This window comes from Peromyscus eremicus, chromosome 6, assembly GCF_949786415.1.
Source record: "Peromyscus eremicus chromosome 6, PerEre_H2_v1, whole genome shotgun sequence".
In the NCBI taxonomy this organism is placed as follows: Eukaryota; Metazoa; Chordata; class Mammalia; order Rodentia; family Cricetidae; genus Peromyscus; species Peromyscus eremicus.
This window is the reverse complement of record NC_081421.1, coordinates 70457558-70529119: the sequence shown is the minus strand read 5'-3', so window position 1 is coordinate 70529119 and position 71562 is coordinate 70457558. Positions and strand designations below refer to the sequence as shown.

The 71562-nt window shown below is 47.4% G+C and overlaps 1 protein-coding gene, 1 long non-coding RNA gene and 2 pseudogenes across 3 annotated transcripts; 2 read left to right on the top strand and 2 right to left on the bottom strand.

Annotated features, from left to right (window-relative positions):
- Positions 1-12447: 12447 nt before the first annotated feature.
- Gja5 (gap junction protein alpha 5) lies at positions 12448-35082 on the bottom strand. Of its 2 annotated transcripts, none has more exons than XM_059265926.1 (2): positions 34566-35082; positions 12448-14959 (listed from the first exon to the last, which is right to left on the bottom strand). In XM_059265926.1, the coding sequence occupies exon 2, from the start codon at positions 14924-14926 to the stop codon at positions 13859-13861; it is 1068 nt and encodes a 355-aa protein (XP_059121909.1). In that variant the 5' UTR covers positions 14927-14959; positions 34566-35082; the 3' UTR covers positions 12448-13858. The 2 variants fall into 2 exon arrangements, with proteins under 2 accessions (XP_059121909.1, XP_059121910.1); XM_059265927.1 differs by lacking the exon at positions 34566-35082 and adding an exon at positions 30161-30269.
- Positions 35083-44216: 9134 nt separating this feature from the next.
- On the top strand, positions 44217-45767 carry LOC131913817 (rac GTPase-activating protein 1-like; annotated as a pseudogene).
- Positions 45768-45779: 12 nt separating this feature from the next.
- LOC131913816 (rac GTPase-activating protein 1-like) lies at positions 45780-46868 on the bottom strand (annotated as a pseudogene).
- Positions 46869-63366: 16498 nt separating this feature from the next.
- Positions 63367-70950, top strand: LOC131912591 (uncharacterized). Its single transcript, XR_009379654.1, has 2 exons — positions 63367-63486; positions 70572-70950. It is a non-coding gene; the product is annotated as an uncharacterized LOC131912591 (long non-coding RNA).
- Positions 70951-71562: the final 612 nt, after the last annotated feature.

The window sequence follows — 71562 nt, the reverse complement described above, 5'->3', positions numbered from 1 at the left end:
TGTTCTAGTCCATTCATCTACACATTTTTTTTAAACCAGTACCATACTGTTTTTATTATTATGGCTCTGTAGTATAATTTAAAAGCAGTGCTATTTTTAATTATGATTACTTTGGCAATTTTGGGTCTTTTGTACTTCCATATAAATTTTAGGATTTGTGTGTGTGTGTGTGTGTGTGTGTGTGTGTGTGTGTGTGTGAAAAAGAAACAGATTTAAAGTCTCTTTTCAGATGACTTTGTTACTCTGATTTTCCTTGAGTACAATTCTTTCTGGTTGTTTGACATTGGTGACTCATGACCTCAAGACACTGGCTTTCCTCAAGTGTTTCATTAACAACTATGGGCCTGTCTTCCGAGATACTTTCCACACCTTTGATGGTAAGTAGTTCACGCACCCAACAGATTCCTTTCAGTGCTAGAAATGGAACCACCAAAGCCATATCCCTAACCTCACTTTGTGGCTTTTAAAATGTTCTCACACTGGGCTGGTATACAGCACAGTGGTAGAGTACTTGCCTGGCATGCGCAAGGACCTTGGTTCTAGTCCCGAGCTACCAGGAAAAAGAAAGAAAGAAATTTACATTATCTGTGACTTTCCCATCACAAGCTTTCATTAGCCCTTCCATCATATTCTACCCAATATATTCCCCTGGACTATTACGACTTTGTTGCAAAACATTTTGTTGTTTCAGAGCACAGCACCCAAGCATGTGTTCCATCTGAGATTTGCTCAAGCTTTACGTTCTAAGAATTTAGACAGACACGGAGCTCTGAACTCGTCACAAAAACTTATAAAAAAAAAAACAATAAAACCTAAGTATTATTCCAGTGGCTTTCCTTCCTTGGTGACTCATGGGTGCCTTGCTTCTGCATTCAGCTCCAGGTGCAGTTTCCCCAGGAGGCTCCCACTTGGGCACCCTGTGCTTTGGGCTATCATCCATCCCTACAGGACAGGCTCTCAGGAGGCAGATTATGTTTGTGGTTTTGAGCAGAACTTTATACAGAGCCAAAGGATCACACTTGTGTCCCCAGTACACTTGCAGGTCAGAGCCCTTGCCGTGCCTTCTTCTGTAGTATATTAAGATGTCTGGAGGGAGATGTCAGAGAGCCTGGCCTGGGCAGCAGTGGGGTCTGGTTGTAGCTCTGCTAGTCACTTAAACAGACTAGGTCACTTTGGGCAACTCATGCTGGACGCAACTCCAGGAATAAGATTTCAACTGGGGAGAAAAAAACCTGGTAACTAGAAATTAAAATAAAGTCAAAACTGGAAGCATCTTTCAAAAGCTGTTTGCAGATGAGTAGGGAAATGACATGAGTAACTAGAGCCACCAGGGCATCATGTGGCTGGATGTTACATAAACGCTTTCCACAAAGGAGTTAGATGCTGCTCCTCTGTCTCATGGATGAGGAAACAGACAAAACTCGAAGAAGTTAAGTGAGGACCAAAGTTGGACTCTGCTGCTAGGTCTGTGAAACCAGGGCAACTAAGCCTAAGCACCCTGCTGCTGTGAAGCCAGGACAACTAAGCCTAAGCACCCTGCTGCTGTGAAGCCAGGATGACTAAGCATAAGCACCCTGCTGCGCTGGTGGTAGAGATGCTCAGAAGAAGCTAGACAACTACAAGGTGGAACTCCCAGAAGTAAGTGGGAACTAAAGCCAGATGACTGCTCAGCCCCAGGGTTCTAGAAGTTTTGCTATTTTCTGGAAAACGAGAGTTCCATTTTTATGGCTAGTACTCCCCTCCCCCATACAGAAACCCATGGCCCCTGGGTGAGGGACAGAGGGTGACAGTAAAAAATGCCACGCATAACTTTCTAGCATTTACTTGGGAGTCATGGACATTTAACCCCGTTGCCCATGACCCGTGCTCTCTTGGGTGGGAGAGGAAAGCCAGCAGCGTGGATGGAGTGTTGGAAGCGAGAAGGACTTAGAATGGCAGGGTCTAAGTAGGTGCCAGGGAGAGGAAGCAGAAAGAGCCGTGTTTGAAAAGCCAGAGGTGTTTCCCTTTGAAAGCTTGGCTGCTACACAGAGCCGTTCTATCTCCACCCTGACAGGTCCCAGACCAGCTGTCAGAGGGCACCTCTCACTCTCTCTCACCAGCTGAAGAGTCCTGGCCATCCTGAACTCAACACCTCCGCGCTCTTAGCCCTCCTGCCAGAGCCACAGGGAGGGAAAAGCCACCATCACCTTGGTCACTTTGTGCCTCCAGAAAACCCTCCAGGTAAAAGGCTGATGCATGGCTGATCCATCCCTGAGAGCCACATGGTGGACAGAAAGAACTATAGAGAACAGACTCCCTTAAGATGTTATCAGACCTCCATACACACACTGTGGTACAACTTTCCTTCACCATCGTATCAGTACACACACACACATACACACACACACACACACACACACACACACACTAAATATACTTTTTAAATACTTAAAGGTTGATATAAATATTAAGAATATTAAGATAGAGCTGCAATAGGCCGGGCAGTGATGGCTCATATCTTTAATCCCAGCACTTGGGAAGCAGAGGCAGGTAGATCTCTGTGAGTTTGAGGCCAGCTTGGTCTACAGAATGAGTTCCAGGACAGGCTCCAAAGCTACACAGAGAAGTCCTGTCTCAAAGAACCAAAACAAACAAACAAACAAAAAAACCAAACCAACAACAACAAAAAACAGCCCCAAAAGCAAAGAATAAATAAGTAAATAAGCCAAAACGAAAAACAAACAAAAGATAGAGCCCCAATAAGTATGGTGTGGTATGGGTGTGTGATTTTTAACTTAACTAAAATTTTGAGAATATTTTAGGAGTGAAGCCTTTTATTAACTGGAGAAGGGAGAATCACTCTTTTTATACCTTTTCCCCCTTTCCAACTGAAAATTAGAAAGAAAGAAAAAAGCAACAACTGAGGCCTACCAGCGTGGAAGTGGACATGAGAGTGCAGGATGTCCCACAAAGGCGTGATAGCAGCAACGTGCGTAGATACTTCCCAGGAAGGAATCCAGATCCACTGTCGGGAACGGGAAGCAGTCTGGATGAAACATTGTGTAACACAGTATGTGCTGTACAGTGAGCATGCTTCTGTGTTCCACGGATGTTTCCACTCATGCTACTTCAGTAGACACAAGCAGCAGAAGGCAGAAAGGAAATATCATTTTTAAAACCAGTCTGTTGGGGCTGGGGAGAAGGCTCTTCCAGAGGGCCTGAGCTCACTTCCCAGCACCCACATCAGTGGCTCACAACTGCCTGTAACTCCAGCTCCCAAGGGATCCAGTGCCTCTGGCTTCCTCAGATACTTGCACTCACAGGTACACATGCCCACATTCAGACATACACCATGCAAGTAATTAAAAATGATGAAATCAACATCTTTTTAAAAGCTAGCTAGTGTACAAAATGAGGCAGCAGAAGGCTGCAGAACCCAGGGAAGTGAGGACAACTCTAAGTTGTTAGATGTTCCCTGGCATCTCTTCCCAGCCCTCCATTGTCCTAAGCACTGTGCGACACACACTCCTGTAAAGTGGCATTCATGCCAACTGACACAGGATGTCAAGAGAATCCCTACAGATCCGTGTGAAGGCAGGACAGATACTTCATAGGCCGTAATTATTTTTACCTGCACATATATACTTGTTCTAGAAGTGAGGTGTTAATGGTCCAGCCTTGAACCCTAGACTATGGAATATTGAGAAGAGCTAGATTCCAAATGGTTCTAGCATTTGGAATAGAGACCGAGGCAGAGGCTGGGGTGTTGGTTTATCATTAGAGTGTGCATCTCTAGGGACAAAAGTGGGATCAAGGAGGGAGGGGCAGGAAAGAGGTAGAGCCAATAGGAAGATGCAATTAGACCAAGTATGTCCCAGTGGGGCTGGCTGCTCAGTCCAAGGCCTTGCACCCCTAAGAAACTCTATGGGCCAGGGTGAGCATTGCCGGGGTAGTGGGCCAGGGTGAGCATTGCCAGGGTAGTGGGCCAGGGTGAGCATTGCCGGGGTAGTGGTCCAGGGTAAGCATTGCCGGGGTAGTGGGTCAGGGTGAGCATTGCCGGGGTAGTGGGCCAGGGTGAGCATTGCCGGGGTAGTGGGCCAGGGTGAGCATTGCTGGGGTAGTGGGCCAGGGTAGAGGGCCAGGGTGAGCATTGCTGGGGTAGTGGGCCAGGGTGAGCATTGCCGGGGTAGTGGGCCAGGGTGAGCATTGCCGGGGTAGTGGGCCAGGGTGAGCATTGCCGGGGTAGTGGGCCAGGGTGAGCATTGCTGGGGTAGTGGGCCAGGGTAGAGGGCCAGGGTGAGCATTGCTGGGGTAGTGGGCCAGGGTGAGCATTGCCGGGGTAGTGGGCCAGGGTAGTGAGCCAGGGTGAGCATTGCTGGGGTAGTGGGACAGAGTGAGCATTGCCGGGGTAGTGGAGCAGGGTGAGCATTGCTGGGGTAGTGGGCCAGGGAAAGTAAAGGGCTTCTGCCTCCCACTAGTCAGAGGTTTGGCCCATCTTGCTTTGATTCCCACACTTTTAGGTTGATCATATGTTGGTACAAGCTCTGCTCAGGCCCCACCACTGTCCTGGGAAAATTTCCAGGTGAGGATGGGAGTCTGTCTCAATGCTCCTGTGTGAGGTGGGGTCTCACCATGTCCAGGTAGCTGGAGTGTGAGGTGGGGTCTCACCATATCCAGGTAGCTGGAGGGTGAGGTGGGGTCTCACCATATCCAGGTAGCTGGAGGGTGAGGTGGGGTCTCACCATGTCCAGGTATCTGAAGTCTGAGGTTGGGTCTCACCATGTCCAGGTAGCTGGAGTGTGAGGTTGGGTCTCACCATGTCCAGGTAGCTGGAGTGTGAGGTGGGGTCTCACCATGTCCAGGTAGCTGGAGTGTGAGGTTGGGTCTCACCATGTCCAGGTAGCTGGAGTGTGAGGTGGGGTCTCACCATATCCAGGTAGCTGGAGTGTAAGGTGGGGTCTCACCATATCTGGGTAGCTGGAACAGGAGGCAGGTAAGGTGGAAGAACCGGAAGTGAGTTTGAAAAGGGGTCTAATGTATTTATTGCCCTCGCTGTATAATGATCACCATGGCTTTTGCCCCTGAATCCCCATCCTGGTGCTCTGTGAGGCACAGAACAAGCTCGCATTTCATTTTTTGTTGAATAAGTTAATGGGTTCAGTTTTTATTGACTAAATAACTCCAGAGACCTACAACCTCTTCCTTGTTTCTGGCTTTCTTCTGCTACCGTCCCTCCCCCACCTAACCAATGCCTAGGCCTCCATGACTGGAGCCCTGCCTGTGTCCCTCGCTCATGTCTGACCACCATCCCAGGCTCTGGATCTGAAATACTGTCACTTTTAGTCACTCTGAAGCGTAGCTCCCGACAGCCCCCAGAGATAGTGAGTTTCTAGTCTTTCAAAGGTATGCCATCCTCCTGGCCTCACCATCTCCTTCAGGTCCTCTCAAAATTTCCCCCAGATTCTGAAGTAAACCATGCCACTCTGTCATTTGTTCTGCTGGGGCACGGTGCATGATGTGAGATGTGATGTGTGTGTGTGTGGGGGGGGGGGGTTAAACCTGTGCTATTTTCTCCCACTCAAGAGTCTCCCTCGTCTCCAGGCGGTGGTGGTGCACGCCTTTAATCCCAGCACTTGGGAGGCAGAGGCAGGCGGATCTTTGTGAGGTCAAGGCCAGCCTGGTCTACAGAGTGAGTTCCAGGACAGTGTGGGCTACACAGAGAAACCCTGTCTCGAACACGCCCCCGTCTCCCAAAAAAGTCTCTGTCATAATAAAATCTTACTGCTCTTTCCAAGCCGCCCCAAGCACAACTTCCTCTTCGGAGCTCTTCCTGAATGTGTGTCCTTCCCAAGTCCTCTCCGTGCCCTGAGATCCTGCAGGAGTCCTTTTCTCCCTTACCACACTGAACCCTTCTCCCTAGAAACCCAATCCACCCTGAGCTGGCTTAGGCCAGGCTTCTCTCCAACTGCTGTCTCCCAGGTGATGGCTGCCCCAAAGCCCTGACCTCTTGCAAAGCAGGGCGAGGTCCACACTCACCACACAGAAGGTGTGCAAGACCAAGAGGTGTAAGTCGGCCTCCCACGCATGTCCAGGGCCCAGCCATCTCCTTGGTCCCCAGCCGGCAGACCCTCCGCTGTCACACTCACAGCCTGGATCCAGGACGGCATCTCTTGCTAACCTTATTCCATTTAAGGGCGGCAGTCAGAGCCCAAGCAAAGGAAACCGTTCCCAAGTGTAAGTTCTGTGGAAATGGGGAAAGGCAGCTCCTGGCGGCCACCCAGGGCAGCACCAAATTTAGTCCAAAGGCTGCATATAAATATATTAAAATTTTTACTTTAAAAATATCATGGTAACACTAAAATATCTCACAGAAGAATGGGAGTGAAAGTACCCCAAAGACTTGTCACAGGGCACAGCCCCTTTTATCCATGCTGCTGAAGGACTGTTGTTCTATAAATGTCTACTTTTACACATGGAAGCGTGCTGCACGTGTAATTTTCTGCCTTGCTTTTCACCTAAGAATATAAGGCAAATACTTGAGAGAAATCTGACATAGACAGAGACGTGGGCTATGGCGTATACTAGCTGTGTAGGTTCCGGTCTTCCTTGAGTCTGTTTCCTCATCTGTGAAGGTCTAATGAGCTCACGGGATTATTGTTAGGATGAAATTATAACTCAGAAAACCTCAGCCCAGAGCCTCGCAAACCATAAGTGCTTAACTGCAACTTGGTTTCATGACCGTCATCAAAATCTAGGAGTTTTTCAAGTTGACCTTCACCCAGCCAATCACACCCTATACAGGTTTTTATGCTGGTTTTCAACTGTACACCTTCCCATCAAATACTGATAAAATGTAAGCCTCTCCAGACTATATCCCATCCCACTTAAGTGACAATCCCAGGAAGATATAGTGTAACTTCCTACCCAGTCCTGAGTCCCCATGTTGCTTGGGAACACCCGAGGGCCTTCAGCCTTGGCTAGGCTACAGAACTCAAGAAAATGAACATTCCTGAAAGGCTTCAAACATGGGTCTTTCTCTTTGGGGAAACTGTTGTTACCAAGTGTTATATCCACAAGGGCCTTGAATCAGGGGTAATGGAAAATTCTGCCAGGTTAAAGGTTTAGCTAGGGGAACTTGAGCCTTGTTATCAAGCTATGACTTCCTCAGGGCTATAGGTAAAGGAGTGATTTCAGAGTCACATTGGGCTGACCCCAGGATAAAAATGATCTCCCCATCTGCTACCATGGCTTATTCAGGTGCCTGGAACTCTCACTCTTGGTCCCTATTAGTTGGCGGTATCAGCACCGTATTCTAGGCAATGGCCCTATTCACCTGCATCTCACTGTGATTCTGCTAACAGCTTCACCTTGTACCACACTGAGGCTCTGTCCTGGTACCCTGGTGAATGACCCAGCCCTCAGGAGAAAGCTCAGCTTTGCCCACATCAGTCTTCTCCACGGAGTCTAGAGACTGTCCTCCAAATCCGTATCAGAGGCTGTGGTCCTGGCTGTTGAGATATTGTTCCTGATATGCCTGTCTGAGTGGTGTCCTGAATAGCTTCTACAGCCTTGCTTCCCTGATGCGTCCACATCCCCACTACCCACCTTTCCGTGCGCTTGAGATCTTATGCTTTGACTTCTCTGATGCCAAGCCTCCCCTGGAACACACAGTAGGGCTCTTTCCTACCCACTTTCTGCCAGCTGGTCCTGGTATCCTTCTGGGCCTGTGAAGTAGCCCCATCTCCTCTCCCATGCCCACACCAGGGAACAAGCCTAGTCTCGAAGACCCAAGGATGTCGTAAGAGCAGACATGGTGGAAATAATCATTGCAGGCTTATGTGGGACTTTTTTTGTCCAGTGTGATGCTGGTACTCAGTTGGTTTCATTCAAGTCTTTTCTGAATGTTTCTTCATTTGCTTCAGTGAAAAGGTTTCTGTCCCTTGAGGTTTCTCCAGGAAAAGATATGGTGTGTTTTACAGCAACCGGGGCCAAACAGCTCTGTTGTAGGTGCCGCTTTCAAAACTGTGAGGCCTGACTGAAATAGGGGACAACCATTCTGGATTTTCCTAGAAGGAATTTGGATCCCCCCACCTGGCTCATCGGCAGCTGGCTTTTCAGTTGTCACCATCCTCAGAAGGGACGGTGGCACTCACTCTGTCTGCAGAAGCCCCACCCCTCAGCCTCCCTCTGCTCCCTGTTTCATTCCTTCATGGTATTTAGCATGACTGGAGATTCTAGAATCTCCTTGTTCCCTTGCACTGCGGAGTCTTCCCTTGTTAGAAGCTGGAAAGGGCAGGGGCCACATCTGCTTTGCCACGCTGTATTTCTGGAGCCTGGGACAAGGCCTGGTCAAAGCAACCGTGAGCCCAGCACTCAGGAGGATCAGGAACTTAAGATCTTCAGATACACAGAGTTTGAGGCTAGCCTGGGCTACACGAGACCCTGCTTCCAGCGAATGAACAAAGATAAATTGTTAAATGGGAGTTTTTCTCCTTCCCAGTGAAAACAATGATGAAATTTAGTTTCTACCAGTGTCTGATGACCCTCAAGTGACCCAAGAGAGCCCATGAACCTGTTCTTTCTGCTTATCTATCATTTGCAAGTTCTGTTTACTATTGAGAGCCACTATGAGGGCTGCCTGCAAGGCTTCTAGAATTTCCTGGAAGGGGCTTATTTTGGCAGCTCCCCTCAGACTCACTATTTTTCTCACTTGTATATATCATAGAAACCATTTTTCAAAGGACCTCCAAAGTGCCAACTCCTGCGTTCATTTGTCTCTCTGCCATCACACTTGCCGTCGATAAAAACCCCTGAGACATACTAACCCTGTGACTCATAGGAGTGATGCTAACGTCTAACCATTGAATACTCTCTGGCCAGGGCAGTGAGATACCAGTGCTAGGAATGCTCATTTTTAAAATTTATTTTATTAGTTTTTTTTGTGTGTATGTGTGTGTGGATATGTGCACATCTGTGTGTGGATGCCTGAGAAGACCAGAAGAGGGCGTCAGGGCCCCTGAATCTGGAATTACAGCTGGTTGGGAACCACTCAGTGTGGGCGCTGGGAACCAAACTTCTCCAAGAGCAGCGATCTTAACTGCTAAGCCATTGCTCCAGCCAGGTAGAAATTCTTAACTGACATTCAAGGAAGAAATTAAGGGAAGGGACCTGAAGAGCCTGAACTCAGAGAGTGTTTACTGCATTATTAATCAGCTTGTGCTCTTATTGATGAGCCATTGGAAGCTGCAGAGAAACTTAGAGTACAACCACAAGGTTGTGATTTTACATAAATCATCCAGGCTTTTGTGCTCTGAGCACCATCTGAACCATCCTATGCATAGTCATGTTTATACAGCTATGAGATGTACTCTAGATCCTTCTTCATTAGAACTGCTCGGGCCCCGCTGGGCTTGGAACCTCACCTTATCTGTGGATGGGTGCCAGTGAATACTGTCTCAATACACCTGTGATAATCTGCAAGCTCTCTTCCAAGAGCTTGTCTGCTGTGACAAACAGGATCGGCAGCCAACGAAGATGGCAGCGCTTCTGATTATTTTCCCTGGCCTTTGTTTCTCTCTTGCAGAAATGGTAGCCGATTTGGCGGCAAAGGGCTAGGACGGCCTCTGATCCTTGTTTGGAGCGTGAATTATTTCACCACTTTTCAAAGACATGTGATGTCATTCAGAGGCCAGTGAGAAGCCACCCCACTGTTGGAGAACCTCCCTGTACCGCAATCTCCATGTACATACAAGGGGGGTGCTAAAACTACTTCACAAAGTTACCTTTGCAGTCCCCACTTTTCTCCTTTTCTTTTCTCCTCCTCTGTGGGGGTGTGCGTGCAGGTGCCCGTGCACATGTGTGGAGAGAGGACAACCTCAGATGTTCTTCAGGAGCCGTTCACCTTGTTTTCTGAGACATGGTTGCTCATTAGCCTGGAGCTTGCCACGTAGGCTTGGTCGGCTGGCTGGTGGGCCCCAGGGATCTGTCTGTTTCCACCTCTGTAGTGTTTGGATCATGAGCACATGCCACCACGCCCCCTTTTTAGCCTTTAAAATATAGGATCTGTGGCTAGACCTCAGGTCCCCATGCTTACAAGGGCAAGCACTTTCCAAAGGGGAACTGTCACCAGCCAAAGCCCAGGTCTGGTCTCTCCCATGTACACTTGTTTGTATCACATTCTGGGGACTTACGGTTCTTAGAATCAATACAAATTAATATTCTAATTGTATCAGTGTGTGAGTGTGTGGTGTGAGTGGGTATGTGTATGTATATATTTGGTACATGTGTATGAGTGAGTGAATGTGTGGATATGTGTGAGTACATGTATGTGGATTATGTACATGACCATTTGGGGTGTGTGTGTGTGTGTGTGTGTGTGTGTGTGTGTGTGTGTGTGATATGTGTGTGGAGTATGTGTTGTATGTGTGTGAGTATGTAGTGCATATGTGTGTATGGGGGTAGGTATGTGTCTTAGTTAGGGTGTCTATTGCTGTGAAGAGACACCATGACCACGGCAACTCTTACAAATGAAAGCATTTAACTGAGGGGGCTCACTTACAGTTCAGAGGTTCAGTCCATTGTTGTCATGGTAGGACATGGTGGCAGATAGGCAGACATGGTGCTGGAGAAGTAGTTGAGACGCAACATCTTGCAGGCAACAGGAAGTGGTCTGTGACACTGAATGGTATCTTGAGCATATATGAGACCTCAAAGCCCATCCCCACAGTGACACTTCCTCCAACAAGGCCACACCTCCTAATAGTGCCACTCCCTTTGGGGGACATTTTTTTTTTCAAACCACCACAGTATGCGACTGTGTGGTATATGAGTGAGTATGTGGTGTGCACACACATATACACAGGCCAGAGAAGAACATCAATATCCTGCCCTCTCACCCTCTGTTCCCTGAACCCAAAGATAGGCTGGTGGCTAGCGACCTTCTGTTTCTACCCTCACAGTGCTAGATTTACAAGCCAATGGCCATGCCTTATGGTGATGTTTTGTTATACTCTAATAAAACTTGCCTGAAGATCAGGGGACAGAGCCAGCCCACAGAGGTCAGGCAGTGGTGGCACACATCTTTAATTCCAGTACTTGGGAGTCACACGCCTTTAATCCCAGCACTAGGAAGGTTGAGGCAGGAAGTGATATGGCTGGGTGGAGAGAGGAATGTAAGGTGGGAAGAGACAGAAGCTTACTTGAGCCTTTTTGGCTGAGGACTCAGAGGCATTCACTCAGAGGACCCCTGGAGTTGGCAAGGTGAGGAGCGGCTGTGCCTTGTTCCTTTGTCTCTCTGATCTTTCAGCATTTACTGCAATATCTGGCTCCGGGTTTTTATTATAAGACCATTTAGGATTCGTTCAACAATGCCTAGCTTTTTATGCAGGTGCTGGGGATTTGAACTCATGTCCTCATGCTTGTGATCAAGTGCTTTTATCCATTAAGCTATCTCCTGGGGGCCCCAATTGTTTTCTTTGTATGAGTTCATTTGTTCACCTTTGGTAGACCATGATATGAGCTCCAAAGGGGGACATTCTAGACCCATGCTTTAACACTCTGCGTTCTCAGCCACTCTGTACTGAAAATAATAACAACAGTTAGCACTTAAGTGCAAACTGTCCTGTCTGAAATAATCTGCTCTTCTCCTCCCAAACAGTCTCTCACTTCACAGCCTAATGAAGTAGATATCACTAGATCCAATTTACAGGTGAGCAACAAAGCCTCAGATGTGTAGTAGCTCACAGCAGGCCAGATGTAAATCAGCAGCTGGGACTCCATGCTCTCCCTTCCCCAGCAAGTCTGCCACCCTCTTAAAGGCACAGCCCAAAGGTCACACAAACCAGAGTTAACATGTAGAGGCAGGTTTTATTTAAACAAGTTACACATATTAGTTCCTTTCTCCCTTCTGAAGACCTCACCATCAAAGGCTGGCCTTAGATTTTCTAATTCAAAAACACTCATTTCAGAAAATAAACACATCCGGTAACTAGAAGAACAGAGAATCGTAATGCCAGTGTCAGCAACTGATGAAACGTGTTGAGGGCTGGAACATCCGGTGTGCTTTCCCAAGTACCCTGTCACTTCCTGCCCAAGCCTTTCTTTCTACCCATCAGTAACATCCAAATGCCAGCAGAGGGACCCAGAGATGGATCAGGGGACGAGAATGACCTCTGAACCTTCACCCACCTGTTCTGACTTCTCATGCCTGTCCCTTAGGCTGTTTAAGATGTAAGCTCAGACCTCCTGCCAGACAGCTGAAAGGGAGGCGGGAAGAGCCAAGCTTCTCTGCACCTTTCCTTACGTTCTTTAGGACTTTTCTTCCCCATGCTGTCAGCACACACACACACACACACACACACACACACACACACACACACACGAATGTGCCCACACATACACATGCATATGCACACACATACATATGTATATGTACACACACATACATATGTATATGTACACACACATATACACATACACACACACACACACACGGGTGAGCATGCACACACACAAATCTATTTTAATGTAGCAATGTGTCTGAGTCTCAGTGTCTGATTCTGAGCATCTTTCATCTGCATAAAAAAAAATGGAAGACACCTATTATGGATCTAATCAGTGGAGAGCCCAGGCTAGACCCTGAGGAAGGCAGGGCTTTTCTGCAGTCCTTCCCTGGCAGTCTTCCGAGGGGTACCAAGGAAACATGGGAATTTAAATAAGGGCCTTGCCAAAAACAACTGGAGATCCCCTCCTTCTTCCCGGTGCCCTTGATGCCTCTAAGGAGAGGGAGGTCTGGGGCCTCTTGGCCCTCGAGCAGTGGAAGACGCGTTTAGGAGGGAAACCGGCTCTTCAGTGTCGTCTCTCTTTTTTTTTTTTTATTTTCATCTTCACAGCAGAATTGTTTTTTCCCAGGAGAACCCAAGAAGCACAATGCTTCTTTGTTTCACTAAATCCTGGGAAAATTCCGCTGAACTTGGTGGCTGGTAACCTGGCTAGGATTCAAGAGAGGACGGTGGCTTCTCGGACATTCTTGCTAACCAAGGTTTTCGAGGAACCACTGGATGAACAGCCGCAGAGGTAGGCAAGGACGGTTTCTATCGTCAGGTTGAACTGTAAAGGACTGCAGATGACAGGTGGTGGCAATTCCAGTGACACTTGTGTGTACAGTGACCCCCGGAGGTCCTGGCACCCTTGTGCGCGGGTGTCTCTCCTGGCAGAAAGGCTACGACATCACGAGGATGAGATGTGTGCCAAAGGCACAGTCCAAGGCACTTGTAAAGCCGATGCTGGCCAAGGTCCAAGGATAGCCCCTTAAGACTGGGAGGAGGGGGATGTAGCCTAGGGCAGCCCACAGCTACCTCACCTCCACTCCGAGGTATGGTCCATGGAAACAACAAATTCAAGGGAACGATACAATGTAAATTGCCTGATGAATACTCTCCATTGGCTGAGAACCTTGGGATCTTAAAAAAAAAAAAAAAAAAGAAAAGAAAAGAAAAAAAAGGTGTACATAGTACCAAAGAAGCCAGGACTTGGAGGTCCTATCTGGTATGTTGCTGGTGTTGGTCTGTCCTTCCCAGGCCAGATTTTGCCATGGTTCCTGTCCCTGCCTCCACCCTATCCAGTAAATCATGTGAAAGCCTTCACTGTGTATACTGGTAGAGGATGAAGAGGGACAGGACCTGAGGACTAGCCCTGTCTTTGAGAACACTCTCGTACTGTAATTTTGAGAACTGATGATCAACGCCATCCAGACCTGGGGTCAGAAGGGGCACAGCAGTACTGAGAAGAAGAAGAAGAAGAAGATGCTGTTGTGAGAGACTGCTTCTCCCTGCCAGCAGCCTCCTGAGATCCCTTCTGGGACTGGCCCTCCCTCAGAGGGTCACACTGACAGGTCATCTGACCTTGCTTTGCTGCTGGCCTTGCTAAGGCGACGCTTGTCACCATGGTAGCTCGGGGGAAGGCGGTGGCCTGGAGAGGCTCCACTGGGCTCCTCGGGCTTCTGGCCATACCGCATGTGGATGAAACCCTCCCCAGAAATACGCTCCTGGTCCGGCACTTCCTCCATAGCTAGAGTGTCTGCGTTCTTCCGGGAACCCATGTTATTACTGAAGTCACCTAAGAATTTCTCGTCAGGGCTGTTCTTCAGGCACTGATGGAAGTCAGGGGGAGGAGTGAGGCTCTGGACTAGGCTGGTGGAGGGGCCAAGAAAATGGTGCTTATCCGTTCCCTGCCGGGGCTTGACAAAGCGCTGTCGGATCTTCTTCCAGCCTAGGTGGTAGAGCTCAGCCAGGCTGAGAAAGAGAGACAGTCCAGCCACAGCCAGCATAAAGACAATGAAGACGTTCTTCTCTGTGGGCCGCGAGACATAGCAATTGACTGGGTGAGGACAGGGACTCCTGCGGCAGACATGCAGGGTGTCCAGGAAGACCCCGTAGAGGAGGTACTGGCCCACGATGAAGGCCACCTCCATGGTGGTGCGGATCAGAATGGTACAGACATAGGTGTTGAGTAGAGTGCCCTGGAGGACAATCTTCCCCTCCACTTCCTTCCAGCAGGACAGCTCTGCCTTCTCATACTCATAGGAACCCGAGCCACCAGCCTCTTTGGCTTTCTCGGCATCCCGCAGCTTCTGCTTTTCCTGCATGCGCACTGTGTGCATGGCGTGGCCCATGTAGACCAGAGACGGCGTGGACACGAAGATGATCTGCAGTACCCAATAGCGAATGTGGGAGATGGGGAAGGCTTGGTCGTAGCAGACATTCTGGCAACCAGGCTGAATGGTATCGCACCGGAAATCAGCCTGCTCATCTCCCCAGGAGGACTCAGCAGCAGTGCCCAGGACCAGCATTCGGAAAATGAACAGGACGGTGAGCCAGACCTTGCCGATGACCGTGGAGTGCTTGTGGACCTCCTCCAGGAACTCCCCCAGGAAGCTCCAGTCACCCATCTTGCTAAGCCTAGGAGACCGATTCCGAACCTTCTGCAAACAGAGAAAAAGATGTCTGTGAAGGATGTTTCAAGAGGTTTAGAAGGCCCCATCATGCTCTGGGCCGCTGATTCATACCCCTGTGTTCTTTAAGAAAGTGCCACCTTTGCTGGGTAACACGGTGCACACCTGTAATACTAGCACTTGGGAAGCAGATGCAGGAGGATCACGAGTTCAAGCTTCTTGTGGTCTCATAGAAAGTTAGAGACTAGCTGGGCTACACATGAACCTGTCTCAAAAGAAAAAAAAATGATTTGTGGATAGTTTAAAATAAATTTTGTATGTCTAAAGAATACCCTCTACTAATTAAAGACTGTTTGGGTTTTTGTGATGTGACCTGGGCATCTGGAGTTAGGTCCTTAAACAGAGTCGATCTGACCCACTTTTGCACACATGGACTCACACATGCACAAGACAACGCCCAGGCTTGGGTGGGGATGGGAGTCATGAAGTCCCACCCCTAGCTGAGGAGGTGTTGGCAACTGACGGCTGCTGGGCAAGAGACAGACGGTTCTCTTCAGAGCTTTGCCCCGAGAGCTCCCGTGCTGCAGCAGATGGCCCTGCCCCGTGCACACGCTGGCCCCTGCCCCGTGCACACGCTGGGCCCTGCCCCGTGCACACGCTGGCCCCTGCCCCGTGCACACGCTGGCCCCTGCCCCATGCACACGCTGGCCCCTGCCCTGTGCACATGCTGGCGGTACTAAATGCATTGACTTACTCAAAGAAAGGGCAGATGAAGTCGGGAGGGAGTAGTGGTGGGGATAAAAGGCAGGGACTGAGGAGAAGGGAATGGGGCTGGGGTGGATTTAGCAATTTACTTTTTTAAAACCTCAGTTGGATGAGGGCGGGGCAAGAGAGACAGCTCACCAGTTAAGAGCACTGGCTGCTGCTGCAGAGGACCTGGGTTTCTACACCCACACGGCAGCTCACAACTTCCCGAAATGCCAATTTTAGGGAATCGTGGTCTCATGGGCTGCTGCATGCATGCTGTGCACGTGAATTCATGCAAACACACACACACACACACACACACACACACACACACACACACACACACACACATGCATGTGTACACATACAAAATAAACAAATAACCTTAAAAATGAGGACAGTGTAATTTCCTTAAAGCCAAATGTATCGAAAAGTACCCTCCCATTCAAAAGTTAGAGAGGAAGTCCTAAAGCAAGCAGTCATGGCATCCACATGAAGGATCTAGAAATCTTGTAAGGTGTGTGTTGCAATGTAGAGTCTGTGTCTTGTCCCCAGACATTCTACTTCAGAAGGTGAAGTGTGTGAGGTCATAGCCTGCCCCTTGAAGACATCAGTCTCTAAGAGGCCCAGATCCCATCCCATTCCATCCCTAGGATGGAGAGTTAAAAAGACTCATTTTGTGCCCTAACAGCAGGCCCCTAATTAGTTTTGTGCCCTAACAGCAGGCCCCTAATTAATGGTCTTACCCTGTACCGGCTCCTCCATATTCTCTGTCACATACATTATGCTGAACTAGACCGTGTAATAGGAAAGGTCTCACCACCCCCATTAGGATATAAAAACCAGACTCCTCCTTTGTTAAGAGATTTCTCTTCTCTGAGGGCTTTTTCTTCTGGGCCCCCTTCACTCTCAGTCTATCGTAATGGCTACCTTACATTCCTTTCTTTTAAAACATGATTTATTTTTACTGTATGTCTATGAGTGTTTTTGTCTGCATGTATAGATATGTGCGTCATATGTGCTCCTGGTACCTGAGGAGGCAGGAACAGGGCACTGGATCACCTGGAACTGGAGTTATGGATGGCTATAAGCTTCCATGTGTGTGCTGGGAACTGAACCTGGGTCCTCTGCAAGAACAGCAAGTGCTCTTAACCACGGAGCCATCTCTCCAGCCCCTCTATTAATGAGGCTTGTATTTGGGTTGTACCCTTTAAACCCTTGTTTTGTTATTTGTATAACTGTCCTGTTCTTTTCCTTCCATCTATCTGTCTGTCTGTCTGTATGTATGTATGTATGGGTGTTTTGCCTATATGCTTAAGCACCATGTGTATGCAATGCCTGCAGAAGCCAGAAGAAGGCATCATCTCCCCTGGAACTGGGGTTACAGACAGTTGTGAGCCACCATAGGGGTGCTGGGAATTGAACCTGGGTCCTCTGGAAGGGAAGCCAATGCTCTGCCTCTTGAGCTGTTTCTCTAGCCCAGTCCTTTGTAATGCTCCCTCACCTCAAGGCCCAATCATGGTGTCGAGAACCTTTCTCCTAGTAAAGTTAACTCCTGAAAAGTAAGTGTATGTCAGCTCCTTTTCCAACCCAACCATCTCTATTCCATCCTTCTATCTAAAGGGGTGGCCTCTTAGGAATCTGGATTTGCAACAAGCGCTTCAGATGATTCTCGTGCCAGCAGGTCAGGCCCTAAGCCTGGAGTTGGGAAACTAGGCTTGGGGTCTGCCATGTGTCTCTGAGCACTTCCTTAACTGAATCTGTTTCCTTTCATTCAAGTGGGAGGTTGTGCCACCAGAGGACCTGGAGGATCCAGCGGGGTGAAGAATGTGATGGACGCAACTTCACACCGTAAACGTCCCATGTGTTTTGAATGGCAGAAAGTTTTTATGACTCCAAAAGGCAAGCTGAGGTGGAGGAGGCGATAAAGAGAAAGGGTGGGGGTGGCAGGCTCCGCTTCTCCAGAGGCATTTCTACTGATCAGCGTCAGCTGCGGTGCAGCCGTGTGGAGAGACAGCGACCCAGACCACATCTGGGTCACTTTAAAGGCAGCGCGGGTTCTCGGTAGCCCCCCCCCCCCCCCCCCCCCCGCTTCCAACTCCCATAAGCTTCAGGCAATATGACAATGCTGATCTCCTTCATGTCCGCGACATGGTACAGCCATTGCAACTGTGGCTCCATTCGCTAAGAGATCTGCTTACAAAAAAGTTGTACAAATGTCCTTTGTCCATCCATTCCAAGTCCCACTGGATTCCCAGATGCTTGCTGTGGTTGTTTGAATGAGAATGACCCCCCTAGTCTCATACATTCGAATGCGTGGTCCCCAGTTAGTGGAACAGTTTGGGAACGATTAGGAGGTGTGGCCTTGTTGTTGGAGGTGTGGGTGTGGCCTTGTTGTTGGAGGTGTGGCCTTGTTGGAGGAGGTGTGGCCTTGTTGGAGGAGGTGTGGCCTTGTTGTTGAAGGTGTGGCCTTGTTGTTGGAGGTGTGGCCTTGTTGTTGGAGGTGTGGCCTTGTTGTTGGAGGTGTGGCCTTGTTGGAGGAGGTGTGGCCTTGTTGGAGGAGGTGTGGCCTTGGCTGGAGGAGGTAGGTCCCTGGGAATAGGTTTTGTGGGTTTCAAAAGCCCACACCAGGCCCAGTCTCTCCCTCTGCTGCCTGTGGATGAGAACGTCAAGCTCTCGGCTGCTGCTCTAGTACCCTGCCTGCCTGTCTTCTTCCCACCATGGTGATCATGGACTAATCCTCAGACACTGTAAGCAAGCCTCCAATGAAATGCTTTCTTTTGTAAGGGTTGCCTTGGTTACAGGGTCTCTTCACAACAATGAAAACTCTAAGGCACCCTCCTCCTTCCAGCTACTTCTTACAAACCCTTGTACCCAAAGCTGAAAGCCTTTCCCCCGCCTCCATTGCTTTCTATAGGTCTCCCTGCTCCCTCCTCAGCTACCTTGGCGATGCTCAGGATACTCATTCTCCACCCAGCACTTATTACCTTCTCCCCAGTGGGGAGATTTTGAGAACAGATAACATCTTCTCTTCTGTCATCCAGAGACTGGCCCAAAGTAGGTGCTCAGTAGATCTTAACTGAGCAAAAGAGGAATAAGAGGCACCGGTGTTCTCTGCCCAAGGGCAAGCCAATTGCTTGTTCCTTGCCTGTGTCCTGTTAGCAAGCTGAACAACCCAGACAGACGGAGCCAGAGAAGCAGCTCAGTGGTTAAGAGCACTTGTTGTTCCTACAGAGGACCCAGGTTCAGTTTCTAGGACCCACACAGGGGCTCACAACCCAAGTGTTCTGGGACTCTCTTCTGACTTCTTGTGGACATCTGCATCCACTTGCACACATAATTAAAAATAGAATAAATCTTAAAAAATGAAAATCAGAAGGGGAAGTTGGAAATGGAGAAAAAAGAAACCATATAACTACTCGTTAAGAGAACACAGGTATAGGACTTATTCAGACTTCAAGTTCCTGTCGTTACCTGCTGAGCTTAAACAAATAGTTCGGTCTGTGCGCTACTGCCCTCATCCACAAGTGGATGGAGAGACTGGGACTCAGCGAACCGAGTGCTACTAGGTGACATATAAACATCACTGTGCACAGAGCCCAGCATGTGACAAACAAAAGCCACAGCCACTACCGACTAGAATCTAGTTAGGAAGAAGGGAAACAAAAGGGGGAAAGTGTGTTCCCCCAGAGGAAGGAGAAATGGAAGGAAGGACAGGAAGGGGGGAGATGTGGGAAGAAACAGATACACAAAGGAAGTAAAAATAAACGACATCTTCTTCAGGAGCTGGGACAAGTATCCCACACTTAATCCTTGAGGAATTTTCTCTTGATCTTTTCACTCTATCCCTCATTCCATACAAGTCCCCAAGGAAGTATAAAAATAAATCCAGACAACGACTGTGACACTTTGAAAGTCTGGTCTGTCAAGAGGTCTGACTTCAGGGTTCCTTGCTCGTGGTCAGTGGGTGACGCCTGGAAGAAGGGATGCCTAGGTTTTAGAAATTATGTGGAAAACCAGAAACCTAGTATTAGGACGGGTGTCTCATTAGGAGGGAATAACAGAAGTTATCTAGGGAGGTGTAGGGGTGAGGCAGACCCTTGGGTCCCTGGCAGAGGAAATAAGATGAAAAACCTTTCACTTATGACTTCCTTCTGACCTTCAGACTATGACCTTCAGACTAGGTCAGCACAGCTTTAAGTGTTGCTACCGTGTACCAGCTGTTCAGGTTTTAATGTGAAATGTCCATGGCTGGAGTCAGTTTTGTAGCTACATTGAGTCCCTTTGGGACCCGGACAACCTCGGCCAAAGAAATTTGTAGATTAGCTACTAAGTGAGTTGACTGGGTGTACAGCACACGAATGCTTTCTAGATTTTATCTGTTTCATGGCAGGAAGTGTGTTGGGGGAGGTCAAAGGAAGTTGCCCATGCCATGAATAAATGCAGTGAATACAATGGTAACTTCCCTCAGTCCTTCAGTTGTGGACCTCTCTGGCATCTCCCACTGTTTTAAAGTTCAAACTCAAATCTCCCCAGTGAGACCCTTCAAGCACTGTACGATTCTATCTTTTCCTTGCTGTTTTCCTCATCTGCTCACTATTTAAGACATCCAGTTCTCCAGGCATATACACATACTATGCCTTTCCACATCTTGGTCTGAGTTCCTCTTGTTTCTGTCACCTAGAATATCCTTCACTTCATCCATTCATTTAAAGTTTCTTTTTGAGGGCGTGTGTATGTGTGCGGTAGCCAGGTCATCTAGGCATGAGAATTCAGCATGAAGGAAAGTCAAGCAAAGATTTTTTGCTTTTCCTTAGCTTAATTCCCTTTATTTCCCTTACAGAGAGAAGTTAAATGCATACTTTCAGCAAAACTGCTGTGTTACAACATGCTAATACAGCGATGTTAATGTTAATATACTAAGGAAGGGTAAAAAGCTATTGGGGTATTCAACGGGAGCCTAAATCTGGTTTACTGGGTTTGTAGAGTCTTGTTGGGCCAGGGCTATTCAAAGAGCTGTGGGTAACTAATTGTGTTCCATATCTCTCTGCAACTGATCAGATCTGTAAAATCTCTAAGCTAAAAGAGGTGATCCCTAGAACCAAAATTCTGTTCTCAGGACCCACAGCAGGCAGCTCACAACGCCAGTAACTCCAAGTCTGGGGAATCAGACCCAATCTTCTGGATCCCAAGGGAACACACATACACACAAAATTTTAATATAGTGATAAAAATAAATCTTAAAAAAGGCCAGGTATAGCAGTGTGCATCTATAATCCCAGCACCAGGTAAATGGAGACAGGAACATCTGTATGGCTTGCTCAACAGCCAGGCTGGATGAATCAGTGATCAGACAGAGATGATAGATAGATACATAGATACATGATAGATAGATAGATAGATAGATAGATAGATAGATAGATAGATAGACAGATAGAATAAAATATTTTTAATCAAGGAGGGAAAATGTGTCTTGAATATGCATTGCACTATCCTGTGGTCTGAGCTCCTAGGATGAATGAAAAGAGAAGAGAATGGAAAGTGAGGGGACCACCAGCATTCATCTCTCTCTGTTTCTTGACTGCAGCGATGTGACCAGACAACCTTCCTGTACTGGTTGGTAGGTTTTTGTCAACTTGACACAAACTAGAGTCACTTTGGAAAAGGGAACACCAATTCAGGAATTACTTTCATCACACTGGCCTTTGAGCATGTCTGTGGGGCATTTTCTTAGTTAATAATTGATGGAGAATGACCCAGCCGACTGTGGGTGGCACCACCTCTGGATAGGTCTAGGATTGTATAAGAAAGCAGCTGCAGGAGCCATGGGGAGCAAGCCAGTAAGCAGTGTTTCTCCACGGCCTCTGCTTCAGTTCCTGCTTTTAAGTTCCTGCCTTGGCTTCCCTCAGTAATGGACTGTCACTTGGAAGTGTGAGCCAAATAAACACGTTCCTTCCCAAGTTGCTTCTGATCAGTGTTTTATCATATCAGCAGAGAAGCTAACTAGAACACTCCCACCACCTCACCATCCCACCATCCATCCCACCATCCATCCCACCATCTCACCATCCCACCATCTCACCATCCATCCCACCATCCCACCATCCATCCCACCATCCATCCCACCATCCATCCCACCATCCATCCCACCATCCATCCCACCATCCCATCATCCCACCATCCCATCATCCCATCATCCCATCATCCCATCATCCCACCATCACACCATCCCACCATCCATCCCACCATCCATCCCACCATCCATCCCACCATCCATCCCACCATCCCACCATCCCACCATCCATCCCACCATCCCACCATCCAACCATCCATCCTACCATCCATCCCACCATCCCACCATCCCACCATCCATACCACCATCCATCCCACCATCTATCCCACCATCCATCCCACCATCCCACCATCTATCCCACCATCCCACCATCTATCCCACCATCCCACCATCCCACCATCCCACCATCCCACCATCCCACCATCACACCCTCTCACCATCCCACCATCCCACCATCACATCCTCCATAATAAACAGTATCTCTTCTTAAGCTGTGAGCCAAAACGAGCCCTTCCTTCCATAAACTGCTTTGGTGAGGTATTACTGTCACAGCAGCGAGAAAAGTTAACACAAATAACAACATCACACAGTGGTTCTAAGGAGATTCGAATCTCCTTCCTGAAATCCAGTGAAACAACTAACACTTTCACCTCTCAAAATGTGCTTCTCTGCAGCCTCCTGCCAGCTCGGTGAGCAAGGACCACGTTTCTCTACTCAAGACGGAATTTCACCTTCAGAATTACAGATATTCAGGCTTTGCTATAAATGAACGGCTCCTCATGCACTCTGTTCAGTGATTCCTACCGCCTGTTCTGCAGAGGAGAAACCTAGAGACAGCTGATTAAGGAAGCAAAGACTAAAGAAGCAGACCCCCTGGGCTTCAGTGTCTGGCCAATCTAGTGTAATGCCCGTAAGTCCCTTCCATCTTCCCTCCATGCATGGAGCTCGTCAATTCTCAGGTCTCTGCGCTTGGAGCTTTGCAAACTCCCACGAATGTTGGGCCACTGAGTGATTTCAGACATGAATCTGCTGTTTGGTGATAATGCCCAGGGTCAACTTTTATGCAATCAAGCAAATATTTATTATGCTCCCTTGACGTAACCTATGCTATATATAGTGCTGGGGAAAGTATGTAAGAAAGCATAACTCACTTCATCTTGAACGTTTACCGAATGTCTTCTTACACCAGGCCAGTGTTAGAACAAAGGTTGATGTGACTCTATGGTAAAGAAACACTGTGCTGTGAAGGAACACTGATAAAGCCAGAAACAGACTAGCAATGAAGTATGATGTGCCATACAAACAAGTCAAACAGCATTGCCCTAGGAGCAAGTGGGTGGATAAGAGGACTTCCTGGAGGAGGCAACCTTAGTAGATGTGATGTTTATTGGGACACAGAGTAGGAGAAGGAGATGCAGGAGAGATGAGGACATTTCAGACACAGACACCCACAGGAAGGAACACAGTGGGATGAGAACTGGCGTGGCTTTGGGGTGCAAAGAAAACCAGAGGGGGGAGTCTGCCTAGGAGGCAGATTGTGGGAGACTGGAGGCCATGTCTCAGAGTCCAGAACAGCTCTCTGTCCACATGTTCACTGCACCCAGTACATGCCTTGCTTCTGAGGGCAGACCCTGAGAAGGTAGCCCTCCCAGGGGGCTTGGGATATTAAGGACTACATGTAATCTCCATGACTCCTTTAGTAATGGCTGCAGCATAAACCATGCAGGCCACAGGAGGCAGGTGTCCTCGACCACGCTTCCTAGGATTGCACCCTCACCTCTCTTGTGTAAGAGTACATATTATGAATGAAGAAGTGGCTTCCAAAGGGGCAGCTGGGAATCATCTATATTCTTTGGTAAGAATTTTATTCTTTGAGGTTGCATGTAGCAAACTTTCTCATATAATGTCTGACAACAGTTTCTGTGTGTCCGAGTCAGCAGCTGAGACTTGGGGTGCACCGGAAAGTCTTTGGGGTCTCACAAACGTACTAAGCCTATTTGTTCCACTGGCCATGTATCGTCTCTCATTGGAGTCTCCTCAAGGAATTCCCCTCCCATGTTGCACCGTGCACCTGGTGGTATGTATACCATAAAAACAACAAGGGATGAAGGATAGCATTCACATGACTCAAAACACCAAGGACCCAATGAATCGAGGCTGATCTTCCTCAACTGCTAAAGAAAAGGACTAAAATGAATGAGCAGAGCTAGCTCCACTTCGGAGTCATTTTGCATGCCGTAGGCCAGCCTCCTGGGAAGCCGGCTTAGGAACTCCTGTCTCGTGCCAGAACGCCAAAAAGATGGGAGGCACCGAACCTTCCTTCTGCCTGTGGCTAATCAGGACTGAATGTGTCTACAGTAGACACTGTCGCTGTGCACGATTCCTTCATGCCTCCTCCCCTCAGATCACTGGGAAACTTCTCCAAGTTTGTCAAAATTAGATTATAAGACCACTCCACAGAGGCTAATTCTGGACAATGACACATGCTCTGGGCAGTATCTTATAGATCTCTGTTCCTCAATAAAGGCTGTTATTCATAGTAATAATAACAGTCCCCTGGGGCTCCACTGCGATTCCGCTCGCCATACAGTGGAATGCAGCACAGAGAAGGGTTGGCACGCTTCCCAATTAAGAGAATTCTGTTGTAAAGGGCCCCAGAGGGCCTCCTCAAAGAATGCCTCAGGCACAGCATTGTGCCAGTGCAGTTTAGTGCGTAGTGTTTACTGAGCGACTGCACGATGCCAGACAGTCAAGGTAGCTGTAGAGTGCCAGGAGGAATGTCGTCTCAGAGCTCTTGTGTACTTACTCGATCATGTAGTTTTCTGATTCCCCCTTTCCTAGCAGTTTTCCCCCTGAAAACACGTGGGAAGAACTCCATGCAAAACCAGTTTGAGGACTCAGCTATCTCAATCATCTTTACTATCCTTGAAATTCTCAACTACATGGTCTAGCTTATCTAGTGTTTTACACAGACACACACACACAGACACACACACACACACACACACACTGATGATGGTGATACAATATTTACTGAGCTATTTCGGTGAGCTGAATACCCTGTAAACATTACAGACTGTTTCGTTTGAGCCTCACAACAAGCTCAGGAAACGGAGGCCATTCCCATCCCCTCATAGAGCTCAGAGTGAAATCACACTACCAGCAGAAGGTGGAGTTGGAGTCAAACCCAGATCATGGAACACCTGTCTGCAATGCTCCATCCTAACAACTGGGCTAATTTCCATCTAAACTACCTGCCCCGCCTTCCTTTGGCAAAGCTTCACCAGGAGAAGCTGGCCACTTCTGTATGAGGTGACTGGATGCTCATGGGACAATTATTACACTGGGAGTTGATTTAAGTAGTTGGAGTAATTCTTACGGTTCAGGTTTAAATTCTGAAGGGAATGAGCAGGCACCTGGCACTAGCTGCTGCTACTGAGCATGCGCTTCAGCTACTTCCTCAGCATTAGAAGGTGACTAGGGCCAGCATCCCTGAACCTTGATCACTATATAAGGGAGAGGAAGACAGAGGTGAGAGAGAGAAGGAAAGGAACAGATGGATGAGATACAGTTTTCCTCCTCCTCAAGCTGGCGGCGGATAATTGACTCTTTTAAAAATCTAATTATTTTAGTCTGGCAAGGGCAGATTGGTGGATTCAGAGACACCTGCCAGCGCATTGTTGTTTAGAAGCCAAGAGAGTGAAGGGTGGAGGCAAAGGGAAGAAAGAATTGTGCTGGAAAAAGCAATCATTTCCTTCCTTAAATGTTAAAAATGAGTAGTTAGAAGTGGGTAGTGTGTAGAAATACTAATTTACAACAAAATATTAGGAGGTCTTTATTAATTACCCCACGGGAGTTGCTTAGTTCCTATGTAATTAGAAATGAAAACTATTTATGATGATCCCCAACTGTCTTTATTGTTCCTATGGTCTTGTAATAGATTCATAGAGCCTTACAGCTGCAGACACAGACATCTCTCAGACTCAACCCTATTTTTATATGAGACAACTGTAGACCAGAGACCATAAGAACATTAGCACCATTGAGAGCAAGATGGATTTCCATGTGCACGGCTCTCTACAAACCATGATTTAAAACCCATCCATTAACTCTCGTAGGGAAGTCATATTATTCCATTTCACAGAAGAGACAATGGAGGTCCAAAGTCCCATGATTAGCAAATGCAGCAAAGGGACCTGATCCCAAAGCCCACTTTGTCTTGACAAAAACTCCTAGGACCAACAAAGTGTGACAGACCTGTATCCAGAATGCCAGTCTCAACTGGTGAGGAGGGCATTGCTCACTTCATCCAGTCCCACCAGAAGCCCAGGATTTCTTCTTACCTTCGGTTTCACTGGCTCTTGCTTATGCTGTTCCCGGCATGAGTCACTGTGTCAGGGGCCTCAGCCCACAGTGGTCAGAATCCCCAGACTCTTCAGCGTCTGCCACCATTTGGTCAGAATTCACATATAAAAAGTTATTTCCTTTTTTAGCCAGTAAGGGCCCTTGGCTGTGGCAGTCTCTACTGCTGGACTTCTAGCTAGCCAAACAGCACTCTGAGGTCTCGTAGCCGTCACATCATAACAAGGACAACAGAAACAGTCATAGCTAGATGATGGACTCATGGTTTCTAAGAAATACTCGGGCCAGGACTCCGATTTCATTGCTCCCTAGTTGAGTGGTCTCAGTTCCCAGCTCAAAAACAAGTGGGAATGTTTAGTCAAGGGCACTAAAGAATATATGAAGATGTGGAAGCATCTAGAACACTGTTTGGCACATTGGAGGCATCCGTTAGTACCTCGTTTTCTTCTCTGATGTTTCCAGTAAAGACCATCAACCTTGACCCAATCACCCGACTTGACAGTGAACTTGAATTCTCAAGAAATGGGTTAGTGCCACTGCAAGGCTCTCGTGGCACTAGGTACCGGACAGCAACTGTCGGGGACAAGGAAAACACGGCGATTGGAAGGACACTCACACACCCATTAGATGTGGTTTAACTAGGCATCAAGACCCTCTGGGCAAGACTGAGGCAGAGAGTTGTGTACGTAGGCCTGCTCAGATCAGGTTCCTCTCGTCCCCGAAGCAGGCTTGCCTCATTCACATCTTTAGCGCCTGAGCATGCTTCATGGGATTGAAGCACTAGAGCCCGTCCGATTTGTTCATAGCTGAAGGCAAAGGAGAAGCCAAGCAGACTAGGTCTACTGGGACGAGAAAGAGGAACTTCTCTACTGTAAACTGGGGGTTAGAGACATCTTAGCCGGCTACTTCTGCCTCCTCCTGAAGCTCTGAACTAAGAACTTTCCAGGTTGGCATAGTTGGGATTCTGGAAGTCCTTTGTAGATGCCCAGTGATAGCATCTCATGAAGGAGGCTCTTTCTGGCTCCAACTATTTTGCTGCAGCTTTAGACAGATGCATTCCTTTCCCTGAACCACAATGCATTGATCTAAGGAAAAGCAGTTAGGTAGAATGGTTGCCAAGGCCTGACAACCCTAAGTGGGTGCATCTGGGGAGCCTGGGACTTGCCCAGTTATGAGAAGTTGGCAGTTGAGTTTTTGGCAAAGTCCAGAGAAAAAAACAGACTTTCTAACTCTTAGCTTAGGAGTCAACAAGAATGGTCCAGAGGGGTGGGGGTGGGGGATAGGGGGTGGAGGCAGCATCTATACTCATAAAAAGCAAGCAGTACCTTCTCGGATTTAGGTGTCGTGGCTGGCCTTCACTGAAGAAAAGGCTTTTGTATCAAGTGAGATGTAGTTCAAAGAGCTGGGGGCTGAGGACCAGGTCTGCTGGAGTAGGCCTTATTGCTCTATTGTTGGTTGAACAGCTAGCATGTGGCTGGGGGTGTAGCTCAGTGGTTGGGTGCTTGTACTCATGGATCCAGACCCTAGTGTTCAACGTGTAACAGTAAATAGTTTTCGTGCAATGCGTTCTAAGCCTCACAGAAGAGTTCCTTCTCCTGAAGCTGAGGATCAGAGACATTAAGTAATTTGCCTGAAGTCACACAGCTAATTTCCAAACATCTGAATTAGACACTGTCATGTCCTCTGTGCTATTTCAATCCCTCTGATTCTGAAACCTCAAAGCTCCCTTTATTTATCAAAGTGAATGGATTGCTGGATTTTTTTTCTTGCCCATTATTTGCTAATATGTCAGAAACAATTGATTCAGAAAGCGGCACTAAGCTGTCAGTCATTCACAAGTCAGTCTCTTCCAACAATAGGCAGGAAGTAGGCTATTCTTACAGGAAAATGGGCATCTCTCCTTTCTAGCTAGCTCAACCCTTGAGCCCGGAGCCAGGCCTGCAGGCACACAGACAGCTGCTGAAATCACCTGTGGAACACTAGTCCTTCGCTGGAGGAGAGCTTGACCTCAGATCTACTGGTTCAGGTATTGCAGGTCTCCACGTCCGGTCCTGAGTGACAGACATAGCTCGCCTTGTCCCACTTTAATCGGCAATCCCCAGAGATGTGGTCAGCCAGCACCCTGGAGGCCAGGTGGCACTGTGATAGCCTTGGTGACTGCTGGAGTCCATGACTCCCTGCTGTCTGTACCCCCTGGCAGCCAACCAAAGGTGAGGAAGAGCCGGCAGGAAAGCAGTGGGCGCCTTAAGTGGAGATGCTTGAGTGGAAGCATCAGGGAAGGATGGGAAGGACGAAAGAAAGACAGCTAAGCACAGGGGCAGAGCAGGTGTTATCTCCAACAAGTCTCGGCCCTTTTCTAGGTCTTGGTCTCCTGGTCAAAGGAGTTGGACTGGCCGGTGTGAGACCTCTTCCGGTTTTAATGCCCCGAGACTTTGGGCCAGTGCTAGGAACAGGGATAGGAATGAGGTGGCTAGGAGATGAGAGCAGTGAGTAGTGTCAGGAACCCAGCCAGACACCGCTGGAGTTCCAAGACAGTGGCAAGGCCCAGCCCCTCGACTCAGTGAGTGACGCGGCTCTGTGAACATCACCGTATAGGAAAAACAGGAGCCAGAGGGCATCCCTCTTGGGGTTTTCCACTCTCTACTACAGACTCCTCACTGGAGCTGCTGAGTGAGGAAAGGGCCTGGAGGGGTGGCCACGGGTTACAGACTCCAAATGTCTCTGCTGGCTCAGGGGTGAGGGTGGAGACCTGACAGGAAGGCAGAAAGTCCAGAGTTGTCCCTAGAGAGCAACAAATCAGCCTCTGTCTGGGTCAAGACTCTAGGGACAATGGGTAGAGAAGATGGAGGTCACTTAACCCGCTACTGTGAAAGTCAGGCTGGTGTGCCTGCTAGCCCCAGGGCTGGCGAGGTCAGCCTGCACACAGGGGTCCTGGTCTCTCCTCTGCCGAGCATCTCTGGGTTTCAGGTCTCCTGACCCTTGTCAAGTGTCCTCCACTGCCCTTCCTTCTCCCAGGCCAGTCTGGCCATGCTATCCCTAAACCTTGGCCAGGAAGCACCCGGGTTAGTGATGAGGAGTAACCAGGAGTCCCTGTGATGGATATGATGGTGGGGCACTGGGACAAGGAGACAGGAACCAACTGGATGAAGAATATGAATCTTTGAGTCAAGTGATGCTTTTTAAGTGGTACTGAGTTGCCTTGGAACCCATGGAATCATAGTTCTGCATGGTGTTGCTACGAATGGGACCAGAGAGGGTCGGTCCTTCTACTTCCAACTTTTCACAGGAGAACAATGAGAACCAGAAGGAGGAAGTGTCACGCCCAAGGTCACATAGCTACTCAGGGCACCAGCCCCAGGTTTCCCACCCCCAGGTCCGGGTTCTATTGTCACATGATCAGAAGCGAGGGAAGGAGCGTACAGAAGCCGCTGCTGCCTTCAGGTAGGATGGAACCTTCCAGGCCTCCTCCCTCAGATTAACTCTCTGGATCTCATCAGTCTCTTTGACCTGACCTCAGGGGCGGCTGGGATTCTTGTACACGGCCACTGCACAGTGGGGCCATGATACGCAGCAGGAAGCTAAGCAGAGAATATTTTTAAACTGTCCAACATGCCTTATGAAGAAGAAGAAAAAAAAAAAAACCACAACCAACACATTCTCCTAGATGCTGTGGAAAGCATTTCCAAGAGATTCCATGCCTAGAGAAAACATTGTAAAACACTGCTGGGTTTTTGTCTTTAAAGGGCCAATTCCCACTTACCAAAAGTTCTTGGAAATGGACTAGTGACCCACTTCTTAAGATGCCACACTGTGATTCCACAGGGGCAGACTGCCCCTGGCCCCGCTCGCATTTCAAGACAGGAATCAGTAACTTTACCAACCTTCCTATTTAATTTAGCCAAGCTTCACAGTGGCAGGAACAGAGATGGGTAGGGAATCACAGGCACGGAGGGAGACTTGCTCCTTATCCAGCCTCTGGAGAGGCAAGACTCTGATCTACTTCCCGCTGAGGTGTCGTTTTAGCTTTTAAAGTTCAAGTCCACCCTTACCTGCTTCTTCGCCTCTCCCTGGAGTTGGCGGCTTCGCGCTCTGGCTGCCGTTCAACTGCCCACTGTCATTTGCTCCTGAGCAGGTCAGTTTCCCCTCCCACCCTCTTTTAATCGGTATCCCGAACCCTTCCTCCTCCCACTTCTTCCTCCCCTTTCTCTCTCCACCCCTTTCCCCCTCTGGGTCCCTCCCTCCCCTCTCTCTCTTTTGCGCTCTTAGAATTTTGCGCTCATTTAAAAGTCGTCCCCCCTTCCTCTCTTCCCCCGCCCCGCCGCCCCCCCCCCAACCCGGAGAAAGATACCCCTCTACTCCCCCACCCCGCTGCCCTCTGCTGTCCTGGTGACTGTCCTTGTCCGGGCAGTTCCCTGCACTTGCTCTTTCCCAGCTGGCTCAGGCACAGCCTGCCTGGGTCTTTTCCTGCCTACCCCTCTGCTGAGGTTTTAGAATTCTGCTTTCCTGAAGCGCCCCCACAGAAAAATCCCTCTTCCCCATCCCTTTTCTGTCACCAAAAAAAGAGAAGGTGTCCATCCACACAGCAAGCCCTCAGAGAGTCCAGGAAAATGTAATTCTTTCAAGTCACAGCTGTTTGGCACCCAGAGGACACAGGGCTTAACCTGAGTGGTGGAAGACCTTGACCTGGAGCTCCAAATGGTGGAGCCGCCTTCCCCACCACCCGGAGTGTTCTCTCTCCCTCTTCTCCTCTAACCGGAAGACAGCATCGCCTGTGTGCCTGGTCACTGGGCTAGGGGCTTCACGTATGTGGGCTGTTTCATTCCACTTAATCATTCCAGTTTCTGATCCACACAGGCAGGCAGTTTTCTGCAATGCCCCTGAGGAAACGGAGGGTCAAAGAAATCGAGCTGAGTGGCTGGTTAGGCTTAAAAGTTTTAGCCAATGCTAAAACTCACCTCCTTGGTGAATCTAAAGAAGTGTGTAGATGCCCCTGGTGTAGCTGAACCAGTGAGAGATCTTAGTATATGATTTGTCACGGGAGAGCAAATTCAGAAATCGTGGTGCATCCGTCACCTCAGACCACCTCCTCTTCCGTCTTGTACCAATTCCTCTGTTTGAGCATTAAACCCTGGGTCCAGTGGGGGTGTGACAGATGTCAGAAGTGGGGGTTACTGAAGTCAGAAAAACCAATGACTAAGAGCCCACAGATATGACAGCTGGGGCAAAGAATCTCAGCCAGGGAACCTGAGGGACAGTCTAGACTCCTCGACAGTGTCACATACCACAGTGGGTGGCAGGTGCCAGGCCAGCACACAGATCTGCCTCCTGCTCCACATAGTCGTCTACTTGGTGCCTTCCCCATCCAGAGCCAGTCACAAATGGACTCTATTTTCCACGGGTGAATAAGCTGAGGGCCAGCAAGAGAGGACAGAATACGGGGCTTCCTGTACTGGACTCAAAGAAGGGAAATAACTCTGCTAGAAACAAGTGCAGAGTCTTGATTCCTTAGCAAGAATGTCCTGCGCCAGCCTACCCAGGTTTGAATCCTGGCTCTGCCACTTGATGCTGAGAGCAACACAGGGCAAAGCCACCCTCCAGGAAGCTCGGGTTCTTCAGCTGTATTCTGGGGGTAATGATTTCCCCTTCTCAGGGTCGTCCCAAGAACTGATGAAGTTCTGTAAGGACTGAGGTGAGTGGTTACTACAGGGAGGGACAATGGGTCTGACTACAGAACACAGCCCAGTGTGGTACAGCATGGAGTCTGCTCCCCCCCCCCTCCCCATGCTGACTACAGCTGGGATAGAGTTCAGCCCATGACGCTAGCACAGAGAGCCCTGGGTCCCAGTTTCTTTTCCAGATTGCCCCCATCCTGCGACTTCGTCCCCACTTCCCAGCCACTCCACACAAGGCACTTGGTTAGGTACCAGTTAGCCAGAGACAGCCAGTTAAGATCCCAGAAAGTCTCACCTGGGAGTAATCTGAAGTGGGAAGGGTTTAATTGGAATATTAACTCATAGATCATGAGGCCACCAAAGCAGAAACTAAATGCCAGTAATTAATGCTTAGATCATCAGGGATACCGAGAGAGTACCATTTTCCTTTGAATATCTGGAAGGGAAGACATGCCTAGATACAGACACACCCATGAGGCTGGACAGTCCAGAGCATAGCAGGCACATACCACCACCTTACCTGGAGAATAGAGAATAAACCAGCAGAGAAACTGGGTGAGTCGTTAGAGACTCCAGGACGCCATGCACAGGGCTCAGCATGGCGTCAAGACGGAGCATGCTGTGACGTACCCACAATAAGTGGTTTTGAAGGACTTTGGCAGCATGGTCTATTTCTTGCCAGATTCTCTCTGGCACTAAGGCCAGGATTCTGACAAAAGTAAGGAAAACGTCATTCAAGCTGTAGGTCTGGAGTGATTTTCTAAAGGGACCCAGTGCAGCTTGTCACCAGACCAGAGAACATCACAAACAGATTCCTGATGCCCTAGAGGGAAGTCCACACAAGGGCTGGGGGTAGAACAGACGTTCCTCTGTGCGCTCTCCTTTCCTCCTCATGTTCCGTGTGGAAAAGAGCCCTAGAAAGAGGCATTGAGGGTGGGCTCCACATATTAAAAATGGTACTGCAAAGCCAACTCTACTCAGCACCATGCTAACACACTTCACAATTTTTTCACTTTGAGATGAAAAAACAGAAAAAAATGATCTTTTTTTTTTTTTTTTAAGATTTGCTTTCTTTTTAATTATTTGTATCTGTGTGGAGATGGGTGCACATGAGTGCAGTGCCTATCCAGGCCAGAAGAGGGTGCCAGATCTCCCTGGATCTGGAGTTACAGGTTACAGTTAGTTACAGCGGACAGTCATGAGTGCTGGGAACTAGGGTCCTCTGCAAGACCAGCAAGTGCTCTTAACTACATTGAGCCATCTTTCCAGCCCATAGAAAAACAATCTCGTGAAAACCATCTGAAATGCACACACACACACACACACACACACACACACACACACACACGCATATATATATCAGCCTTGACGAAGACTCATTGGCCACCTCTTTGGACTTAGTCAATGCTGAGAAACAAAAGCCACAAGGAACTGCTGTTCTAATTGCAAAATAGAGTTCTTAATTATAAAAACAATTAAAATAAACACAGTATTGCACATATAATAAATTGCTAAATCATGTGAGGGAAAAATCCTTTGTAAGAGTGTGATTGATGTGTTATAGCAAAGGAGCAAGGAGTGAACATTTTTACTTCACAGTACTGGAGGATAAACAGGATGTTATTATTCCCATTTTAGTGTAAAAAAAAGTTCAGACTCGAAGAAGTTGAGTAACTTGCCCAAGGTTCTTTAAGACATGGAGAAAAGTTCTACCTGAAGCAAAGGGTCATCACTTTGTCCCACAGCTGTAAAGAAAATAGAAACCCCACTGGCCTAGTAAGAAAGGGGCATGGGATACCCCAAGTAAGAGCATGAAAAGAATGGGCACCCCCCCTGGCAGGAGGACTGTTCCCTGTAACTACAAAGGTGACTCAGCCCCGCCTGAGATTCCCACATTCTCCACTGAGGTCTTTAAAGGTGGCATCTCAAAACTCACTTCTTTCCCCCCTTTAGAAGCAAGGTGGGAAATGAGGACACACATTTTCCATGTCCCCTTCACCCGGTGAATCTCTGGCTCTTCAAGTTTCCCTCTCAAGATACTGTGGTCCAGATGTTTGAACAGCCACCTCCTTTACAGCCTACATGAGAACACGTGCAAGTAATTTCTGTCAGCGCTAATTGCAAGAGCAACGAGTCCCCAGCGCCTAATTGGAGGGTGTAAATGGGTAATTGGAGCTGTGGTTAGTGGGATGAGGTCACACTTCTCTGCTGGTTGGGATGCAAACAGGGCAGGCTTAAGCCATCCCTTTAGGACTTTTACTTCCCCTAACGGTGGTCAGAAAAAGGGACAAGAACACCTTGTTGGGAGAAGCAGAAAGAAAAGAAACACGGACTCCCTCGCTTCTGCTCCTTCATTCTCTATTCTCATCACATTTCAAGTGCTAATCCCAAAAGACAAGGTTAAAATCGTATCCAGACCTAATCGGGCCTAGGGGTCCTCTAGGGTCTAGACTTCAGGACTCTTTTGAGGTGGGCTGAGCCAAAGAAGAGGAGGAAGAGCAGGACTCACCATTATCACCCTCACAGTCATCATCACCACCCCTAACACCAAGCAATCTGGATTCTCTCCCACCCAAGTCAGACTATGGGGCAAATACTAGGCCCTTGAGAGTCCGGGACTGGACATTTCATTCTATAACAAAAATGTGGGATCTTTGCTTGGGGCATCTTGGGGCAGACAGCATTTGCTCTCCAAGTCCAGGAAATCCCTGAAACTAGACTATTGAGAATCTTAAACATTATGCCTCTTACAGACAAGGTCTAGAGATTACAACCTACCTACCTTCCCTCCTTCTTTCCTTTCTTCCTTCCTTCCTTTCTTCCCGGAGACTGCATACGAAAAGCCTGACGTGTTGCTAGTGGAATCTGTGCTGGAGGTACCCGAGAATGAGGACTTCAGTCCCTCCAGGCCTGCCCCGCCTGCCGGATATTCTACTAAGCCAAGGAGAAAACAACCCTTGTGTCCCGAGGGCAGACTTTATGGTGTATGCATGTCATGTTCTCACCCATCCAACTGTTGGTGGTTCTTGTGATCCTCCTACTCTATTTGCTCTTTATGATTTTCTTTCTCTCTCCTGCGGTGGTTTCCATGACATAGGAAATGATATTGCGATTGTGACAGTGGCAGGAGTTAAAGCTGTTCTGCAGGTCATGGGAAAAACCCCGAAGGCTGGTGGCAGAAAACGTAGATGGAGTGACATATAGATAGGATAGAAGACAAGAGTTGTCCAGAACTAGTTAGAAGACAACTTGACGAGTTACAGAGAGATGAAGACGGACTTAAGCTGAGAGGAAGCTGAAGTCTGGCACCTTAAACCATTGCTTGTACTTCTGTGCTTTCTGAGAAGCCACAAGTAGATGGCCTCTGGGGCGATAACCTCAGATGTTCTGATAATTATTAACCTGCGAAATAAGTTGGTATACTTTGGCTTTCTGCCTGGGAGCTTCTATGTGCAATCAAGGGGCAAGGGGTACACTTTGCTAATTTCCAAAACGAACTTTTGAAACTATTGTGAAAAACCCAATGACCTGTTGAATTTTCTCATCCTCTATTTCCTTGCATTATTACAATAAAAGACTGGGGTTGAGTCGGATCGGGAGAAGGTGGAGAAGACGTACATCTCCAGATCTGACAAGACTCGTCAGCTTGCACCAACTCGTGTGTCCAAGTCTTTTCTTGTGCCTGCCAGGCATCCCTGCCCTTCGAGACCCTTGAAACTGCTGAGGCTGGTCCCCAGCACTTCCTTCCTTCCTTCCTTCCTCCCTCCCTCCCTTCCTCCCTCCCTTCCTTCCTTCCTTCCTTTCATTCTTCCTTTACTCTACCAAGGGATGCATCCTTGACACCCCCTGCCCCTCTACCTCACAAGGACTAAAGAGGACTTCCTTCTCCTCCAAGTGCAAGGTCAGGTGCTAGGTGGTTAGACTGGTTAGTTTTTTGTAAACTTGACATAAGCCAGGATTATCTGGGAAGAGTGAAGCTCAGTTGAGAAAATGCCTCTTTAGATTGGCCTGTAGGTCAGGCTGTGGGCTCATTTTCTTGATTAGTGATTGACCTGCGAGGGCCCAGCCCACTGTGGGGGATACCACCCCTAGGTTAGTGGTCCTGACGTCTGTAGGGAAGCAAGCTGAGCAAGCCATGGGGAAATAAGCTAGGAAGCTGCACTCCTCCATGGTCTCTGTGTCAGCTCCTGCCTCCAAGTTCCTGCTTTGAGTTCTCTCAGTGATGGACCGACAGGTGAGATAAACCCTTTCCTCCCCGGGTTGTTTTTGGGCAGTTTTTTAATCACAGCATCAGAAGCCAGCTAGGACAGTACCTTAAAATCTTAAGGTACAAGGCTGAAGAACTTCCCGCTGTGCGCTCCGCGACTCTTAGATGTAAGTGGAGGTACAACACTCTGTGCCCATCCTGAAAATTTAGCCACAGATGCTCAAACCCTAACTTAAGGACAGAAGTTTTCCATCTCCACGTCAGTCTCTAGGTTCAGCTTAGGCTCCCAGGGTCAAGTTATCACAGGAAATGAGAGCATTTAGAAAGTTTAGGTTTTCCAAAGGTTAGGCTCATATCCAGTCAGCTAAACATTCGAGATAAAATGGGAAGGACATGGGAGCAAATAACTTTTAAGAGTACTGTCTTTGTCCACTGGGGTGACAGATACCAGTAGAATATACTGGAAAGTGCTGGATTTCAGGGGATTTGGGGAGATGGCTCAGTCAGCAAACTGCTTCTCGCATAAACATGAGAACTCAAGTTCAGACCCCAACACCCAAGTAAAATCCAGGTATGACGAGAGGCACAGGCAAAGGAGCGCTAGAGATTGTAGGCTGGCTAGTCTTAATAAATCAATAAGGCACAGGAACAATGGGAGATCCTGTCCCCAGCCCACTCCACCCCCAAATAAGGTAGAGAGCAATAGGGAAAGACAACTGACGTTGATCTCCGGCCTCAACACGCAGGTGCACACGTATATGTTCACGCAAATCTCCACCTACACACACAAACACAAAGAGACTACTGTCGTCAAACCAGAAGTTCATTCAGTGGTAGAGCAATTGCCTAGCATGTCCAGGGCTCTGTGTTCAAACCTCAGGATCACAAAAATAATGGAAGTACTGGCTTGGCCTCAGATTTTGGCTATACCACTTAACATTCATGTGACCATCTTTTTCACCTTTAAAATGAAGACAATGTTAACAACCATCAAACCTATGGGCCTGCTATTGAATGAGATAACCTTATTTGAACTACAGTGAGTACTACATGAATACTCTCTTTTGTGTATGTTCATATAATATGTAATATACATATATCCATACACACATACTGCATATAAATGAATCAATAAGAAAAATATTAAAGTCTGCTTATACTCCACTTTCTAAAAAAATCAAGAAAAAGTCAATGATGTTCTGTCTACTTCCAGAGAAAGCCTAGGGGGATGTTTTCTAGCAGAAAGGGACTGGGCCATTCAGCTAAGAAGACCGCCTGTGAACCTGTGGAGGAAGGAAGATTCAAAGATGACTTCCCCATGGGCCAGATGTGTTGGCTCATGTAATCCCAGCCCTTAGGAAATAGACAAAGGAGGATTAGGAGTTCAAGGTCATCCTGGTCAGGCCTGGACTCCGAAAGACAATTCCCCAACCCGAGACCCAACCTTACCCTAGTTCTGGAGGACCAGAGGAAGATGGGGGTCTTGCCCTTCAACTTCACAGCCAACGAAGTTGAAATGTACATTCTTACCCCGCAGAAAGACTTGATTCTCAGGGGACAGACCAAAGCTCTGCTGGATCAAGTCTCTGTTCCTACAGAGGTTGTTTGAGAGGACCTAGCTTGCTGTCAGATTTGAGATGGAATCCCAACCCTGTCCCTTGCTAATTGTGTGGTTTTAGGCAAGTCATCAGGCCTCAATGTTTACATCTCTTAAATGGTCATAGCATTACAGTCTTTCACAAATTTGTTCTTCGGAAATTATACACCTTAATTATTATTATAGGCTTTTGGGTGGGGGGGGGGGTGAGGTCTCAAGAAACAGGCAGTCTCAAAAATCCTTCCCATTCACAGTCTTGCCTGCTCAACAACCTTCCAGGAGCCTTTAAAGTTCTTAAGAAAGGCACCTTAGACCAAGGGTGTTGTGCTCCGGAGCTGGCCAGCTCAGCCCTGCCCTGGGTCCAGCACCTCAATTTGTAAAGAAGGAATTCCGAGGCTATCTAAAAGGAAGTCAAATTGTTTTCGGAAAACAATAGCCAAGTAACTACAAGTCATTAGCTTCCTCTCAGGGGCCTGAAATCAAGCTTGTCTGGATAGTCAAAAGGGCTGTTAGCACTGTTTACTTAAAGACCTCTGGACAGGACCCATAAATTAATTCCTGTGCCTGGCTTTCTGGAAGAGGGGGAGGTGAGTCATGGAAGTGGGAGAATGCCTGAGACTGGAGTGATTCCTGTTTCTTTATACACAGCTGAGTCCCTGAGGCTGGACCTGTCTCGGCTGGTCCTCTACGTGGAAGGGATGTGAAACATTCAGATGGATGTGAGCATGTACCCTGCAGGCAGCTGCATTCTCAGTGGCTCTGGACGCGTTTCTTCTCAAAGCAAAAAAAGAAAAAAAGAAAAAAAAAAGGCAAAAATGCTGGTTTCCTGCCTCCTCCTGAAGGCTCCTGGGAAACCAAATACTTCCCAGACAAATGCACAAATGCCCTGGAAATCCCTCTCTGAGCAGAAATCTTCTTGGTGAGAAGAGTGGGGCTTACAAACCATATCTTCTCAGAGTGATCTCTCAGAACCACAATTGCTGGGACTCCGGGAGCAAAGAAAATGCACAGACGAGCTGGGCAGCCCAGGGCCCTGAAGCCCTGACAGGCTGAACAATTTGTCTAGGAACAGACGTCAGCTCTCTCAAGGAGTCTAGGAAAAGCTGGGGACTTCCCTGAGGGCTGAACAGGGCTGGTAATTGGTAATGGATCCGCCTCCATCTGTTAGAGGACTTAGCTAAAAGTCCCCGAGTTAACCTACTAACACTAGAGAAAAGAGGTTATTTCTTGATCTCTCTCGGTCTTGAACATCTTGACTCTATGCACGAGAGAGCTGTAGTTTCTAAAAGAACCAGGAAAGAGAGGCTGTAACACTTGTCTGCTGTCTGCTCTCTCTGGAAAAATCGGGAGAACCTTAGCTGTGGTAAAGTGTTGGCTGCAGCAGTGTGAGGACCTGAGCTCAGATCCCTACAATCCAGGCATGGTGGCACGTCCCTGGGATTCCTGTGCTGAGGAGACAGACAAGCTTACCTCTGGGGTATTCTGGCTAGCCAGCATAGCCTAGTCAGAGAGTGTCAGGGAGAGACCCAGCCTTAAAACACAAGATGGGCACACACAAGAAATGGCATCTGGCCTCCATGTGCACGGGCACAGGAGATCACAAGAAGCTTAAGATTTGGTGTGGAGGCCAGAGGAACTTCATGCTACATATGTGGACCCCTAAAACATCTTTGGTAGGCATCATGGAGCATAGAATCCTATCTAAATCACAAATGCTCCTGACCCAGAAAGGGTCAAAGCTCACTGCTCCAAGTCTAACTGATCAAGGTTATTTCCCACAAACCTCCGGTTAGTGAAATGGCAGAACCAATCTAGCAGAGGCCAGCATATTCTGCCTCTTCCTTGACCTAGAGACCTCATAGCAGACAGGTTGAAGTCTGTCCCCTAATATGAGGTGAGTCTTTCAGTTCAGTCTCCATCTGTCAGACATGGGGAGACCATCTCAGATCACGTGTTAACTTTCCTAGACTCATGTAACTCAAGAAGACCAGCACCCAGCTCTTTTCACACCTTTCTAGATGATTCTGAAGCTGTCTCAAATGCTAGGGAGCAAGCTTCAGGATCAGAGGCCCTGGCATGACCTCCATAGTCTATAAGGCGTTGGGTCAATGAATCCACATCTGCTGTGCTTGCCCAGCTCCGAGGACTGACCTAATGGGGTGGCAAAAGAATGAGGCAAGGACAGACACACGGACACAGAAAAGCTGAGGTCGGGTGGTCCAGGCTCTCTGATGGAGAGCCCTGCGAACTTAGTGTGTTCATTATTTACAGTTGAATGGGAGGCAGGGCCACTATACACAGCTGAACAGCAGCTGGGGTTTATGGAACAGAGCAGAACAGGGAGGCCTCTGTAGCTAATCTCAGCAGGGGCTGTCTCTGCAGAGGAGCAGTCTTCAGGCCCTCACCATCTCCAGGGAGAAAGCTTCGGCGGGTGGACATTTTCCGCACATTAATATCAACATCTGCACATGGGCCAGAGGAAGGTTTTGTCCTCTCTCGGAGCCTCACTCACAGAAGGCTTCGTCACCTTCACCGGTCTGACGCATTGGGTTCCTGGACATGGCCATGCTCATGTCAACAGTGCACATTCGCTCAGGACTTCACTGGCTCCTACAAACCCCTAAAACAAAAACTCCTTTTCTTAAGCTTACTCCCAACAACGCACAGGAAAAGGAAAGCAAGGAGCAATGGTAAGGAAGGTGCAAAGCAACCAATGAGAGCCACCAGGTACCAAGATCCCGCAGTCCCGAAGACCCTTTGACGATGTGACGGATTAACAGACAAAGTATAAACTGGAGGGCTGACCCTAGACTACTACCCATGCAATCTACTACCAAACACTAGAGTTTGGGGGCTTTGTTTTGTTTTTAAGTAGTTAATGAATAAAGTTTGGACCAGGTAGGTCTCCCAACCCAAAATGGCCCCATCCTGAAAGCTCCAGTGTAAATTGGTGTTGTGAAATTCAGAGGCCTTTTCTTCCCTGCAGAAATAATGTCAGGAAAGATAACTAGCTTCCCAGGCTAGCCCCTGAAAACTCACTGAAAGGATAACTTTATTTAACAGTAGGATAACGTTATTCAAGAGTAGGGCTAGCTGCTAGCATGCACCGGATCAGAGAGCAGCACTACCATGTTGAGTGACAGCTCTAGGAATACATGTTTCTCTTGAGTTTCAGATGCAAGAGCCTTCAGCCCACACCTGCAGTGAGGATGCCCTCCTGTTGACTCCCTCCCTCTCTAGACAAGGGAAATACGTTTATTATCCACCTGAATTTCTTAATGCCAGGACTGGACCTCTCAGCAACATAACACAGTCCCCGAGCACAGTCACAGCAGAGTTGCTCTCATTGACTTTTAGCTCATAGAGCATTTTCCCAATTCTAAAAATCACAGTGGGAGGCTGTGAGAATGGCTCAGGGGCAAAGCGTTCGATGTGCAAGCACAGGACCTGATTCTGGATCCCCAGCAGCCACGTTAGGAAAGGGAGGAAGGAAGGTGGGAGGGAGGGAGGGACAGCTAAACAAGTTGTAACCCCAGTGCTCGGGAGGTGCACAGAAGAGGATCCTGGGGGCTCCCTGGGCAGCCAGTCTAGCCCAGATGGTGAGCTCCAGGTTCAGTGAGAGACCACGTCTCAAAATATAAGGTGGATAATGATAGAGGAAGGCATCCATCATGGACCACTGGCATCTACATTGTACCTGCACATATATACTTACATGTGCAAGCATGCATGTGTCTGTGCACACACACACACACACACTAGTAATGTACTATAGTTTAAAAAAATAGGTAATACAGAAAACTCCAAATAACCACCCATCATCACTGTTAAAAAAGTTGCTAGATAACTTTCCGCTGTATGTTTATGCTTATAACCTTGTTGTTACATATTTAAAAATGTATTATGAATACTTATTGTACTCTGACATTGTTTTTGGTTAGCAAGTCTCAAGGACACTTTTTTTTTATGTCAATAGTGACATCCCTTTTGCCTAACGACTATCATGGGTGTACCCAGAGGAGATAGCACCCAAAGACAGCTTCTTCTATCTACAAGGATCTTACCACTGCAGTAGACTCTTGAAAGCCAGCATCCAAAGATGAACACAGGAGAAACATTACATCCACCCTTTGCCAAACCCTTAGATGACATAGTTTTATGTCTGCAGATTTATCAAAATTATTCAGTGGCCTTTTTGTTATTTCAGTTTTTAGTTAGCAAATTAAACATTTTTGGAGAAAGTAGCGACCTCTAATTTTCTACTACAGAAAGATTTCTCTCTCTCTAACCCAAGTAAGTTACTCCATAGGCTCTCAGCCCTCCTTTCAAAGCCTTGCCAACAGCTTGTGGGAAAAAGCAAAGATTTTGAACAAAACCATTCAAAACAAAACAAAAATATCAGCTTCCCCCATTCAACAAACCCCTTCCCCATCACACATACAAGACGCAAAAGGAAGTAGGCTGGGTGAGAGGTGAACTTCTGGGAGAGATAAGAGTGGCCTTGGCAGACCCTGGGAAAGCACTTCATGAGTCTGGGGGGTGGGGGTGCCTGTGGGTGAGCAGAGGTGGAAGTTTAAATCCTGAAGAGCTAACGGTTTGCAAAGCCCACCATTGCCACTGAGCCTGCTGCCCAGAATGGCTATCACTGTGCCACAGGCCTCCAGTCCTGCCCAGGTTTCTGTGAACTCCCACAATACCCTGGGGCTCAAGCACCAGCTCTTCACATGATGGCAAGGCTGTGTGTGAGAGACCATGGTTGGTGGGGCAGTGGGAGGCCAGAAGAAAATGCATGAATGAGGAACTCTGGAGACCAAGACTCGGGGTCTAATTGACACATAGTCAAGTAACCTTCATAGTCACTCCTTGGCCTCTAGTTTCCATCTTGGTAAAAGGGGGATTGGGTTCCATTTCACTGACTGCTCATTGCAGTCCTAACAGCCGTGTGCCTGCGATTGTAAGTTATTAGGCATCTCGATGCCAAGCCAAACCTTGGGGAAAAGTGCAGATTCGTCTTAGATACCCAACTGCATTTGCTCTTGCTCTGGGGGAGCACAAAAGACATTTTCAGGCTACTTTTAGTCCAGATCGTGGCACAGAATTAAGTCCATAAGGATACACAGAGGGGAAGGACACAAAAGAGCCAAGATTTCCGCCATGTTTCAATCAGATGTCAGCCAAGAAAACGCAGGTGGAGTCAACCAGCCACTCTGACCATCTCCCTGGGGTGTATACAAGGTGTATTCAAGCCCAGTAGCTTTCATTAAGTTGCCCAATCTGGTCTTGAACTTATTTTGCAGGCCAGGCAGGAAACCTTGTCTGAGGGCACACAGCTGATCCGTTGTTTGCTTGTTTGGGTACCGAGGGTTGAACCCGGGGACTTACATGTGCTGGGCAAGTGCTCTACCTCCAAGCACTGAACTCCACCAAGCGCCAAACCCTTTAAAAAAAACAAAACAAAACAAAAAAAACCACCTCTTTACTTTGAGATGGGATTTTATTAAGTTGCCCAATCTTGCCTTAAACTTATTTTGTAGCCCAGGTAGGCCTCAAACTTGTCATCCTCTTGACTCCAAGTAGCCATAATTACAGGCTTGGGCCGCCAGGCCCAACCTAATTTGTTGGTCTGTTGCCTTCTCTATTGATTGTTTAGCCAGCCCTTCATTTTAAATGCCCACTGAATTTGGTATTGTTCTGTGAAGCAGATATACTACCAGCTCAGACATGGCATCTGAACTAGAAGCCCCACACCTAGAGGTGTCTTCAACATTCTGCTTAGATTTCTCACAAGACAAGAGGTGATATCACCAGTGAGCATCCCATAAAACTAGCTAGATAACTAGTTAGAGTAAGAAAATCTGGCTTAAATTTAAATCACCAAGATGTCTACAAGAACACTGTCATGTCTTTTGTCTGGATGGTGGGGACTGAACAGTTCATGCTGCTGGGGACAGTAAAGACATCAGTGCGGAGCTGTGAGCTCAGGGGAACATAGACCGGAAATCAAGAGCCATGTGCCTGCATCTGTTCACCCAGTCTATACACAAGGGGCTGTGGGGACTCTCATACACCTCCAGATCTAGCTTATTGACTGTGGATTACAATTGGCCTAACCATGGTGGTTGATGCACAGATGAGCCCAATCAGGTGAAGACCACGGATGTTAATGGCAGACAGATAATGATCGTAATAATAATGGCTACGTGCTGGGCAATAGCCAAAGTTCTTGACACACACTAGTCTACTTAACCCTTTCAAAACCTTGTTAGATATTCACAGCCCTATTTTATATAGCAGGAAACTAGAAATAGAAACCTTGTCCAAGGGTACACAACTGGTCAATGGTATAGCTGGGATTTGAATCCAGGCAGTCTGGTTTCAACGTGTGTGCACTTAACCTCAAAACAAATAGCATGGCAGTTTGATAATTACTGTAGTAAGGCAAGATCAGAATCTGTAGGAACTGAGAAGAAACAAACCAAGAAGTGCCAGGGCAGGCTTCGCAGAGAAGATGGCATTTGTGGTGTGCCTTGAAGAATGAGTAGAAGCTGCTTGGGCAGAAACGCGGATAACAGGTAAGCTCTGTGGGACAGTGTGAGCAAAATCCTGAAGACTGGAGTGTTTCCACACAGATGGACCTACAGGTATGTGGAAGCATGACTTACAAAGAAACAAGAATTGGGGGCAGATTGTTGCTTGGGTTGGAGCTCCACCTCAGCCCCTGGCACCCTGGCATCCCTATACCCAAAGAATCTGGAATGTTCTGGTGGAAGATCCACCTCAACTCCCCTCCTCCATCTCTTTCCCTAAACCCACCCCTTCAAAGCCTGCCAAACACAGCTCCTCCCCCAGAGAGGCACAAGACCACTCCCACAGGGTATATAAGCTGCATCCCAGAAAACAGACACGTGGTTCTTCCAGTCTCTCCTCCTGGTCTCCTCTCTGAGGGGCTGGGGAATCACCCAGGAACACTTAAGCCATTAAACTAGGGCTTTTCCAATTCGGTCTGATTCGGTTTAATTTGGATTGCTGCGTCAGCAGAGAGGTCTTCAGGGTGAAAAGACTCACCAATTGTCAAGAGCTCTGTGAGCCACAAACTCCCTTGTAGGCATCAGGGAGCCAAAGGAGAGGTTGAGACAGGCCATCCCTGCAATCTCTAGGGATCCCAGGACGAGCTCTCAGTTGGCCTATCCTGGATCACACCCAGCACACCACCACCTCAGCACCCACTGCTAGAGCTCGGGACTGCTTAGCTCCATTTCTCCCTACTTGGACAGCCTGGTTCTTGTGTTCCATGTGGAAGGCAGATAAAGTTTGGCAAGCTGTCTCTAAAGTGTCAAAATAGTTGTTTGGTCTTTCAAGAAGGTCGGACTGATGTCCTCTTCCCTGCATTTCTCCCCTGGTGGGAACACTTGTCAAGATTGGAGAGGGAATGTTGGTGGGCTTTGTGTCCCAGACTTCTCAGTGATCCCTGCTACTCTTGCCAGCTGTGTGAAAGAGACTGGGCTGAGAGGTCTGACGTGGATGATATCCATGCCATCTGCAGCCTCCTGAAAGACTTCCTTCGAAACCTCAAAGAACCCCTTCTGACCTTTTGGCTAAGCAAAGTCTTCATGGCAGCAGCAGAAATAACAGATGAAGACAGCAGTATAGGGTCATGTACCAGGCTGTCAGTGAACTGCCCTGGCCCAACAGGGATGAACTAGCCTTCCTCATGATTCACTTGCAGACAGTGACTCAGAGTCCAAACGCTAAGATGAATATTGCCAGTCCAGCTCAAGTCTTTGGCCCTGCAACTGTTGCCCATGCTGTGCCTAAACCAGATCCAGTGATGATGTTCCGGGACATCAGCTCAAGGTGGTGGAGAACCTGCTCTTCCTGCCTCTGGAATCCTGGAATCAGTTCACCATGGTGGGACAAGGGAATATCTACACCCAGAGTGGCAACGGAAACTCAACATGGTGGATACCAGACTAAAGTGAGCTCACTGGGGCCTGGGGCCCCTCCTGAATCCCAACTTGTCAAGCTCCTTGTCACAAAGATTGTACAATCTCTCCAAGTGCCCTCCAAGATTTGGGAACAAAAGTAAGTCTGCCACCAATGTAGGTCAACAAGACAAATTTTTCCCCTGCTTTATACCTGAAGTGAAGCCATTTCTGCCTAGTGTCCCCAGCATTTACTGACTGCAGGAAACACACCTGTTTGCTCTGGGACACAAAGTCCGCCAACATTTCCTCTCCAGTCTTGACAAGTGCTCCTACCAGGGAAGAGGACATCAGTCTGACCTTCTTGAAAGACCAAACGACAATATTGACATTTTAGAGACGACTTGCCAAACTTTATCTGCCTTCCGCATAGGACACAAGATTCAGGTTTAATAGCTGTCTTTGGAACAAAGTTGTACAGGCATATGTCTCTGTTGTTCCGAGGTGTGCCTGAATCGTCTGTCTCAGTTTTGGGCTCCAGTGGCCTGCTATTCAGAGTGGAGTCCCTGTTTACAGGTCATAAAGGACCTGATTTTCTTCAACTCCTGGTCCAGGACACCAGTGTCTCGATGGTGGACAGGGCTTCAATGGGCCTGCCATCACGGGAACAGTCACTGTAGTTTTTGTGACTGTGGATTCATTGACCCGCTCTACCACAGAGTCAGTCAAACAGGGTTTTTTTTTGTTTGTTTGTTTTGTTTTTGCAGGCCCAGAAGGGCCATCAGTGAACTGTCAGCTGCTGGAGTGTACCTCTTTTCTCATGTCTTCATTTTGAAATTCTTCACCAAAGAAACGTCCTAGTCCAGTGATTCATCAGTCTTGTCAAAGCTGGTGTCGGATGAAAATGAGACCCGATTCATCTATGGTTGACAGTCTATTGTTCCCAGGATTGCCAATGGATGCTTGGCCCCGGCTGAGAAAATCCAGAGCTAAATTTTGTTCCCGGCTTCTCTGAAAGCCGCCAGATGTGTTGCACACGCGTGTATCTCGAGTCAGCTGAATCTCTTGTTCCAGCCTTGCCCGCTCAGCCTCGGCTTGCTGTCTTCCTCTGAGCTCGGCATCCACTTGATTGCATGCATGCTTCAGCTTAACACCCGGAGCGCTCCACCCGGTCTCTGCTTTCATCAACTGATTTTTGAAGTTCTTCAGCTCCTGGATGGTTCTTTACTGCTTCCTCTGGATATCCTCAAAGTCCTTCACCACCTAGATGAATTCAGTGCTTCCGTTTCCTCCACTGATAATCTCCAACCAGCTCACAAGCTGCTCCGGAGTCCACAAAGTCACCATCGTGATATACATTTTTCTGAGGCTCCTGCTCCCGAGCCCACACAGCCCAACTCGGCCCACGGTGCTCTGTCTCCCACAGCTGCACACCATGATGGCTGCTCTCTGCCAGTTGCATGCCTCACGAATGGCAAAGTCAAAAGTTTGCTTTTCTTACAGTCTCTGGAAAGATGTTCTGGTTGGTTTTTGTTAATTGGTTGGTTGGTTGGTTGGTTGGTTTTATTAACTTGACACAACCTATCAATTAAGAAATTGTCTCCATAAGATTGGCCTGTAGACAAGTCTTTGGGAGTATTCTCTTGATTAATGATTGATAATGGGAGGGCCCAGCCCATTGTGGATGGTGCCACCCCTGGGCAGGTGGTCCTGGCTTGTGTAAGAAAGCAGGATGAGCGAGCCATGGGAGCAAGCCAGTGAGCAGCACCCCCCACAGCCTGTGCTTCAGTTCCTGCCTTGAGTTCTTCCCTGACTTCCTTTATGATGGACTGTGACTAGGACCTGTAAGTCAAATCAACCCTTTCCTCCCCAGCATTCCTGTGATATAATATTCCTGGCCGTGATGTTATTTCACAGCAATAGAAACGTAGTCAAACCGGCCCTCTGAATGGGTGAGACAGTTGATTGGCTTGGTCTGTTTGGGAGGCATCCAGGCAGTGGGACCGGGTCCTGTGCTCATTGCATGAGTTGGCTGTTTGGAACCTGGGGCCTATGCAGGGTCGCTTGGCTCGGCCTGGGAGGAGGGGACTGGACCTACCTGGACTGAGTCTACCAGGTTGATCTCAGTCCGCGGGGGAGGCTTTGCCCTGGAGGAGATGGGAATGGGGGGTGGGCTGGGGGGAAGGTGAGGGGGGCGGGAGGGGGGAGAACAAGGGAATCTGTGGCTGATATGTAGAACTGAATCGTATTGCAAAATAAAATTAAAAATTAAAAAAAAAAAGAAATGTAGTCAAGACAAAAGATCCTAAGAAGAATGCCTTTGGTTAGAAGCTCCCCTGAAGACAGATAAATGATGCAACCTGACCTGCCCTGAGACAGGACTTGTCTGTTTCTCCCGTCCATTCTCTTCCTTGCTGGGACAAACCTGAGGCCTTACCAAGTATTAAGCTGTGACTCTACATCCAAAGTTCCCCAGCTTATGAATAGAAAATCTATATGCCCCTGGGGGTGTCAGTGACTGCTGTAAAGGGGGGGGGCACTTCCAAAACAGTGTTGAATGCCCTGAGCCTCAGAACAAAGTGTATAACTAAGAACCAGGGACGAAAAGGCAAGCTGTGTCATTAGGTGCCTGTGTGACTTTGGGCAAGTTCCTTAGCTCCAAGTTTCAATGTCTTCATTTGCAAGAACAGTGCCCTTTTGGTTTGGGGGAGGGGGACTCTTCTGCCTGTGACAGATCTGTGACGATGCTGGAATTAACTAATGTGTTCTAATCACTAGTTGCCAAGTAAGTGGGGTTGTCGTCCACGAGGCTGTTGCTCTCCACGCCTTGGGGACCAACTTCAGGCTTGTTGGTGGCATACCAACAACCAGAAACAGCCCAGCACAGAGCCATGCCACGTCTGGGGAAGAACAAGCGAAGAACAGAAAGTAACTTGTCAGCTGTGGCACTGGTCAGGGCGGGCCTGGGGACAGGGTGTTGTCTTAGGTGCCTCCTGACTTCAGGTGCCTCCTGACTCTGGTCTCCACTCTCTGATAGGTAGCGTACAGGGTTGCCCACAGATCCTCCCAGGGACTGGGAGGAAGTGGGTATACTTTAAGACAGGCCTTAAAAAAATGCTGGAGTTTTAGTGTGGGTAAAATAGATCTTTCCAGTTTGGTCAATGGAGACTGCAAAGAGACTGGCCTGACAGGGAAGAGGTCTGCAGGTGGGTGGAGGAGAAGCGGAGCACAGGGGGGAAATCCTGCAGGAACAACATGAACTGGGCATCTTGGCTTTTAAAAGGCTAATTTGATTTCTTCTGAGCGGCTCCAAAGGAAGGTACCAGGATCTGAATGAACAGGAGGGAGAGAGCTGGCATCCTGCCCACTCTTCTCCAACACCATTCAAAGAGCCCTGAGAGGATTCTGGCATTCAGGTTCCCACAGCTCCCACGAAGTAGTTACTATTACTATCATAACTGACAGATGGGGAAACGGAGGCACTGTGGCTAAACAGCTTGTCTCAGGCACAAGGCAAGTAAATGATGGAGCCAGGTGCCAGGCCCAAACACTCTGGTTCCAGGGCTCTGTGTAGATATCTGGGCCTGATATGAGGAAGGACTTTCTGGGAACCAGAGTCTATGAATTCACAAAAGGAGGCTGTTTTATGACGTACTTAACCTGAGGCTGGGTGCCACTTTCAGGGGGTGTTCCTTGGCAGCAAGAATCAGAAACCAACGCTGACTACTCTACTCTGAAAAAGAAAAAGCAAGATGGGGGGGGGTAAGGGGAAGGAGCAGGAAGAAGGTGGTGAAGTTTCTAGAAAGTGGGGTACAGATTTTAAAAAATAGCTAAGACTCCAGATTCAGGAAGGACCGGGAAGAAGGGCTGCCCTGAATCAGTGAGCAGAAACGAATGGATCGTTTCTGCAGGGCCAAATAAATCTGCTCAGATGGACTCCTGTCTTCTAGACACTCTGCGCAAGATCCAAGTTCCCAGGGGAGAGCATTCCCTTGGCCCAGGCCTGGGAAAGAGCGACAATAAAAATCACTGATATTTATGGCATGTGTATTCTCCACTAGGCATTGTTTGAGTGCTGTGAGCATGTATTTTCTCCTCAACGCAACCCTACAAGGCTGATTCTGAGAGAATTCACCAACAGAAGCAGAGAGTTTGGAGCACCTACCCAAACTCACCACACTGTCTAGCCACAGAGATGGAATTCAAGGCAAAGCTAGGTGGTATCGTGGTATCGCAGGTGACGCTCAACCTAATATCAAAAGGGAAGGGACCCAGGATGAGGACGGCATGTTGGTGTGGATGAAGGAATGGTAAAGAGATAGAGTCTGTGGATGGTCCCTCAAGACTTGGTCTCCTGAGGGGGCCTTCTCAGCCAAGAATTATACATTCAAGTTTCCAGCATTACCCTTTCGCCACTGAGAGAGGGGAGCGGGAGAATGACTTGAAGCCAAGCATGGCGGCACACACCTGTCATTCCTGCTCTTGAGAGACAAGGGCAAAAGGGTCCTAAGTCTGAAAGCTGTGTAGGCTGGAGTTCTAGACCATATTGAGACATTCTTTTCTTTTCTTTTCCTGAAAAAAAGACATTACTTGCAGAACAACAGAGAACGCAAATATTAAAATAGTTTGAGAGACTGCAAGTAACTGAGCAAAAACAGAAAGCTCATTTCTCTCAAGTGGCACCTGATGGGAAAGAAGCTGGAGGCTCTAGGATCCACCCATGGTTCAGGGCCAGTTTGTAGTCAGATTGGGAACTGAATCCTGCCTCAGTCCTCCAATCAGACCTGTGTTTGGAGGTCTGAGTCACTGCGTCCTTGTCTGCAGTTTTAACAATGCCTATGTCCAAGGAATGTTGAGCAGATAAAATAGTGGACATGAGATGTTAAGCCCTGTACAAGTGCTTATTACACGTTGGGCACTTGTCTGTCAGCTCCTTCAAGCCCATCATGGTCTCTGGGCAAGCATGCAGAGTCCTCTCAGTGCTGGGAGCCTAGAACAGACCCTGTTGGGGAGGGATAAGTAAAGTCCCCGGGACAGCGGAAATCTTGATGCTGCTGAGAGGTCAGGAAAGGGCTTTGCCAACAGATGAAGGCCCTCAACAGACAATGGGCAGGTGAAGAACAGAAAAGCATCCCGGAGCCGGAGAGTCTGGGGAGTGGAATGCCAGAAATGAATCTCTGGAAAAACATTCTTCCTAAAATATAATTATAAGAATTCCTTCTTGTATAGCTTTCAGAACAACCTTTGAAGTCTCCGAGGAAGGCGTGAACAGGGCTCTGGGAAGGCAGTTGGGAGCCTGGGTTCTGGCTGCTGGCCTCTGCTGATAAACATGAGGCTCTGTAGCAAGTCATTGAAAATTTCAAGGTCTCAACTTCTTTGTCTAGGAGAAGTAAAGTTAACAATATCCACTTCTAATTATTGGAGGAGAGAGTAAATGATGTGTCTATGAAGTGCCCAGTGAATAGTGTGCATTGAACAGTGAAGACTTTCCTCCCTTCCACCATTGATATGAAATACCAATAGAGCAATTAGGGAGTCAACCGTGGCCAGTTGGGACAGGTGGATGGTTTTGAATTCCTCCGCTCCCAGAATGCCTTGTGTGTTTCCAGGAGTCTGGAATGACCCTTCCGTTCTGCCCTGTTCTACCTTGATCAGATCCTTATCTAGCAAAAATCTTTTATCTTGCAAGACAGAGTTGAAATATCAGGACCTCAAGGAATTGCTTCTGGGCGTTCATTCAGCTTGGGGCTTGCTCTTCAATTTTGAGTTGATTTCCCTCTTGCTTTGGGTTGTAATTAGCTCACCTTGGTGTTTCATTCCATCTAGGCAATTATCACACAATACTTTCCAGAACTTTACTTTTGTGGAGAATGGGGAGTATCCTGTCCCCTGAACTCATATCTCCATCTGGGACAACACCTACTTCCATCTGTGGGGTCACTCAGTGCTTCCCAGGACAGGGGGAGAAGATTATCTAGGTGGCAATGTTGGGAACAAGACTGAACATAAGGGACAATTTATCCATTAGGCACAGTAGCTAGAGTCCCAGATGCTTTATAAAGTGCACAGAAAATATTTTAATTTATTTAAAAATCTGTAGAAAAGATCCTTTTAAATCAAAGAAAATGTTTTAAATATAGTGTTAATGACATTCATCTAATTCATATAACTTTATGGAAAAGGGGGACCACAAAAACTGTGACCTACGAAAATACAAGGCAAGCGAGGTTCAGTCTGGTTTCTGCTCTTTCCCTGCAGCAGCTGCCTGTCTGTAGGAAGCAAGTTCTGCCTTACTAGGCATTAGGCAAGAGCACAGCCATAGACAGCATTGTACGGTGGGTGAGAAGAAAAAGCCAATGTTGCTGCGTGTCCCAAGCCAGGCCTTTGAACTCAGTCCCATCAGTAAGCGAGGTAATATAATACACTGGCCTCCTTCTGCCTGGCTCTTCTGCCTGCCCTTCTCGCTTCTTCCTAACTTGGGCAGGGAATGGGAACGCCATTTATTGAGCCCGTGAAATCACTGTGTTGATCCGTTAATGACCCTTGTTGGTAAGGTGTGATCTTTACTTGACAGAAAAAGACATTGATGAACAGGCACTTGAAAGAACTCCAGGTTGAGCAGCAGCTAAGGAGTGGGCTTTGGAGCCACTTTTGGCGTCTGGGCATAGTTCCTCTTCCATATCACCCTGGACAGGAAAGGCTCAGTAAATGTGTGTTTAAATAAATCAAAGTGGCAAGAAAGCGTTGCCAGCTAGCACAACACTTGGGAAAATTTCCCCAAATTTTTGACCTGGCAATTATAAATTTCAGATGAGTGATCTGACATTTGTTATTCTGGAAGCAGGCTCTTTATAAAGCTTTAAATCCATTTTCCTTCCTTGAAGAATCGCCGTCAGTTGGAGTATATTTTTACATGATCTTTTGCTATCTTTGTAGGAACAGATTAGGGTGGCGGGGAGTCCTTTATCTACCAAAGTACTTAGAATAAAAATAAAATGTTTGACTTTCATGGAGACAGACTGAAATATGAATAATCATGCACTTTTTGAAGTTCATTTCTATTCCAGAAGGCCAAGACTCCAGACTGACCCTTTCTGCTGTCTCCAGCCTGCAAACTTCCCCACTAAGACTTGGAAAGTAAAGGTGCTTCAGGAATGAACCTGATGGATGGAGGTGTTTGTGCCATTATTCAGGAAGGACTCTGTTTCCTCTCAAACAAAGGCCCAGGAGATCACTGGTCGTGTTTAGAATCCTCAACTATTTGCCAGAGGAAACATCTTGGAAAGAAAAGACTCTCTCACTCTCCTCGCCAGATGGAGTTCCAAGATTGTTGGGCAAGATGAATGAAATGATCTGATGGGCAAGAAGAGCCATTCTCCATATTGAATTTACATGCCTTTCTATGCCGCCCCCAATTACCGTTAAGCCTTGAGTCCACCATATACCCATAGCACCTTCGCAGCAATGATTCACAGATTAGATAAGCAGGCTCACATTGCTGGGCTAAGACCAAGATTCCTGAAATAATCTAGAGTGCAGTTTCCAAGACACAGCTGAGCCAGTTGGGCAGCTGACGTTGCCTGTGTTGGCTTTGACTGACATCGCCTTGCATTCTTGTTGGTCAGCCATGTTCCACACGTGGAATTCACTCTTCTTTCCTTTCTATTACAATAGAAGGTCCCTACGGGCAGGGACCATGCCTGTCAAGGTCACAGACATAAGCACTCATCTGTGGTTCTGGAGAACATAGGCTCGAAGAAACGATAGACCCAGATTTTTTAATTCTATAGAGCCATTTGAAAATCATGTGAATTTTACTCAAGTGTCTCATCTATAAAATGGAGGTGATAATAATTCTTTCCCCTCATAAATCTACTGTGAAAATTAAATGAGCTCACATTTAAGGCATTTAGCTTGAGCCCTGGCACCCTGTAAGTACTAAGTGTGGTGATCTGAATGAGAAATGTTCCCCATGGACTCAGATATTTGAGCACTTGTTCCCTTGTTGGTGGTGCTGTTTTGGGAAGTAGGAAGTAAGGAACTCACTGGGGTTAGGCTCTGAGAGTTCCAGTGTTGTGGAATAATCCTTCTGTACACTGTGATGATGTGCTGCTCTCATTGTTAAGAAAAAGTGGATTGGCCAATGGCTAGGCAGGATTTTCGGGGCAGAGAGAATGCTGGGGAGAAGAAAGGCAGAGTTGGAGGAAACGCCATGAGATGCAGAGTAAGCAGGATGGGAAGAAGGCACATGAGGTAAATGAGCCTGGGGCAGCACGTAGATGAATAGAAACAGGTTAATTTGAGTTATAAGAGCTAGCTAAAAGCGAGCCTAAGCTATCAGCTGAGCATTTATAATTAATATTAAGTCTCTGTGTGGTGATTTGGGGAGCGGCTGGCAGGACAGAGCTGATCGGCAGTCTACATAGAGAAATTCTGCCTACATTCCAGTTGGCTCTCGGCTTCCCTTGTGCAGTTGAGGTGTGATCTCTCAGCTTTCTTCCCCTGATGCCATGCCACTTGCCACCATGACGGACTCTGTCATCTATAAGTTGCTTTTGCTCCTGGGATTTTATCATAGCGACAGAAAGCAAACTGGTACACTTGGTAAATATTCATCTGCCACTATGATTACATTAGGTGCTAAATGAGTATTTTCGCAATTTTCTTTTTCTAAAGTGAGTGGACGCAAGTAAAAATAATGCCTGGACCTGACCTTACTAAGAATTATGAGATACGTGAAAGGGCCACTTCATCTATTCTGTTTCCTGTTTCCTCAGTGGGATTTGATTTCCAACCTGAGCGAATGAAGACTTCTCTGGAGGTGAGGGGCCTCCTCTTTCTTTTCTTTACCAGGACTTGTGCTGACAACTGGTCAACCCCTTGACTGCAGTCAGTGTACTAACCACTGGTTCTATCTGAGGATTGAGATCATGTAATTTTCCAACACATATTCAGGCCCTGATGAAGTATTTTTAGTAATTGGCTACCCTGTGAACAGCATAGCCGAATAGTATCCACAACTGTACCTACCGCAATTACTCCTGTGTCATTATCAGTATAGTTATTGGTCACATTATTCTGCTTGAAACTAAAATCACGTATATCTCAAAAAAACCTGACTGTGCAATCTGAGATGATCTGTCCCATGTTCTGCACCATCGATAACCTCTTTTCTGTCATGAAGCTGAAATTAGAGGAGATTTCCCTGGCAATCCCGAGTGGGAACAGACATGGGAAAACTGCTCCTGCAGTTGAACACCTAACCTTCCAGCATCTACTGGAAGCCACCGGCTGTCCAGGGAACTCCAGGCCTCCAGAGGCATCATGGGCCCACTGAGTATCTAGCTTTGTGTATCGACAGTTATCAGTTCTCCCTTTCTCCAGAATGTAGATGGTTGGATGATTTCGACTTTATTTTATTTTAAAGAGTCTAATTTGCAATTTTAAATAAAATGGCATTCTACCTTCATATATTCTCATTTTGAAAAAGTCCCTGTTTAGCTGCATAGAATCTGATTAATGAATACAATTTTTCTCTATTAAAAAAGAATTCTGAGAAAAATTCTTCAAGCAATGGATATGAGTTATGAAAGGGGATATAAGTTGTTTTGGTGGTAGATGAATGCATAAAATATATTCAACACTAAAAGTATAAAATTTAATGTGAAACTTCACAGCTTCTATATCGAATACCAATTCTAGCTATATGTGGTATTTTGAATGTAATCGGCTCTCATAATCTCATAATCTCAGAAGGCATGTGGTTTTTTTGGAGTGGGTATGGCCTTGTTGGAGAAATGTGTCACTTTTGGGGGTGAGCTTTGAGGTTTCTTATGCTCAGGATACTGCCCAGTGACTCAGTTGACTTCCTGTTGCCTTTAAGATGTAGGACTCTCAGCTACTTCAGCACCACATCTGCCTGCATGCTGTCATGGTCCCCACCATAATGATAATGGACTGAACCTCTGAAACTGTAAGCAAGCCACCCCAATTAAATGATTTCCTTTATAAGAGTTGCCGTCCATGGTCCTGGCATCTCTTCATAGCAATAGAAACCCAAACTAAGACACTATGTATAAATTTATAAAGTTGCATAGATTTGGGGTCTGGTTAATTTGGTATGTCATGTTTTCATTTATTTGCAAAGTTTTTTTAAAATAATAAACTTTGTAAAATTTTTTTTAATTCTCAGACCCAGACATGGTAGGTGGCACACAGTCGTGGTCCCAGCACTTGGGACTCTGAGGTAAGCTCGTGAATGAAGGAGAGAGGAAGGAAGAAGAAAAGGAAGAGAGGGTAGAGGAGGAAAAAAAGGAGAAATCCCAGGTAGGATGTTGTTTGATTGACACAGCTTCAGGGCTGTGGTCGAAGGGAACAGGACTCTTACCCGCAGCTATGGGGTGAAAGTTCCCAAAAGCCCTTGTCTCCCGCAGAACAGTGGGAACTGAGCTATGCTGAGTTGTGACCCTTTGTTCTCCAGAAGAAAATGATTCAGAGCAAAGGAGACAAGCGCCAGCCTGGAGGAAGTGTGCCCAGGTCCCTCACCTGCTCCAGACGCGCTGTCTGGGGCCTGTCAGCAGAAAGCCCGCTCCAGCTTCCCCGCTATTGTTTAACACTCTCCCCATAACCCAGCTCTGGGAACCGCTGCCCAGACGGCCTCGCTGCCACAGGCAGGGTCGTGGTCTGTGAGGGTCACGCTTCCAAATGAGTCCTGGGAAGAGCAGACCGAAAAGAAGCAGCCTGAGGTCGGAGGTTACCGCAGTCTACAGCAAGTCCAAACACTGGAGACAAATGCAATCTGTTGAGTAACTTGGTTAAAACTAAAGAAACTGAGCCTCTAAAAGTAGGGGGTTAGGCTACTGAATTGTCCTCAGAAAACCAGCTGCCCCAGCTCTTTTGAGGCTCTCCTAGTTGTGGTCAGTTTAGGAAGATGACCAAGAAATCATTGGACAAAATACCTAAAACACTGTGTTTGAAACATGGGTTAGAGGTTCATTGCCCTAAGAGACTATTGGTGTTCTCAGACATTTTGCAATTTTTTTCTTTAAGAATTTTATCCTTCCAGAGCTTTTACACAGAAAAACTCTCTCTCAAGAATCCAAAACAATGAAAAACCAGAAAATTATATCCTTATACCAATATCTAAGTCTGTTTACTTCATGTATTCTCTCTGTCTCTCTCTGTCTCTGTCTCTGTCTCTGTCTCTCTCTGTATGTGTGTGAGAGAGACAGAGAGACAGAGAGATAGAGACAGAGAGAGAGAGAGAGAGAGAGAGAGAGAGAGAGAGACTTCACAGCTTCTACATCGAATACCAGTTCTAGATATATATGGTAGTTTGAATGTAATTGACCCCCATAATTTCATAGGGAATGGCACTATTAGCATCTGCCAGGATCAAACCCATAACTTTGTGTATTGGAGGCTCTACCAATTAGCCACATTACCTGACCTCTTAATATACTCTTTTTGTTTGTTTGTTTGTTTGCTTGCTTGCTTGCTTGTTTGGACAATTCACTCTATACCCCAGGGTGGCTTTGAACTCATACTTCCCCATCTCAGTCTCTCAAGTGCTGGCATGCAAGCATGTACCACCATGTCCAGCCTCAATAATGTCTTCTTTATGTCATGAAGAGATTTTTTTCCTTAATAAATATTCAGTGTAAAATGAAAAAAATACAATCATATATATATATATATATATATATATATATATATATATATATATCCATATACATGCATATAAATTCAGCCATACATGACCCTCAGAGTTAGCTCTGGAGCTCAGTGGCAGAGCACTTGTCTAAAGTGTAGAAGGTTCTGGGTGCTCAACTTTCAGCACCACAAAACAAAAACAAAAGCCACAAGAAAGAAAGAAGAAAGTACAAGATCACCTGAAAGGACACTGCCCTGAAATAATCACCATTTATAGTCCCTGATTATTGTCTATGTAATCTATATATCATGCCCATGCCTACGTAGACACAGATGTATGTTTTCATAAAAGCTGTGCATTTTTTAAAAACTATGATCACAGCTTCTAGATAATCTCAACACAAGGATCTAGGAAGTAGGTTGGCACCCACTATGTATCTCAGGTTTATCTGCCTAGTTATGACTAGATGTGGAGTATAATAAAGCATGTGTAAGTAGACAGGCATTTATACAGCCAGCTATACACCATTGCCTTAATGGAGATGGGCTTATATGATGTGCATATTTTGGGTTGGCATTCTATTATGAATTCCTGTCTTACCAACCAATCGTCATGTATGTGTGGTAGACAAAGTGACATATTTATTCTTTTAAAACATCTGATTTGTCATTTGAAGGTGACATAGCACTGTTAGGACCCAACACCAAGAGATCCTGTGATATTAGGCTCTAAACTGGTGGCAGTGTTTGAAATTCAAACTCCCAAGAACCTAAGACACAGCCAAAAAAGGCAACCCTGCATGGCACCTCAGGGCCACCTGCTCTGAATCACCACACTAGAAATGACAGGTGGGTCTGGGGAGGCACGTGATGTGTGAGGGGTCAGGAGCAACTCGTGGCTGACCTCATACTGAAATGTGTTTTCTTAAACTACTATCTCACTTTCCCCACCTCGTTCTGTTTCCTGCTCCACGTAACATAAGCCAGAACTATTTCCCTTTCTTCTGAATCACACTCGCCCAGAGGAGGCTGGCATCTATTCAATGCAGCCATTTTTGGAAATCGAGTCACAGGTAGGAATGGGGGGTGCAGGGAGAGAGAGGAGGGAAGGTTCTCACAACTGCAAGCTTCAAGTACTGTTCTGCCAGTACGCATGAGTGAGTGTGTTCACGCGGTCTGTGTACGTCATTCGATTCTCAAAGCGGCGGGAGAAGAAGCACGAGGAGGAACTGAGACACCCAGGTGTAGCTCTGAGTTCCGCGGTCTGGACCACACGCCACCACTTACAGAAGGAGGTTAGACCAGCTATGGTGCTACTGTGGAAATCTCAGAAACGGAGTTAACCAAGCCCTTGTTATTTCTGTCTCACATGCTCAGGTGAAGGTACCCCAGGGAAGTAGGCATGTCCTAAACAGCCTCCTGTTTACATGGTCTGATTCCAAGACGACCAAACAAAGCTTCCACAACTTTTGGGGCCCTGTCTTGATTAATACTTTGTTTCGCCCCCTGAGACACGTATGTAGCTCTGGCTGGCCTGGAACTTGCTATGTCGACCAGGCTGGCCTCCAACTCACAGAAATCCCCCTGCCTCTGCCTCCAGAGTGCTAGGATCAAAGGTGTGTGCCATCGCCCCTGGCTGTTTAAAAATTTCTTATGGAAAAACCTCAAACACATGCATAATAAAATAATCCTGGTACCCAGCTCTCAATTATCAATTAGTGTTAGCTCCTGTGGTTTTAAAAAAAATCATATATTCAATTTTTCACCTTTCTAAAATACGTTTTTTACACTCTATAATATACCACATGTTTTAAATGTCACCACACACTTTCTACTCTATGAATGAGTGAACATATATACCGCCAGGTGTGCTCAGACTTAAGCCACTAAAGAAGGCACAGGTGTGGGCTGTTTCAGGTCTAACCAACATGGAATGACAGAAACCCACGATACCCGGGTTCAGGCCGGCTCCATTGCTCACTGATCCAGTGACCTCCCCCAAGTCACATCCCATCACCGAGCCTCACTTTTCTCATCTGTGTCACAGGAGCAGTGAGTCTCACTTGTCCCTTCCTCTCGGTTATCCCGTCAATCAAGTAAGATTGGGGACGGAAAAGACAAGCAAACATAGATGCATGGACCCCGAAAACGGAAACCAAGGCCAGAGGGTCAGAGGGTCACAGCAACAGGAAGTGGAGAATCCACGGACAACAGGGACAACCCAGGCAGGCTTTGCTGTCCCCATGTCTCCTCCGGCACTTGACACAGCCATACCCCTTTATGGGAGTTGGGGCCCTATGCATTTCTAAAGTTGTGGGATGACTGAAGTCTGGAGCCTGGGCTTCCTTTCTCCTCTTAACACCCCTTCTCTTGGCAGCTTATTCAAGTTCCTTCTTGGGCTGGAATTTCCTCAAAACTTTGGCTGGAGAATTCTTTCTGCCAGCCTTGGCCCTCTAGCTGGCTTTTCCTGGGTCCCCTGGCCAGGTTAGGGGAGTCTGAGACAGTACTTCTGTGTGTCCTCCTGGGTGTGCCAAGTGTCTTCCCATAATTGTGCTTTGTCCCGCTCCAAGGACACAGCATAGACAAGACCTACCACCAACAATGAGGGGATCCAAGATGGCACCAGGGGCTGGTAAAAACACCAGCACCCATCTGTGGCAGTGGCACCCAGCCCTGGCCACTGTCCTTTCCCCAGCCTTCCAGGAAGGTCAGGACTGCCTCAGTCTTGATCACAGAACACAAGAGTCTCTAGCCTGCCCTGCACTGACTTGGTGTTGCTGGGTTCTAAGGGTCCTTGTCATCGCGGAGGAGACAGGATGTGACAAATGCAGCCTTTCTGAGTAATCCCAAGTCAGGAATAAATAAACACAGACAGCCCACCTGCCACGCCACGCCACGCGCACAGAGACGGGAGGGACTGAACTTGTACACAATTTATAAACCACCCAGGGAATATTTTTAAATTGGGATATTTCTGCCCTTGAGTCACTCTGGGGACTTCGCTCATCAGCATGCCTGATGCCTGAGAATGGTAACTCTCCAAAAAGACTCATGTATCGGGTTATAAAGGCCACATACTCTGTGCATTTCCCCAGAAACTGAACTGGTGCCACCAAACCCCAGGGGGCTGCTCAGTTGTATGGGTTCAGGGCTCTGGGAAGCCCATTCTTTGCCATATTGGGGCATGGGATTTCTCTCCAGCTCCAAAGGGGGATTGCATACACCCTGAAATATGAAGACTGTAGCCTGGGTACTTGATCCATGCTCCAAAATTACAGGTGTTATTCTTATCTGTGTGGACTTACTTGATGCATATTTATATCTCAGTCCCTAGGAAACTATCAGGCTCAGTGCAGACATGGCATTTGAGGGGTAGAGGGGTAGCCTTTTAGGATATATGGGATTAGCTGTTTGTAGCATGTGCTGTGGTTTTACAATGTATTTTTTTAAGTACCAAAAATGCTACTTGGCAGCATATTTATAGGACAATTGTAGTATTAAAGTTTGATCAAAGTTAGTGAAACACAATCCATACTTCAAAAAGACTATGAAGAAGGCTAGGGAGATGGTTCAGCGGTTAAGGGCATGTACTGCTTTTCCAGAGGACCCAAGTTCTGTTCCCAGCATCCACATTAGATGGCTAACAACCACCTGTAATTCCAGCTTCAAGAGATCTGATACCTCCACAAGCACACACTCACATATGGCGTTCACTCATACAGACACATATACACATAAATAAAAATAAATCTTTAAAGAAATCTATAGTATGAACAGACAGATGGACATATTATGTTAGGGCACAGAGAAAATTGCTTCAAAGGAACTAGTATGAAGTTTTGTTAACACCACAATAGAGTAGCCATGTGTACAGGAAGTGTCATTGGGGCATCTGGCTTCCCAGAAGAGCTAATGAGTCAGAGCAGACGCCATGAGGAGCAGGAAGGAAATTAGACACAAAGGGATTCCTAGAAACAGGGTGATTTTGTTCAAATGTTCTCAAGTGATCTGCCTCCTCGAATTGTTGTCTATTTTCTGTTACTATAATAACATATCTGAGGCTGAATAATTTACAAAGAAAAGAGGTTTATTTAGTTCGTGGTCTTGAAAGCTGAAATTCCAAACAGTGTGGTACAGTCTCTGGCCTAGGCCCTTTTGGTAACATCACATTACAACGGATGATTCATAGAGGGACCACATAACAGATCAGTTCACAAGACAGGAAACCGGAGAGCAGTTCAGGGGTAGGACTTTGGGGCAGCGAAGTGACCCAGTGAGTAAAAACACTTGCTAACAAGCCTGGCAACCTGAGTTCAGCCCCAGGACCCACATGGTTTGGGGAGAGAACTGACTCCCACACGATGTCCTCTGACCACCACACATGCACTGTGGCACACCTGCACCCTTCTCAACACACACACACACACACACACACACACACACACACACACACACACACACCAAGTAAACAAGCAAATAAATATAATTTAAGAAAAAAGATTGGGATTGCTTCCATATAGCAACTCATTCTCTTGAAAGCTAACTCAGGGCCCCCACAGAGCTCCCTGAATCCTTTCTGAGATCTTCTTTAAAAAGATGTATTTATTTTTAGTTTATGTGTATGGGTGTTTTGCCTGCATGTATGTCTGTGAACCACATGCTCACAGAAGCCAGAAGACAATGTCGGATCCCCTTAGACAGATGGTTGTGAGCTGCCATGTGGGTGCTAGAAACCGAACCCAGGTCCTAGGGAAGAGCAGCCAGCACTCTTAACCACTGAGACATCTCTCCAGCCATCCCCCTCCCCTTTTGAGATCCTGACCCCGAGTGATCTAAGGACCTCCCACAGTGAGGAATAAGTCCCCAGCATGCAAACCATAGCGAGGGGAATGAAAGATAAGGCAAAGGATGCTAGAAAAGGCTGGGTTAGGGCACCCACGTGCAGTCAAGGAGCAGTATGTGGTAGTTCACTGCTCGCCATCTCTAGCAGCTGTCCCCCAAGTAAAGTAAGCATTGTGTGCTTGTCCTGAAAATGTAGTCTGGCTCCTTCCTTCCCCTCTCAAACTCTTTCACATAAAATTCTCGGCTAGGATCTCTGCCTTGCTAGGGAGTTTCCTCCGGTGTGTGAGGGAGCCATGGAAGAACTGTTAGTAGGGCAGATGCATAACTAAAGTAGTCCTCAGCCAACAGACTAGCAGTACGAGCTTTCCGGAACCAAAACCTCTGGGCTACTGCTGCCTGCTTAGGTGGCCTCATGACAGGAAAAGGTGTCCCTTCTCCCAGGTGCTCTATTCCCATGTGTCAAAAGACTACCACAACGCACGGCTTCTGTTATAGAGACACTCTGCTCCTACGTGCTGGAAACTCTTCACAACGATACAGACACAGAATGCCTGAAATACCTCTACAACCCCCTTATCTGGGGCAAGCTGTGCATTGTGCAGCCCACGCAACTGCACACAATGACTCAAGGCTCCTGGGCTCTCTTTAAAATGAGGCTGCTGTCCTGTGAGGCAACACAGCCCTCAGGAAGCTGAAGCAGGAGGATCACAAGGTCAAAGCAGCCAAGGCTACAAAGAAACCCCATCTCAAAACCTGCTTGAGCAGAACTGCTAGGCTGAGGTGTAGGGTGTGAGAGCCCAGCCAGCTGGTCCTGAAAAAAAGAAAAGAAAGCAAAACAAAAAAGCATGGGCAGCAAGGTCGCTCCGCGGGTTGGGTCACTTGCTCCCAAGCCTGAAGACCTGAACCTAATCCCCGGAACTCACATGATGGAAGGAGAGAACCAACTCCTGCAAGTTGTCCCCTGACCTCTAGTCATGTGAACTAGAATGAAAGTGCACTCACACACACACACATGCACACACACATACACACACTCACACACACACACACACACTCACACACACATACACACACTCACACACACACACATACACACACACTCACATACACACACACAACTAATTAATTAATTATAAAAATAAAACCAAAGACAAAAGGCAACCCGCCCAGAAGCTGCCCTTTCTCCCCTGACCTCAGCAGGTGCTGAAGGCAGACTGAGGCTGGCGTCTCAAGGCTTCTACTTCCCACCACTTTTACCTCATATCACCCCTACCCAGGATGTCTGTTGCTAGGAGACAACCTGGTCACCTTTGGTCTCTGCTGTGATGTCATCTTCTTATTGAGGCCCCCTTAGCCACCTTGCTTAAAACTGCAAAGCCCAGCATCGCCCTGCCGACTTCCCCATTTACACACCTTTGGACACACTTCATAGTTAGCTTACTGTGTTTATCGTCTGTGTCTCCCCACCAGATCGTAGGCTCAGGTAAGTAAGAGTTGAATAGTCTCTGTTTACAGCTGGATCTCCAGCCCCGAGAACAGTGGCTAGCACATGCTAGGCCCTCAAATATTGGCCAAACGAATTAATCATCTTCCTCTTGACCACCACCTCCCCTGTTCTCTCAGTTCTGTTGCTTTTGGAAGCTCTTTCTCTTCTGAATCATACTTCGATTTGTCCAAGACCTTGAACCACCCTGTTCCTCCATCAACACCATTCCCCTGGCGTAAGACCTGGGAAGTGATAATAACGGCTCTGGAGGCAGACAGTGCATTAACTTCAAGCCCATTATCAGTACCTTTGGGTGAGCTGGTTGATAAGATTTCCATAGGATTTGGTGAGTCCATATCACAATTCTTCACTTTACAGGGGAGGGGAGTGAAGTCCAAAAACGCTAAGGAACACGCCAAGGTCTCACAAGCAGAAGCGCTGGACTCAGGATTCAAACGCCGAATCATCTAAGCTCAAAGCCTGCTGCCAACTAGTGTGGCTGTTCTCAACAGGTGTTGCCAACTGATTAGTGGCTGTGATCGCTTTGCAAAAGAAATCACAGCCAACCTTCACCAAGCGGGTTTCTCTGTGTGTGTTACATACAGTTCCGTCGAGAAGTCATTTTCACTGACGCAGATGGCTTCCCACCTGGGGAGTTATGTGCAAGGAAACCAAAACAGGAGCTGTTGCCGTTCAACTTGAACTTGAGGAAGAGATTGTGCAGGGAAAAAAAACCCACAAAACTGCAGCTGTTCAGGTGCCCCTTGGGGCTGTTTTCCTCTGGTCAATGACATGACCATGCAGAGACACCCTGTGACTTGTGCTTTCTCAGTGCTCAGCCATGAGTTCATAAAAACAAGGCAGGTGGGATCTGAGCAGAGGGCACTAGCTCTAGAGAAATGGTCCTGAGTGGGGCACCATGTCCAGGATACGGCCAGGGACAGTACCAGGTGCATGAGCCAAATCTACTTATCCATTTAACCACAGTAGAACACGCAGCATGCCTGGGGTTTAATGAGAACATCTGCATGCATGAGGATATCTTGGTAAGAACCAAGTTCTACTGAAGGAAACTCTAGAATCAGAACTGGCATAGCTCTAGGCCGTTGACACCCAGCTCCAACACTGAAGGGGTATGAAAACGGTAAAAGGATTTATTCCCTCCTTGCTGGAAGAGAACTGTGATTGGTCAGTGGTACAGTAAATAGTGAAGGTTACTACACACAGGTGTGAGCAGCTCACAGGGAGAGCTCAACCCCTCTGTCTTAGTCCGGGGTTTCCATTGCTGTGATCAAACACCTTGACCTTACCCTCAATCTGTTGATCTTTTCTGGGTTTCACACAACCTCTGTCTAGGCATTACCCAGACCAAAGGTCACTTTGCTGTGTCACAGTATCCTTGCTAGTTTAATGAAAATCTTAACACCTCCACTTACAGTGTGTCCCAATAGCTCCTGAAGAGTAGAGATGTGTCACGATTAATACAGGTTTGGTCCCTTCTGATATACACAACAAGCCATCATCAGTAGCCCCGGTCATCTTGATGTCTTTCCCTCGGCTGCCTGCTGTCTGCCCCCATGCCTTACATGAACCTACCTGAAACATGGCAGGTAGAGGCTGTAAGAATGGTCTTTGATGGGGGAAGAGAGGGTAAGGGTAACAGGTTGGTAGAGTTGAAAAATGAGACCCCTTATAGGAACATAATCTATAGGATAACCATTTCCCTTTGACTGTAGTCACATGGAGCTTTGCCTCTTTAACCATTTCATGCCCAATCTTGTGCAGTCCATGTGGATCATGCCCTGAGCTCCAGAGATCCAAAGATGAATAAAGCTCACACTTCAGCTGGAAAGTACAGAGAAAACAGTGGGTGAAGGCCCTGAGGACCAAAGGAGACGACCCATCATCCATGGGATGACTGATTGATAAATAAAAGCTGATTGGCTAGTAGCCAGGCAGGAAGTATAGGTGGGACAAAGAGGGAAGAGAATTCTGGGAAGTGGAAGGCTGAGGCAGAGAGATGCTGCCAGCCACTGCTGCCATGAGGAGCAGGATGTAAAGTACCGGTAAGCCACGAGCCACGTGGCAAGATATAGATTAATAGAAATGGGTTAATTTGAGATATAGGAATTAGATAGCAAGAAGCCTGAGCCATTAGGCCAAACAGTTTAAATAATATAAGCGTCTGTGTGTTTATTTTATAAGTGGGCTGCGGGACTGCTGGGGCTTGGCAGGAGCCGGAGGGAAACTCTCCAGCTACACTGGGCAGTTAAACTAGAGGCAGAAAAGGAGAAAGTGAGATGGAAGGGCTTTGAAACAGCTAGTGATCTGCCTAAGCCAGCAAGTCTGTGCTGAGTTTTATGGCCGTGGTGGCTGTTGGATTGGTCCTGACTTCATGGTCCTCCCGCCTCAACCTTTAGGTTCTGTTTTAACCTGTGTCGTCTAACTTCTTTAAGCTCATCTAATTCCCAGCACTCAGAAACACCGCTCTTCCTGGGTCCATCCTCCCAATGCCTCTCACATCTGCCTTCAGTGGGTCTTAGCTGCCCAGGAATGCAGCTACGTCAGGAATGCAGATGTGGAGAAATGAACAGAGATTCTCACTGTGGGAATGTTCCCATGACATGGAAAGCCAGCCAGGCAAGCATCAGGACAATGCGGTTACCAGCACACACTTGGAAATTTGACAAAAATGACTTGGAAGCGCTGAGGAGCAGTGGTGTCCATGCATGACCAGCCTCCACCCTGAGCCCATGTCATAACACGAAGCAGGCATGACTTCTGGGAAACAGCAGAGCTGCTTCTCAGTCACGTTTTTCTCCTGGAGAAAGCGAGCGGATGCAGGAGATTGGCTTCCATGTTGAAGGCTGATGCACTCTCTTCTCTCTCAGAGTGTTAGTGAGACTCTCTAGACAGTGGCTTGGACAAGAGGTTTATGTAAAGCGTCTGTGAGAAGGGATGAGAGTGGACATTTGCCATCACTTTGTCCTCAGTTCTGCCCATGACACGTGCTGGAAATGGAAGCAGTGCTTTGGTTCTGGTCTGTCTCTACTGACCTGTGAGATAAATTTCTTAACACCCCCTCCAGTTTCCTCACCTACAAGGTAGCAACAATAGTATCTGTTATTTCCCTAGCAATTATTGTTTGGGTAGTTGGTTCACATACTTTTATTGAGTGCTTACTGAGAACTATGCAGCCAGACAGTGTACTTGGTGGGGCAAAAGAATGAACTGAGTCAGAATACCTGAATCCAGGACTGCCCACTATTAAATAAGTGGTTTAGGCAGTTATTAGCCTCCCCATGCCTCGGTGTTCTCATTCATAATATAAGATAGTACTATCATTCTCCACTCTGGCATTGAGATTAGAATTCTCTTTCGTGGTACATACTTCTGATATCACCTAGAATACAGCACTACATAAATATTGGCTATTTTTCTAGGTACTGAACTGACTGGAACTTGTACTTTAGGGGATAAGTCATAAATCAGTAAATTATTTAATAACGTGTTAGGAGGTGTAAGTGCTGCTGAGGGGAATGGAGTGCCGGGGTAGAGTATAATTGTCGACAGAGTGGTCAGTGCGGACGTCGTTGAGGAAGTAATGTCAACGCAAAGAGGAAGGAAGCAAGGGAGGGAATCAGGTTCTACCTGGCAGGAAGCATTGGAGCGGAGAGGCCAGGCAGTACAAGAGCCCTGACTGGGCACGGATCTGGCACGCTCAGGGAGTGGAAGTGAAGAGAGTGTGTGTGGAGCCTAGCAATGGAAGACGGGAAAGGAAGGAGGAGATGAGTCAGGACCAGCCATTGTGAGGACTGCAGACTTTGTGCTTTGGGAAGTAGGGAGCCATTGTAGGTCTCTGGATAGTGGAAAGCCACATGACTTAAACATCTTAAAGGATCAGTTTCTAACGGACTAAGGAGGGCAAGGGTAGAAGCAGAGGAATAGCTAGGAACCTGGTACAACAATCCAGGCAAGCAAAACGGGTGGTAAGGTGGCAGCTGTGACAAAGACACAGAATACTGAGGAGTGGTCAGCCATTAGTGGTGTCTTCTAACGGTGGGGCCAAGAGAATTCACCCAGGGTGGGATGTAGAATGTAAAGGAGAGGGGAGGTACAGCGGCCGTTAGTTAAAAATGGATGAGAGTCTAGGACTATTACTGGATGTCGATATGTCAAGTAAGTAGATGGATATGCAGTTCAGGAGAGAGGTTAGGATTCCATGAGAGTGAAGAAAAAATAAGGATAAATAGAAAAGAGGATCAATGACGAACCCTAGTTCAGCACTGGTACTGGGACCCCGAGGCAGAGGAGGGGCTCCCGATGAGTCTGAAAAGGGGAGACCCAAGTGTGGCACCCTGGGAGATGGACACAGTCATGTGCGACCCTCAAGGTCATCTTCAGTACGATGCCAGCAGAGAACTAACCAGGGCCGTGGCAGTGTGGCAACCCTGTGGATCAGCCGAGCGCTTAGCCATGGAGCTCCTGTTCCTGTCTCATCAGTAGGCTTCCCTGGTCTCCGACCCACGTTGACGTCTACAGTCCTGTCCATGACCCGAGCTGATAAGATGCCTGGACTTGAACCCTTGCTGCTGAATCCAGCAGGCACCGCACAGAGGGGACATCAAGTTGGTGTCCCTGAGAAAGATAGGAGGCCGAACGCAAAGAACCAGAAGAGATATCTGAGTGAGTCTGACTCATAAACCAGAGATGCAATGTCAGATCGAGAGCAAACTGGGCATACACTAGGGTGGTCCTGAGTGATCTCTGCTGCTTTGGATCTATGAGCCCAAGAAGGCAGGGTTTTCACGGGCTGGGACAGTCATAAAGAGCCAGGGTAGAGAGTCCTCCTTCTCAGTCCTCCCTCTTTAAAGACAGAAACAAAACTAAATTAGAGTCCCCCTGTATGCCTCACTAGGCACAATCTCTGTGTCATTGGCTAAAATATCTGCCTGAAAACACCAACTAACTCCAAGATATACCAGACAACAGATCTCCTCTTTCCCAACACGGAGTCCTAAAGTCGTAAGACTGCTAGCCTGGGGACATATATCATTAGTCTGCTGACATGTTGGAGCTGGAAGTTTTTCCCTGCCCCTGAACCTGCCTCTCCCCGCTCATCTCCCATTGTGTTACCCACCTCGGCAGCTGTTTTTCTGGCTTCTCCCTAAGGCTCACTCTCTTCTTGGTTAAAGCTGTCCCTTCCTTGTAGGGTGGTCCCTGGCATCAGTGACACAGCATACATGTGTAAGGTGCCCAGCACAAAGCCTGGACGGCAAGAGAGTCAGGACAAGTTTGGAGGGGCTGCCAATGACTCTCCTGTTGGGATGCAGACGGACTGCTGTAGATGTGCTCCTGGGTAAAGGAAGGCCACAGAAAACGGTAAATGAGTTGTGAGATCAAGGCAGGAGCACACAGGAAGTCATGAGGCGACAAGGGCTGGGGGGCGTGGGGTAGACAGATTTCCAAAACAAACCACCAAAGTGGCATAGCCCCAGGGCTGCCCCAAGTGGAGTGGCACCATGGGTAGGCACCAAGCCACGGCATCCTCTCTCCCCCTCAGTCAACTTAACTGGGTTTGGAATTACCCAGGAGACACGCCCATAGGCTTGTCAGTGAAGGTGTTTCCAGAGAGATTGACGTGAGGGGGAAATATCTACTCCGAAAGTGGAACAAAGGAGAGCCGGAAGAAGCCTTCCTGAGGTGGTGTGGTGTGTAAAGGGATGAAGGAGGCTTGGGTGGGCGAGGGACGGGCAGGAACAGAGACTTGGGAGACTTGCCTTGGGAGACTCAGCAGGGAGTTGAGTGCTACAGGGACAGTGTCTCGGGCTGTCAGGGACTGGATCTTCTTGGTTTACTGCTCTTCTACTAGACACACAGAAAAGAAAGTGTCAGTGGCATAGTGGGTGAGGGGTCAGACGGGCGACATTTCAGCTTTATAATTCTGTGAAAGTGGCTTGATTTCTCTCGTGGCCCCTGCTTCACCATGTACAAAACTGGATGGAGAATTCCCATAGCCCAGAGACGTGCTGGGTGAGCACGGAACGTGATTAACATTTGAAAGTACTAAAATAGAATCTGACCCCACTGGTCAGATTTTTTTGCAACAACCAATAACTCCCAAATCTGCATGGCTTAAAAGCACAAATATTTAGGGCTGGTGATGTAGCTAAGCTGGTCAAGTGTTTGCCTCGCATGGACAAAGTCCCGGGTCCGGGCCTCAGTTCACCATTGAACCAGGCATGATAGAGTATACTTATAGTCCAAGCACTGGGGAGGTAAGGCAGGAGAATCAGAAGTTCAAGATCATCCTCATTAAGATTTTTTTAATTAAGAATTTTTTTATTCATTTTACATACCAACCACAGATCCCCCTCTCTTCCCTCCTCCCACCCCCCATTCCCTCCTCCAACAAGGTACATTCAGTTGAGGCAGGTCCAAGCCCCTCCCCCTGCATCAAGGCTGTGCAAGGTGTCCCACCATAGGTAATGGGTTCAAAATGCCAGCTCATGCACCAGGGATGGATCTTGATCTTACTGCCAAGGGGGCCCCTAAACAGATCAAGCTACACAACTGTCTCGCTAATGCAGAGGACCTAGTCCAGTCCCGTGGAGGCTCCACAGCTGTTGGTCTAAATTTCATGAGTTCTCACTAGTTTGGTTTGGTTGTCTCTGTAGGTTTCCCCATCATGATCTTGATGCCCCTTGCTCATAGAATCCCTCTTCTCTCTCTTTGACTGGACTCCTGGAGCTCAGCCTGGTGCTTGGCTGTGGATCTGCTTCCATCAGTTACTAGATGAAGGCTCTATGAGAGACTTAAGGCTAGCCTAAGCTACATGAGAACTTGCCTCAAAAAATTATTTCTAAGATCTATACATTGGATTTGGGTCTGTAGGTGTTTCTGGGGTCTGTGCATTGGATTTGGGTCTGTAGGTGTTTCTGGGGCCTGTGCATTGGATTTGGGTCTGTAGGTGTTTCTGGGGTCTATGCATTGGATTTGGGTCTGTAGGTATCTCTGGGGTCTGTATGTTAGATTTAGGTCTGTAGGACTCCCTTGGTCACATCACTATGTGTCTTATTCAGTGTCCCTTGATGAAGCAAGCTGTCCTAATTGAGAAAAACAAGCTCCAAAGGGGACAGAACTAATCCATGCCATGCCATCAGCTGTGACCTGCCTGCCAAGGCTCCACTTGCTGCAGAAAATCTCAAAGTCCAGCCCCACTAGGGATGTCCACGGACCTCCAAAGAAACACTACATAAGAAAGCATGCATAATCGTCAGTTAATCAGTCAGCTGCCACGTGTGACCTCCTCCTGGCCAAATGAGCTCAGAGGTACCCACCCCAGAGACGCTTGTCACACCCAAGGACATAAAGTAAATGCATCACTCTGTCAAAACCCCACCCCAAAACCTGTTCCATCACTCCAAATTCCCAGGGAATAAAATGAGGGAGAAAATTGAATTTTTCTAGGGGTTCATCTCTTACTTTCCTGCCTCACATTTCTCACCAGCCAATCTGCCTTCCTTAAGCAACTCTGAACCACGAAGCAGGCTATCATGTCAGGGCTTTTATACTACTGTCCTGTCTGCTTGAATGTGTCCTCACACACCTTCAGGAACTAATACATCAGTCTTCTGATATCTGTGCAAATGTTACCTTGTCAGGGAGGCCTTCCTTGACCAACCTGTACAGAAAGCAAGCTGCTGCCTGATACACAATCCATTGCCCGAGTTACTGTCCTTCATAACATATTATATATATATATATATATATATATATATATATATATATATATATAATGTTACATATATATAACATATATATGTTACAATACATGTATTAGCATAGCATGTATTTTATATTTGTTTATATTTTCTTCTTATTTATTATCTATCTTCCCATCTAAAATAGAATCTCCTGAGAGCAGGGACTTGTTCACCCTAAATCCAAGCCCCTACAATGTGAGTGTGGAGGTGCTCATTAAGTATTTGTTGAATGACTGACCAAGTATGCACCATGGACTTCATCTATTGTGTGGTTTTCACACACCAATGAATGAATGGGACAATTTAA

Excerpts from the sequence above, each read along its gene's own strand:
- Gja5 (XM_059265926.1), bottom strand. The coding sequence starts at position 14,926 with ATGGGTGACTGGAGCTTCCTGGGGGAGTTCCTGGAGGAGGTCCACAAG.